The sequence below is a fragment of the Parasteatoda tepidariorum genome, chromosome 1, assembly GCF_043381705.1.
Source record: "Parasteatoda tepidariorum isolate YZ-2023 chromosome 1, CAS_Ptep_4.0, whole genome shotgun sequence".
NCBI lineage: Eukaryota > Metazoa > Arthropoda > Arachnida > Araneae > Theridiidae > Parasteatoda > Parasteatoda tepidariorum.
The window spans coordinates 82,977,655-83,049,743 of record NC_092204.1 but is presented as its reverse complement, the minus strand read 5'-3'; the positions used below and the strand labels follow the sequence as shown (position 1 = coordinate 83,049,743).

Here is a 72,089-nt window from a genome sequence, read left to right as displayed (position 1 = left end):
TCTTACACTTTATCAAGGTTTATTGGACTGAAAATTCACACAAGAAGAACTGATGGAATACATGAATTTCGGAAACAGCAACTATTTCTCGCGAATAGTTTTAAAGTTAATGTAAATTTGAATACTATTGTACCGCACATAAATGAGTGTAAACCAAGTGCTGGATACCCCATTCCGGGTACATTGGCCGGTTACAGGAACCCAGTACTGGGTCATGAGACAAAAAAAAAAATGGGTCTGGGTACTCGGTACGGCTGGTAAAATTCTTTTGCCGAGTGAATCCGCAAACGCCAGGTTCTGCGGATAAATTCCGGGGGGTCCTCGATACAACCCCATAAATTTCACATAAGATACAAATGGAACAGAAAGAAAAAAAGAACAATTTATTTATTCCACGTCTCAAGTCAAGTCTCAACTCTTCAACGGCCATTATATAATTCTGCAATCTTGACGAGGTCGACTAAAATAGAGCTAAATAATAGGTAAAATAGGTAAACTAAAATAGAGATCATATTTAAGTAAAAAAAAACTAACATCGTACTAAAACTTTTTACTAAGTGTTTTAGGTTCTATTATTTTAGAAAACTGAATCCCATTTTTCGAACAAAACATCTCATTCACCTATACGAGCTATTTACTAATGACCTTGTTTTCCAACTTAACCAACCATTAAAGGAAGTAATTAACATGAGAGAATGAAGCCAGGGAAATATAGACCGATTAATATATGCGTCCGGTTAAGAAGAGAGGGATAAAGGCGTAACAAAACCATGGTGGATACGGCAAAAGTGAAGTTACCAAGGTAGACCGCGTTCTCGCGTTACCAGACAAAAATAATCGTTTTCACTTTCCCAACAGAAGATGAGCCTGATGGAAGTTGATCTTCCACGGATTGATGAACAAGTGGGACAACGCGACTTTTAAATCGTTGATTTGATTTCCTTGGGTGGAGCTGTGGATCAGGTAGATAATGGGAACTTTATCTTTGCGGTCGAAGGTGAAAAGTAGGCGATAATGAGCCCTTTTTGCGGTTTGGCGAAAGTCGCTTTCCAATGTTCTTCGGCTCTGAGGAGTTGATAAAATGGCACATGTTTTGTGAGTTTATCTTCAGGAGTGGTTAAAGATGGTAATGGAGTAGGAGTGGTTTAAATATAAATATATTGTTCTTTTATCAAGGCAAATTTAAGAAGCTTTTTGCGGTTTAATTACGAGTTGTATTCTATCCAGGGGTCTGTTTATAAGAAATTTGGGTCCGTTAACGGACCCTTCACAAAATATCTTTTCATAAAAACGGACCCTTCACAAAATATTATAACTTAAAATCACAAATTCACAAAATAATTTATCTTTTAATCGGACCCTTTACAAATTTGTTTATCATCATTATTGTTTTGTTAATCGAATAAACCCTGCCCAGGGGTGGGGGGGGGACAGATGTTAACGAACTAAATTTTGTCTTCGGCAGACGATTCTTCCATTATTCGTCCGAAATGAATATTCTGCGCACAGCAGTATAGGCTAAATACCAAATATTTATATATTGCATCGCTAATTTAGTAGCTGCAATTGCTGTTTATTTTTTAAAATTTATTTTTTTTTAATTATAATTTTACAGTGTTGAGCATAATCTTGTATGTCTTTACAATTTAAAAACTCCTTGAAAAAGTATTTTTGCAATAACGGACCCTATTTGCACAAATTCACAAAAGCGGACCGTGGTTGAAAGAATGCGACTTAACGTTTATTTTGTATTCACAAATTACGAGTAATTTTTTCACAATTTTACAAAAACGGACCTTTTACAAAATGTCTGGACAGACCCCTGCTAACTGATACAAAATTTTTCCATTTTACAAACTGCATGAGCTATATCAAATTGTTTGTTAAGTGATACAAAATTTTACCCATTTACTATTAAATTATTTGCAAATCAAAATAATTGTAATGAAATAAATCTACTCATTTGAATAGGGATGCATCGTGTATGATATTTTATGAAAGTTTTGGCATGTGTTAGTTTATTATAATTGTTTAAAACAGTATGTAACACTTGTTTTCTCGCGAGGACCAAATTAGTTTTTGCCAAAAAGCAAATAGAAAAAAAATAATCACATTAAATATTGTTAACAAAAAGTAAATTTATTAATAAAACCTTGCCATTACTAAATGTATGGAAATTTTTTGTTACAATTTAATTTGTTTTTAGTTTATTGGGCTTCATTGAACCTTTGAATGTTGTAATTTCTGCTGATTCTATTGAATGCAATGTAGCAAAAAGTTCTGGTCTATGACACAAAAGACTATGTCATCTAAATACATAATATGTGCGTCTCAAATGCAAAATATTATGGATAGAAATGTTAAAGATTTTGAAATGTCTAATTTTTAATCAAGTGATATAAATAAACTAACTCGTATAAATCATCCTAAAATAAATGTAGATTAAAGTAATTCTATTTTAGAATTGGTTCATATTGATTTAGCTAGGCCAAGTAATACTGATTCTTTGAGTAATTCTAAATATTTTTCAAGTATTTGTAATAACAATTCTGGAATATCTTTTTTCATTTTATGAAGCATAAATATTAAGTGTTTGCATATCAAAATATATAAACTAATTTTGAAGAAGGGTATGAAAATTTCATGAATAAGAAAAGCAAACGATTCAAAATAGGTAATTGATAAGAATTTGTGAAGAATCATTTGGATAAATTCCTAGAAGAATCTGGTGTAATTCATGAAAAACTTTACCTTATAATCCTGAAAACAACTGGAAAGTCGAAAGTGCTATGAGAATTCTTGAGGAAGGAACTAGAATATCATTATACCAGAGCGAATCACCATTAAAATTTTAAACCATAAACTGTAGTACTCACATTTCTAATCTTACATGAAGCAGAAACAAACAGAAACTTCCCGATTGAATAAGTCAGAGAGAGAACCAAAAGTAAGTTACTTAATTTTCGGATGTGTAGTTTATTTCCAGATTCCTAAACAATTGCGATTTTAAAAAATTTTAGTTCCTGGTAAACCAGGAATTTTAGTCGGTTATTCTAGAGCAGCGGTTCCCAAATTTTTTCTTTTCGGAACCGTAAATAATCAGCCTTCTTTCTGCGGAACCCTGAATTTGCAAATAAAGTTTTTTAAGATAATTGTGAACGTTAAAACCTTTAAAAAAAACTATTTTTAGAGTATTTAATTGGAGGAATAAAGATTTTTCCTCGTTTTATCATTGATAATCTTAAATTAAGTTTCACTTACGACATTTAAACTTGCAGTCCTTGTTCTATATCTCATCTAGTTATAAATTTGTTTTCGGTGTATGTACATACATTAATGAATTAAATATGCCGAATTATGATTTACTTCCAGAAAAAAACTGCTGTTGAAAATAGTAATTAGGGAAACATATTTCTTTATTAAAGAATTATTTTATTTTGTTTTAAAAAGTGCGATAGTCAAATACTAATGTAATATTTTATTTTATATGTTTATTCTTTTTATAATTTGTTCAATAATATTTTATTAGAAATATATTTTCTTCTAAAAAATGCAATTTCTATTTCAATGGCATTTTACTTGAAATAATTCCGTAAAGAAAACTGAAAATTAAATATATTCGGAAGTTTCAAAACTCCTCACTGGTTATAAAAAGTATTAATTAGCGGAACCCTTTTCACTGGTCCTCGGAACCCTAGGGTTCCATGGAACACCATTGGGGAACCGTGATCTAGAGACAGACCCCCATAGAGGATTTATGATATCACTAAAAATATGATAATTGAGGAGAGAGCAATTAAATTTGGTAAATCGACTAAAGGAAGCAAATTTTTGAAGAAGAAAACCGAATATTATGATTGGGTTAGTGAGGATTTAACCTAGCTTAACGAATCGCAACCGCTAATCGAAACTGAAACCATTTTTCCGTTCGCAATCGGATAAATTATCACCAGAAACAGCTGACTTGCAAAATGAACGAAGTTTCGTTTTGTGACAGACATTCAAAAAGGATTAAACACAAACTACTAACTGCAAATTTAGCCTTGAAAGGCTCAACCATTCCAATAAATTATAATCAAGCAATTAATAACGATAAATGTCAGGAACGGAAAAACGTTATGAGAAACGAACTTCTTGAACTTGTGCTTTCCAGTAAATTGACAAAATAAAGAAAAAATTAAATGAGAAAGAAATTTTTAAAGCACGCTTAGTTACAGCAGGAAATAATCAAAATAAAAATGTAGATTATTCAGAATCATATTCACCTGTAGTAAAAATTGAATCATTTAGGTCATTATCTGCAAAGCTAGATTTATGTGCAAAAAAAAACAAAATTATATGTAAAAAAAATTTATTAGTTTTTTATATTAAAACTGCTTATTTATATAGAGATATTGAAAAATCTTCTTACAGAGAAATTACAATCGGTTATGAAGAAAAGTATGGTAAGAACAAAGTTCGTAAATTAAATCTTAGCAAATATGGTTTACCGCAGTCTGGTAGAAATTGGCATGTTTAATTAAAAAACGAGCTGAAAAGGATTGGCCTCATCCAACTTACGTCTGATAATTGTGTATTTACTACAATTGACAAAACCGATCTTTTGGTTATACATTGATGAGTTAGCAATATTTTCTAGCAATTCTAAATTATGTAAGGATATAATCTTAAAACTTGGGCAATCATTTAAATTAAATGAAACTACTGAAAATTCTAAATTTTTGTGTATAGAAGTTTTGAAACATGAAAATGGAATTAATTTATCACAAATTCAGTATATTAAATAATTAATTAACAAATTTGATTTTGAAAAATGTAAGAAAACTGATCTTCCTATAACTGAAAGTGATGTTAGATGTTTATCCAACAGATGATTTAATCAATCAGATAGATTATCAGGAAATTGTCGGGGAATTTTTATATTTGATAAACAGAACACGTCCGGATGTTTCATTTGTAACTAGTTATTTGTCCCAATTTAAAAAATTTCTGAAAAAACGTTAAAAATATATTGAGTAAAAAGGTTTTGAAATGTACTTATTCTAGGGATAGATTCTAGGGATAAAAGGATTCAAGGGGTAAAAGGATTATAGGGATAAAAGGATTCTAAGTTTTGTTTTATGAAAAAGAATTTGGATTTTGAAACTGTAGTACGGATGCAAGCTGTTGGATCGGTGAAGCAGGTAAATTCTTTTCAGGGTGTGTAATTATGTTAGGTAATTCTCGAATCTTGTGGAAAAGCGAAAAAAAAAATTGCTGAGTCCTCAACATGTGAAGCAGAACTATTTGCTATTGCTGAAACAACAAGTAAATTAAGATGGATTAAAGTTTTGTTAATGAAATCGACTGCAAATTTTTTATGAATGTTCCAACTGAAATTATTTCTAATAGTCAAGCAGTCATTGAGTGTTTAAATGATGGTTTAGTTAATGATAAAAAAAAGCGTCTTTTTAGAATAGTTTCTTGAGCTTTTTCAACACTTTTTTTATCGTTTGAAAATCGAAGTATAAACCTAACATTACCTTGAAAATTCATTACGAATTATATTAACATTAAATGAATTGCACTTACCTTGAAAAATTTAAATGCATGGTTAGTTTTTCATTAACGGTAACGAAAACCTACATTTTAGACATACGTAATACACTTTTAAAATAGTTTTAAATCGCATAAAAACTTTTGAGGAACTTATGAGGAAATCACTACTGTGCACGAATCTAAATTTTAAAACATCCAATTATTCTCCCATCAATCCCACTCACCATTAAAATTCATCAGAGTTCGTGTATTTCTAACTTCTATCACCAAAACTTATCAGTACAGCGCTCTCTAACACAATGGCAAAAAAACTCCGATTATTTATCAGTTTGAGAGAAAGATGAAACTTTTTTCTGTGTATATATAAAAAAAAGGTCAAAAGTCTATTGACACAAGACCAGCCCATGCTTGATGTTTATCTTGGCTGTAAAGACTGGGCTAAAAAAGAAAAACTGCAATTACTCTCCTATTTTTACTCCAACCCTTCTAATTATTCTCGCTGTTTCCATTCCATCACAGCACTACTGTTGTTTCGGCCAGAAACAGATGGTAATGGATCTAAGCTCATAGCGTACGTTTAACTGAGAGAGTGTATATTGCATGAAACGTCAAAATGATTAAATTCCGTAATTATTCTATTGTGATGTCTTTTGGAGCTGAAAGAATTCCAATTAGGGCCTTGCAGATTTTAAATTGAACTAAGAATAATGCCTGAAGCAAAACGATGATAAATCATTACGTTTTGATGAATTTCGTATACAATCCTTAAACTGATTCGTTAAAATAATAATAATAATAAAAATTATTTATGCTTGAAAAAGAAAACACGAATTTCTTCTTCAACCACAATATGAAATCAGAAATAATAGTAGAATAACAAAATGGGTATCATTTCGAAAATACTCTATTATCGTTGGTTATTTATTGAGGTTTTGAATATGTTATGGTTAGCTGAAAGTAACGTTAATATGATTAAATTCTTTAATTATTCTATAGTGATGTGTTCTGATATTGAAGGGATTCCAAGTAGGGGTACGCGGTGGAGGTTTAAACTGAACTTATAATAATATCTGGAACAAAACGACGATTAATCTTAACACGTCTTCTGGAAGCTTTCATATTAAGATTTGATATTTTTTATAGTTTAACACATTCTAAAGTTTCTTACAATGTAGTGATGTACTTCAGTAAAAATTTTAATAATTTCTGATTAGTCATATTTAAAGACAAGGCACCCACCAACAGTCTTTCACAGAAAATACATTGTGACAATTTCAGACTTCAGTAACTTTATAATCTTAAATTCATTTACTGTATATAAACCTATCTCGTTAAACCATCGATTCGTCTATGTTAAAACTTAGTCAACTTATTAATAACGAATGCAAATGCATAAGTTATTTATATTAGCAACTAAATAATGAATTGAAATAAATTTATGAGATCTTTTTGAAATTCTTAGAATATAATTTTGGGGACTATGACTTCCTAACCTAAACAGTTGAGGAGACTTGTCTAATTAAACATGAGACAATTGTCATTAATATAATTACCAGTTTTCGGTAGAGCTAATATTTACTACTGTTTAGTTTATTTTATTTACTTCATAATATGTCTGTATTTACCAAATTATTTTTTTTAATTCAGAACAGTTTGAAATAACAATGGCACTTTACGCATTCGTAATATATTTAAAAAAATCGTTTGCGAAGTGAAATCACAAAATTTTTTAACTGTTGCCAAAGCAAACTATGTAATTTTGTAGCTTCTAAAACATGAATATGTAATGGAACGTTTTGCGCAAAGATATAATTATTCTAAGCATAAAATTATCTAGTTCAAGAATACAATGTAAGGTTTATACCTAATAAATAATTACGAGTCTGTGACTTATAGAATTATCGATTCTAATCTATTTTCAATCCCCATTCATTCCATTTCAATTAAAGAATTCTATTCACTAAATATCTACTCTCGGAATCTAACAAATGATGATATATATTTAACTTGGGCTTAACTGTAATTCGATGAACCATGCGATCACTAAAAACACTGCAGCGCCATCTGTGCTAAGAAACAATTAAGCCAAATTGGAATTTATCTTATTCAGTTCTAATCAATTACTTCATTCTTCAACTACCATTATCATCATAAAGTCATCATTATCCTCAAAGGGTAAATGTTAAAATTCTTAAACAATGAAATAAAAGACGCATAAACTTTCTTGAAATGGGAAAGCCGATCTCTACAAGATAAAATCATATACAAATGTAATTCGTAAAATATTTTAAACACAGAATAATTAAATAAAAAAATAAATATTATCGCATTATAATAATCTCGTAAAAATAATTACTATTTATTTTAAAATGTAACCAATAACATGGCTGTGATGAAAGAAAAAAAAACGATTTAAAATTAACATATTCATCATATGAAAGAGCACATATTACTAATTAGTATTTTTACTACGTAAGATATTATTACATAGTGGGTTTAGTGAACTTTTTAGCTAATTCAGCAACTTGCGACTAGCTACCTGAAATCTCTCTTAATATGTTTCATCTTGAACAATTACAAAAATTTAAATAAAAAATTTAAAAACGATTATAAAAAGGAGCTATTTATAGTATTACTTCATAAAAAAGCTTTATTCTTTCTTATAGCTGGAAAATATTAAATTAACAAAATATTAAATTAACAAAAGCTATAAAGGCAAGAATGTCAATTTTTCATACGACATTAATAATACATTACATTAGTCAGTAACGGCTTTACTGACTAATGTAAAACATTGAAATGACATTAAATCAGTAAATCAATTTAAATTTAAAATAATTTAATTGGGTACTTGCACTTTAAGTAGAAGATCACGTATACCCAGACGTGTGACCTATGACGCCAGGGCCAGCTGATCGTTAATAAGCAAAATGGCGTGTTAAAGTTGAGCTAAGTTTCTCCACATAAGTTAGAATATTAATTAAAGTGACGTTAATTAAATACAGTGCTGTATCGAACATCGAAATTGCTAAAATATAATTCTTTCTCGTCTGCGTCTTTTATTTAACTTAAATTTATCATTTGTTTATTTATTTTATTGAAACCGCGATAGATTTTTTTTTCTGTATACCTGGCAACTTCGATGCCTAATTAGTTTGTTTATGTTCTACGTGGCTTCGTACCTGTCTTTGTGTTAAGTAATTTATATATATATATATATATAAACATTTCTTCAACTCTACGATTCTGTGGTAACTAAAAATTATTTCATCTAATTGTTATCCAAACATTATCTAAATGTGTTACGCATTATTCTACAAGAAAAATTTAAATTTCAAAAATCTATGGCTATTACGAAAACCACCGTTTGTATAAATATTTTCTCTGAAGTTCAATGCTGTTTCCTTCTGAAAACTTGTAAAATATTAATGACGTTTTCAGTAATCAACCTTACACTGTTAGAAATTTTACAGAAAAAAAAATGGTTAAATAACAATTTATTTAATTGTTATTTTACCATACTCCAACAAAACAGTCAAATAACTATTCATAAGATGGTATTCGAACTTTTAACAGTGAGAGACCGTTTATTAACTGCTTTATCTAATACGGTTAAGCAACCAGAATTTTATCTGACTAATTAGGCCCACCTAATGAAACCACTTAGTTCTGTGCAACGAGGCACGGAACTAAGTATTATGAGTACTAAGTATTATACTCAGTACTAAGTATTAGTACTGAGTATTATAGCCAAGAGAGCTAATCTGTCAATCTCATGACCGAAAAAACGGGGGTTCGTGTTCCACCGTTGACACCACGATATTTCCTCCATTCAATACATGAAGAATTTCCAGTGCCCCGCACTCCCAGTTTCAGACCTTGGACTATTAGAATACGACACTCTCATTCACTCATAGATGTCAACACCATAAGGCTGCTTATCATAAAAAAAAGTCTTATTTTTGTGCTAGTTGTTAATAGTTAAAAAACCCCATATGGTTTGGTATTCATGGTTTTTTAACCATACTAGTTGTAAATGGTTTCAAAACCGTAAAGATAAAAAAAAGGTTCTTTACCGTAAACTTTACGGTTAATTGGATGGACAGACTGTTGCTGGTTATTTTATCGTAATTTTAGAATGACAATTCTAACAATGTAGCATAACAACGTAACATAAAATGTTTTAAGGGAACATAAAATTTCTTAAAATAAATATGGAAATTTCATCCTATAAAACAAGATTACACTGTTAATATTTTCCCTCTATTAAATTTTGTTCAGTTATGAATGAATAAGTAAACTTTCGATTGAACTTTAAAATTTTTCAGAAGCTACGATTCACTTGTACACCACATTATTTTTCACCAGATTTATTTTTTATCCGAATACTATCTTAATATGTTATGAAACATGCTATTTAACAAGAAAACTTCAAAACAAAAATTATAAAAATTTTTCTAAAAGCTGCGGTTCAGAAATGTTTTCTCTAAAGTTTAGGGATAATTTATTATAATAACTTGTTAGTAATGTTCTTAGTAACGAACATTGAGATTTTCAGACTAAAAATAAAAAGAATGAAAATAAACTAAATATGTTCATTAAATAAAATAAGATTATATTGCTAGTACTTTTTCTCTACTAAATGTTGTTACTTTATGAGTAAAAATTTTACTTTATACTACATTTTTCTAACGTTCAGTCCATAAAAACAATAAATAAAATAAAATAAAATAAAGCGAAGAAGGAAAACAACTTTAATTTACTAAGTACTTTTATACAAACTGGCACCAAAACACATTAAATTAATGACAGGTTTCAGAATTAGGAATAGTTACTTTCCCTAAGTAGCATCTTAATGAGCTATTTGAGTTTTTAAAAAAATTTTAATGTAAATGCAAGTAAGAAAATATTTAAAAAAAAACATAGATTCATTTTTAAAAGAGCACTTTAATTTAAGTATCGTTATCTTAAAAAATTATTTTTCGAACTATCAAATAATTCGTTTTGTTTTGTTTCATTCTTAACTACAGTTAATATAATCAGTATATTTTGATTTAAGCATTAAAAAATACAATATTATTTATTATAGCAGTATTAGAGACATAACAACTTTTCTGTTAAACTATTCTTGTTTACTGGAATCTAACAAATTAATAGCAGCCTTATTAAAGAGTGAAACATTTAGCATTACAAGTCAAACCAAACAATATCATTATTCAAAAGTGAGCCATCACCTTGAATAGCAATTGTTAGTGTTACAAATTACGATTCAAATTGTAATATCATATTAGTATTCAATTTAAATAATTATAATTACAAATTGGTTTTACTTAAAAAAATATTATAATACCTTGCAGGTTAAACAACCATATTAAAATTCTAAAATCGTAATTGTAAGTCGAACCATCTTATAACAATTCAAGTTAGACAATATTCCATTCAAGCGAGGCAATCATATTACGATTTAAGTTAGATCATCATATTAAATGCACTATTACCACACAATTCAAGTTAAGCAATCATATTACGATCCAAGTTATAGCATCACATTATGTAAAGATTGAAATTTTAACATCACATTACAATTTTAGTTAAGCCATGTTTCATCCGAGTTAAGCTATCCTATTATGATCCAAGTTAAATCATCATATTATATAAAGATTAAATTAACATCACATTACGATTCAAGTAAAACTGTATTCCATCCAAATTTAGCCATCATATTACGATCTAAGTTAAGTCACCTTATTATGACCCAAGTTAAATCATCATATTATCTAAACATTAAAATTTTAACATCACATTACAATTCAAGTTAAACTATATTCTGAGTTGATCCATCATATTATGATCCAAGTTATCAGGAAGGGTTATAAAGTTATTTTATCAGGTTACAATTCAATTAAATTAGAACTACATTTCTTTCAAGTTTAATATTCATTTTACGACCCAAGTTAAATTATTATATTACGATATAAGTTAAATTATCTCATTACAATCCAAGTTAAATCATTACATTACAAATAAAGATTAAGGTCCCGTGGTAGGTTTTCCCATATTTAAGACATTTTGAAACGTGTGGCATCATCATAAGGTTGAAATTAATAGCAACCTTGTTATGATTTAAACATTATTATCGTAATTCGCAAACTTGATTATTATGGTTCAACTTGAATAGAATCAATTTAATACCTTCTGAAGATAGATATCTTGCAAAATTACACCTTATAATTATGTTTCAAAGTAACGATGTTATGAGTCTATGTTTGAGAATGCAATATTTCTTATCCAGGTAGAGCAGAATAGCATTATTCAAAAATAATTACATGAAAGCAAAATAGTATCAATGCTTAGACACAGGAGTTTCTTAGTGTTCTGGGTTGGGTTCAAAAATGCAAGGCTACAAAGTAAAACATTGATAGCCGCAAATTGGGCTGCTCATATCCGTTTTTTTAAAAAATAAAACTAAAAACATTTATGCAACCACTGAACTCTTAAGCAGGCCACACACTGAAGAAGTAAGCGGTAAGAAAGAGGCATAGAAATTTTTTTTTTCGTGGCTTCCTCGATCGCCTTGCAGTGAAACTACAATCTCTCAAGATTGAGAAAAATTAAGGCTAAGTTTAGTGGGATCATAACTTAAAATCACCCAATTAAATAATTTTCTCCGGATTTGCGTGGCCGTTTGAATGGCTAGACAGGCAGAAAGAGGCCTCCATCTTTGCACTGATCAGATTCTTTCTGACCACCCTGTCTCAGAATATCAATATTGTAATAGTTTTTTTTTTGTTTTTTTAATATGATAGAAAAAAAGGAATTGTCTTTTCCTATTTGTTGATGCAAGTCGAATCATAATGTACTTTGGATCGATCAGTATACCAGAACTTTTACTTTTCTGCCGCATCGTGGATGTTTACTACAATAATCAAGTTGTATTTTTTTACTTTTTGTAAGCTCCTCCATGTCTTGAAAACTCATTATTTATGGTTTCATTTATGAAATAAAAATTAAAATTTAAAAAAAAGCACACTTTTAGATTGCGTGCCATTTTTCACAAATAGTTCATTCATTATTAACAAAAGTTATTTAATTTTGACTCGGGATTATACAGTTTTAATTCATAAAATAACGTTAAATTATTTTAATGTATTTTTTAAGCTTCAGTTTAAATTGTTTACTCACTGCAGTAAAAATGATGATAGTTTTTGGCTAAGTAAGAATCTTATATTTGATTATCCGGGAATTTATAATTTTAATAATGGCACACTCTTTAAACTTTAAATATTAAATTACCAACGGAGGTGAAACAGAATTTGCCATGCAATGTTTCTCCTGCGAAATTACGTCTTCATAATCAATTACCTTAGATCAACGATACCGACCAAATGGTGAATAACGCCAAAAACATTAAGAGTTACGTCGCATGTTAGAGCTAAATTTCAAAACAAAGCATACACTGTTAGAAAGTTTGGAGAGTGTTCAATCATCATATCGTTTAAAATTACTGCAACTTTGATATGGTGTTAAATTTAATTACATAACTTCACTTCTTAAACACGATTACATGATACTATAGATCAACTTGAACAAAAACACTTTAACTCCTTATTAAGGAGGTCACTTTAACCCCTTATTAAGGATGCAGTAAATGCACACCGTATTATGGTCCACTATAATATCACTTAAAATTCTCGGCAACCTAGATATGGTGCAAAGTTGCCCTATATTACCTTACTTCGTAAACGCGATTACATAACATTATTGTTAAACTGGAACGAAAACATTTAACTCTATATTAAAGTTGCAACTAATACGCACTATATTATGGTCCACCATAATATCATTCATATTTGCTGCCACCTAGATATGGTGCAAAGTTGAACTACATTACCTTACTTCGTGAACATGACTACATGATATTATAGTTCAACTTGAACGAAAACATGGTTCATTTTAACTACTTATTAAGGTTGCAGCGAAATGCGATATAAATGTTATTATGGTCCACCGTAATATGATTCATATTTGCTGCAACCTAGGTATGATGCTAAGTTGGACTGTATTGCCTTTCTTCTAAAAGGTGATTACAGAACGGTATGGTTCAACTTGAACGAAAACATGGTTCTATTTAACTCCTTATTAAGGTTGCAGCAACGTATCGTATCGCGTCGTATGGTTCAAAACTGAACTAATTTCTGTTAGAGTGTAGAACAAGCTCTGCTGGAAATGAGAGGAGTATATGGGTGGTGTCGGAATGTTCTCTTTTGACAGTTGAAAGCACGTTCTGTCTTCTAGAAAGAAAAAAAAATTACAGAAGGAGGGTTAAATTTAGCCTACTTAAAAGGAAGGTGCTTTTAAGAGGAGGGAGATACTGAAGAGAAAGCGCTCGTCTCACACTTCGGTGAGCAATAACTTGCCAAGCGCAAAATTCTACTTTCAGATAACTGTAAGAACTGATAAAAGTAGAAAACAAATTTCTTTGTGCTTGTTTTCTCGTGTTTACAGAGCTAAAAGCTGTCCAAGTTTCTTTTCGTCTGACAATTTTAGTGTCTCAATAAGTTCTAAATAAACAATGTTAAGAGTTCACTCAATGATTTAGTGGGGCCGTATATCTTCAATGATTAAAACATTTCTCATTTGAATAATCAGGTTAAAATTTATAATACTTTAAGTTGATAAATAACAAGTTGATAGACACATAATTACAAATGTAGTTCGTAAGAGTTCTTAGTCAGCAGATTATTTTATTTTAACCGTAGAATCAGGTTTTTTACCTCAGGGTCTTGTTTCTGTGAATTTGTAGACGTGTTTTTGTAAGAGGAAAGAAAGAAAAAATAACTATCCCTTTTAAGGAGTTGCATAATTTCAACATTATGAATTAACGACGTCATCAACTCCGTTTTGCATTCGAAAAATTTTGAGAAGGGTCCATTTTTAAAATGAAAAATTTTGTGAAGATTCTGTTAAGTTAAAATATTTTTTGAAGGATCTGGTTTAAAGACAAAATAATTTCTGAGGAGTCTGTTTTTAAAATATATTTCCTGAAGAGTCCACTTTACAAAAAAAAATTTGTGAAAGGATTTGTTAACGGATTCAAATTCCTATTGAAATGACCCTAGAAGAGTATGCTGTTATGATATTATATTTTGTGAAGAGTCTGTTTCAAAGAAAAAAATATTTCTGAAGGGGTCGTTTTCAAGGAGGTAAAATATTTTGTGAAGGGTTCGTTTTAACTATAAAATAATTTTTTTAAGAATCCTTTTTCGTGATAAAATATTTTGTGAAGAGTCCGTTTTAATGATAAAAACGTTTGTGAAGAATATGTTAACGAACTGAAATTTCTCCTAAAATGAACCCTCAACTCTCGATAATATATTTCGTGAAGAGTCCATTTAACGATAAAATAACTTCTGAAGGGTCGGATTTTGCGATAATATTTTGTGAAGAGTCCGTTTCAATGATAAGAAATTTTGTGAAGGATTAGTTAATCGGACCCAAATTTCTCCTAAAGTTTCCCCTGATGAAAGGGGAATTTTAATTCGAAATGATTTTTCAATATTAATTTTAATTTTCAGCATTAGTCTAGAAATTTTTTTAAAAAATTTTTTAATTTTGAAGTAAAGTTAGTTTTGAAGTTAACTATATCGTTATCTTAATAGCATAAATATTAATATTTCTCAACATTTTCCCGTCACTATTTAAATCATTAACCCTATAACCTTCACTATTTTTAAAGCACTTGAATTTTAAAGACAAACATGTTATGGTTGTCTGTAAGTAAAGAATATTCATTTTATAACGTAAATTTCTTAACAAGTCGATTTTCAACTATTTTAAGGTGGTTATCTAATAGCAAATAAAATAATTTATTTTCACTCAGTGTTGCCGACGAGCTGCGCAACATATCAATATATCGTAAAATATCGATATTTTTCAATCATTGCAATAACAATATTGAAATTTTTTTTCTCATCCATCGATGTATCGTGAATACCCTATCTTACAATAAAAATCAAACATATGATAATTATAGAAAACAATAATATCATGATGATCATCAGAAACGATAAGATATCGAAAAAAATGATAATATTGCGAGTAATAGAGACAACAATTTAGAATACGATAGTTTTGTGGCTATTGGAAACAACTACAAATCTCGAATACGATAACAAAATGTCGGGTATTGTCAGATATTCATCGCAATTTTTTTTCTGAAAAGTTTGATATTTCCAAAGAATGTATCACAATATTTAAATTCAATAATCAACGAAATATTACTCTTCGAATAATGATCAACCTTAAGATGATTTTTCGTCTTATTGACTATATAAATAAAACCACAACCAATTAAAACACAATTAAAAGCGAATTAATCAATCTTAAATTTCACAACATAGTCGACATATGGACACAAATAATAATAATCAATCACCTTAAAAACGCAATCAATTCATTGTAGTCTTTGGAAACGAAATAATACATTACAGGTCTCAATTTCACTAGTTCCTACGGATGAATTAGCGAATAATCAACCGATCGAAATAATTGATGTAGATCGGTTAGAAAATAAATTGAATACTCACGTAAAGTTCGCTGACTTAACCGGTCGTTGGGCGGTCTTTTCGCGGCAAGTCAAAACGTTCTCCCTACATTCAATGATACAACAAGAAGTACGGAACAAATAGTTGGTCCTTAGCCGTGCGTCAGCGTTCAGGCGCAACGCCTACGGATTCATCGGTGACGTCAGCGGTTGGATGGTTTGACGCGATCCCTACAAAATATTGAATGAAATGCGGCAAGAAAGTCTTTGTTTGAAAATGTTGAACATGATGACTGTGTAAACATTAAAATTGAGTAATGATGTTTTATGGTTTGATGAAGTAAAAATAAAGTCACGTGACAAGAAAGCAGATCTTCTGTTGAAATGTCCAAGAATAAAAAGATGCTTGTTCGACAGCAAGTTACAACTTAAGGTTGTTGCCTCTAATCTTTAATGCGTAGCATATTAAGTATAAAAACACATTTTCTTTTATAATGCTTTAGCTAAAAAATATTGAAAAAAAAATTATTAATTTTATTTGGTAATTTAGAAGTTTTTAGCTGCTGATGTAAAATTTATTTCAATATTTTTCATCAGTTAGTGTGAAACTCTCTTAATACTTTTCATACGTTGAAGTAAAAATGTTTTTTAAACCATGAAATGAATTAGCTTATTGAGATTTTCTTTTAGCAAATTATTATAATATTTGATTAAATCTTTAAAAAAACACAAAAATCGGTTTAAAAAAATTGGTAAAGTTATAAAAAACATTATCAGAAAGCTTTTGCCTGATGAAGTTGTAAAGTGATCATCTGTGATTGTTTTGAGTAGAAAAAAAGTTCCTAATGCATTTGGCAATAAGCAGTCAATGCAACCTTGGAGAACCTGTTGCCTTACAATTTAAATTTAATCTATTCATTACACGCATATATGTCTGAAATAGATAAGATAGCTAAGTTCTGTTGCTTGTACTTGTTTCAAAAGCACGTTTTACTCAATTTTTCTTTCCATCCGCAACGCTTTTTTTCTTCTTCTTCGAATTAAAGGAAATAAGAGAATCAGTAAAAAAATTTAACCTAAAAATGTTATTCTCAAATCGATTTGAACTTTAATGCACGAAATGACTTTAAGCTAAAAACTCACATATAATATAGTTCACGATTTCACTTTAATCCTGAAAACACAACTTTTTGAAAATGTAAAATTACAAGATTTCAGGAAAAAATTTATGGAATGAGAGTTCATGCGTTTTCTTTAAACGTAAGATTAAATATAAAATTTTTTTTAAAAAAATCAAACAAATCACAACAAATTTAAAGTCAAAATTCAAAAACCGATCACGACTAGTATCGCTTATTATATAGATTTGTATAAAGAATTAATCCACATCCTCTAAAAATAAATAAATAAATAGAATAAAAATTAGAATAATTTTTTCCTGAAATGTGTTTTGTAAAGATTCAAATTTTATAAATTGCATGTAATTTGAAGTTTAATTTTATCATATTTCTTATCAAGAACACTCGTATGACATACATGTTCAAGTTGGAGACACCTTTTAGAACCCAGTTCAAAATTGGCTGTTAGTTAGGCGAGAAAATGGTATTTTTATATAATTTATAGCATTTTCGAAATAGACTGAAATTCATCGACATAGACAATTAGCTTTAAAATCTGCCTTATTAGTAAATAAAATCTCAGTTTGTTTGACGAATGACCCTTTTGTTGATTTGATTGACTTATCCTTGTGATAGATAGATTATTTCTTTTAGTTGTTATGGCGCAATAAAATTCTAACTTTTGTTATTCTCATTAAATTTGTATGATATCTATAAATCTATTATGAATTATTATACAACTCATTTCCTCAATACAATATATCTAGAGAGAGCCGGTGGTGGCACAGAGGATAGAGCGTTCGCTCTCCCAGGTTCGAATCCCAGTTCCGCTGACGTAAAATATCCTCACCGGTATTTTATTCTAGAGGATTCGGATCATGGCTTCGAATTCTCCAGCAGTAGGGCTAACCGTGATAAGTTTTCGTGGTTTTCCTTTCATATAACTCAGATGCGGGTTAGTTCCATCAAATAGTCCTCCACGAAGACTAGTTTGGCTTGATCCAAGAGTTCCCCTTTCTTCTGGGTTTGGTTCAAAATTGCAAAGCTACGGAGTTGCATTATAAGATATCTATTGATAGTTGTAAACTTAGGATTGGATCGGCTGCTCAACGCCGGTAATAAAATAAAATAAAATAAAAATTTAAAAAAACAATATGTAATAATATTGCATTATTCCTGAATACAATATAAAATAACATTATATTATGCAGTAATTATCATAATGTGTAGCTTAGAAACTATATAATGAGTCAGCTTTATAGTTAGTCGAAATTTCGACCCCGGTCGCTGATGAAAAAATGAATCAGTGGCGAATTTTTTATCTTATTAAATAACATAATTAAATTTTTTTTCTTTCCAAAACGTAAATTTGAAAGCTAGATGATGTACGTGGCTTTAAATCTGAACTATCTTAAATCAAGTACCGGGTAGTAAATCAAAAGAATAAAAAATGAGCAGATTACATATTTTTGGGGAAACGTCTTTCTCTTATTTTAAGACAGAAATTGCTTTTTTAATGTGTCAAAATTTTTTCGTTTTAGTTCATTTCGTAACGTTTTATTTAAACATAATGTAACTGTGATGCAATTTTATAAATGTGGCTTATGGAATGAGAAAGAAATACGCAGTTGCGGTTAGGAAATAAATTTCCCCATTTAAACATCATCAGTTAAATATTTTAAGAAGAAACTAAATGTCCTTGCTTCGTTGTAAATTAACAGCAAGATATGTTATTTCATCCCTAGAAAATGCTTTCGTTTTAAATATAATTTTCCAAAAAGATTTTATTTAAAAAAAACTGAACAATTATGCTAATTAAATACTTTTATTTCAAATTTTTTAGATAGATTATATAGGATTGTTTCAACTGGATCGATCTAATAATTGATAAATAACACGAAAAACTGCGACATCAAACTCTCCTAATGCTCTCAATGCACAACAGACTGCGTATAACTGATTTTCGACTTCTCATGAGAGCATTTAAGGTGAAGACTAAATCGAGCTAAGAAGGATGAGTCCGGAACAGTAATGTTTTTAAACCAATATGAATGAAAGGAAACATCATGCACTTTGGTCTGAAAAAGAATCGGTCAAACAAACTGAATTATTAGGCAAACAGATATCTGTTCAAAAAGAACAAAAATTGTTCGATGTATGTGCATTATTGGAAGAAATGATTACAAAAAAAAGTTATATACCTGTAGACTTTTCTAAATTTTAATATTACAACATAAAAAGCTTTCTCACAAACAACACGTTACAGAGCAGGAGGGGGGAGGGGTTATGGAGGTTAAAGGTCTACTATTTCGTACCCACAGGTACGATTGTGGTCATGTCATCAGCATTGCGCACATGCCGTCTTTATTTCCTAGATAAGCTGGTATCTATCGATCTAAAAGCTAAGTGCGTTTCAAACCACGATTGGGGATGTAACTCCAGCTCTTCACAATCACTATTCAGTGCCCTAACCACTGAAGAGCACTCAATATACTTGAGCTTTAATTGTGCTGAATAAAACTATATTGATCTAATTTACGAAAGGGATGCTATTACTCCAATCTATAGCATGCCGACACATGTCTGAAGAAGACGTTATAATGCAAGAGAATTGTTGGATGGCAAATTTTATTTTATCTACATTAGAAATTTAAAGTATAGAAAGGTGAGATAAGTAAACCAGATTGTTGTTGTTGTTAATTTTCGTCGCACTAGAGCTGCACAATGGTATCTAATGGTAATGGTAATGGCTCTAATTATGAAGTAAACCAGGAAAAAAGCTATAAAGTTTCAAATAATCATTTTTTTTTTCAAAACGTCAACTTGATGAAAACATAAGCAATAGAAAAGAGCAGACCGAAATAAAGCAGTAGGGAAGTAATTCTATCAAAACTTGCTTACATTTTTATATTTTGAAGGGAAAAAAATCTGCATTTAATATGATTTCATGTTTTATTTTTGATTTATTTGAACGCACATTTTTCAATATTTTAAATTACCGATAGAGGTGAAACAGAAGGTATCCTGAAAAGTTTTTCCACGTTATAGCATCCTGTTAACACCCAAGTTGAAAATATATTAGAATTCACAGAAGATAGTCGTTCAAAGATATTCATTCATATTCGAATTCAGCATTAAGCAGTAGGGAAGTAATCGTGCCGTAACTTGCTTACATTTTGATACTTTGAGAAAGAAAATCGGCATTTGGTTTATTCTCAATTTATCTGAATTCAAATTTTTCTACATTTTAAATTATCATTTTTGAAAAAATAGAATTTTGTCATAAAACGTTTTCCCGCAGTTGTGAACACCAAAGTTGAAAAGATATGCGAATTCACAAAAGATATTCATTCAAAAGATATTCATAGATATTCGCTGAAGTATTCATTCATATACGAATTCAATATTAAGCAGTAGGGAAGTAATCCTGCCATAAAGTAGAAAAGATATTCGAATTTACCCTGTGTAATAAGAAGAAACAGAATAATAACCATCGAATTTGAAATCGAACAAAAGCTGAACGTCAAAATATTATAGTTTTATCGTGAGATTAAAGTTGTTTGTTTAGAAACGCGTGCATCATCATAACTATGATTTCATCATCACAGCTAAAAATAGGTCGTTGAAATCCGTTCGCTTGATCTTAACAGATAAAAATATTATCGACGACAGATGAAAAAAGTGCTATATCTACAGCGATTCACTTTTCTGCAGTAACGGTCACTTACTAAATTTTTTCCTTAACATGCAACTAATATACATTCCATAAGTTACATTATTCTTAAAATACGTGATATTTGATTGTATAAAGATGAACAATTTAGAGCTTAAAAAGTTTAGCGAAATTTTCTCGTCGAATTTAATACTTGAACAAATAATCTAGTTTGTCTGCAGTGAACGAAACCGATTTGATTGAATTGGGGGGGGAGGGAATCAGAAATAAGACATTATTTACGTAGTGGTGGGAAAAAAAATAGGAATACCTGAAAATAAAATCGAGGAATAGACTTAAAAAAAAATTTCGTAACTCTGTACAGTTAAAACAAAAATCTGTAGAAGCTACAGGAAATTCATAGCAACTGGCATCCCTTGTATGTTAGGTGTCCCTTTTATTATGTTGGTCTTAAAGTAATTCCATTTTAGTAGAAATAAAGTATTTTTCAGGTTTAGAAAGATAAAATCATTATTGTTTATTTAAAAAAATACCCTATTAAAATTATTATTTTTAAATATTAATTATTATTATTATTAAATATTAATTATTATTATTATTAAATATTAATTATTATTATTATTATTTTTATTATTATTATTAAGTATTAATTTTTATTATTATTATTATTAAATATTAATTATTACTATTATTATTACTATTNTTAACTATTAATTATTATTATTAAATATTAATTATTATCATTAAATATTAATTATTATTATTTAATTATTATTAATATTGTTAAAAAATCTTTTCATAACATATTTTATTTCTTATTTCATTATTTTAAAATTGTTTTAAACACAATGCTTCAAACGCAGGAATCCTGACATTATGCATTAAATCTGTTGTTGGATGCTGTATTGTTATTATCTCTAAATATGTAAAAAAAAAAATTCTTTTTGCTTAAACACATTTTTATAATCAACAAGTTTTTATTTTTATTTATTTCTTTATTTTCTATTGCTTTGAATTTAAATAAAACAGGTCTGTTAACTAAAATACGACAGCCTGACATTATTCGTTAACAACCTAATAATACAACAATAATCTTTTTGTTTTTATGAGGAAAAAACCCTCCAAACAGAATTGTCTATTAAAAAATTTTAATTCTCAAACTTTTAAATTTTGTTTAAGTTCTAAATTATTTTTTTATAAGCAAACCTGTTAATCAAATACTTTTTTAAAAAAAAGTAATTTATGAAGACGAATAAAAAAAAAATTATATTAGGATTCTGAAAATGATGATTTACTTAGAAAAAGAAAAAAAACTAAAAATTTTTAAATAAAATTTTTATATTACAATTTTATAGTTATAATTTTACTTTTATAACGTTCAATTTCAAACTTTTCAAGCTATTTTGAAAGACAATACAAAACACTTTGATACTTATAATACCATTACTTTTTTTTACATTATAAAAAATTATGAGCAATATTTTGTAAGTAGTTAAAAACTTTTTGCTTACAGGAAATATGAATCAGATGTTTCCAAATACTTTAATATTATAAAACAAGATCTTAATATAAATCTCTAGCCATTTTTAAATCTTAAATGATAAGCATAATATTAACTTCAAACGCAGAACCGAAACAAGTTAAAATACTTCCTTTCCTTCAATTGTTTTCTCTAAACTTGTAAACTACACAACAAAGCCTCCATGACAACAAAAACTAAGACATTACTTATTAACGTTTGTTATTTACAATCTGTTTCTAACAATAACTAAATCTATCTAGAATAAAACTCATTAATCATGCTACAGAAGAAAGATTAACAAAGCATCTCATAAACAAGTGTTCAGAAAAACCCGTCACCTAAGCCAACAGCCGCACTTAATTGTTCATATAACTAATTGAAAATAAAGATTAACCTAATTCAGCAATGATTACGATTTGTTCGTTTGTTTTATCGTAAAATTATGGTCTGTGATAGTAATGATTACCAGTAAACATGTCAAGGTTAAGCTAAGATCGATTTGATGTAGACGAATTGTTCTTTTTTTGTGTGTAGCGGTAATTCAACTCGTGCACTGTAAAAAATTACGGATTACGGTATAAAGTATTGAAATGGATTAATGGATTTTATGGTAAAATCCATTTTTACCAACACATGTTACGGAACAAAATTTCAGATACACAGTAATTTTTACAGTAATAATTATAGTAAAAATCATTGAATAATTCTAATTAAATAAATATTACAGAAAAAATTACGGTATAAAATTTTACGGATGATGCACCCGAAAATCCGGCACTTAATACATAATTTGATCTGGAATTCTTTACCGTGAGATACATTTTTTGTTCGTTGTAGGAAAGTGTAATTTAGTTGCAAAATTACTCAATGATTAAAAAAAATACTGTATTACATTTTCTAGGAAAAAATGTAAATTCTTTTTGTTGCTTTCATCGCATTTCTGCATGAAAAAAACTCTGGTAAAATTACCGCACAGTATGGTAATTACATTTCTAATTTTAAAAAGAAGAAGAAAAAAAACTATTCTGGTAATGAAAATTAAAATGGGCGATATCTAAACCCGAATTTTTCCGCTCATATGGTAACGATTACCGGAAATTTCCATTTTCCAAATTATAGTTCTTATTACCCCACTTGGGTGAAAAATAGAAAGCTGAAAATTTAATTTTACCGTATTAATAGTTTGCATTCCTCGCTCTAAGGTATCATTATAAAATTACTAAATGTTACCAAATTTTATCACACATCATAAAATTATATTTTTTACCAAAATCATGACCAAAGCGCTTCAGTAAGAATTATCGATCTCTTCGGTGGCCCTATAGAGCCATAACCATATTCTGGCAGTTTTGACCATGTTTTTTTGTTTCTCGGTGTAGATTTACAAAATTTTATTCTTAAAATAAATGTAACTTTTATTCTTAAAATAACATAATAAATATTAACTTGTTTAAGTAGCTTTAAAATGAGAAAATCTTTAAAAATGAAAATAAGTGAAACAACAGTCTTTATGAAAATTAATCATTTATAAATATTAATTCATTTATAAAATTTAATAATCAATCATTAAACTTATAAAATTTTAGCAATCAACCAATAATTTTAAAAATTTTAATAATCAGTCAATCATTAATAAAACTTTAAATATAAATTATTTCTAAACTTTAAATATAAGTCACTTATAAAATTACAGAAATCAATCATAAAAAAAATTTAATTATCCAATCAATTACCAAAAACTGGACTCAAATGTCCAAGCAACTAAATTGCAAAAAAAGATTAGCCACATTCAACAATAATTACTGTTTGTTTTGTTTCCTTTTATCCCAAAATTATGGTCTTTGATAAAGATTACCAGATTATTAAAAGTGTCAAGGTTAAGCGAAGATCGATTTGATGTAACTGAATCATTCTTTTTCTTTTTTATCACACGTGTAGCATCTATTCAATTCATGTTTGTTATTTCTAGTCCCTGTAAGAAACCGAAATTTAACTATAAAATTACTCCTTGATTGTAACAGAAAATAATAGATTCTGTAGAAAAAAACATACTCATTACAGAAAAAAAACTGTTTAAAAAGAAATGCAGCTTTTTCTTCTGTTTTTAATTGTTACCCACAAGCTGCAAAAAAAAAAGAAAGAAAAAAATTTTAAGACTTTCCCCATATATTTGACGATATCTAAAAAAAAAAATGTAGCAGCATTTACCTGCTTAAAAACAGTATCTGCTTAAAACAGTAATTTTTAAATAGCAGTATTTTTCAGAGAAATAAACGGTTTTATTCTGTCATACTAGCTGACAGTTTTTTTTCTTTAAATTAACAGATTTTTTTTTTACCATGTCAAAATATAAAATCATTTAAATATATTCGTGTTCTTAATTTTATCGCATTTTTGTGTTTTACGTAATTTTTTTCTTAAAATGCATTTAATATTAATTTGTTTAATTGACTTTTAGGTCAGTAATGACACTTTTAAATTAATAAATAAAAAACTTAAACAGCTTTGAAAACGATAACAGCTTTGAAAGTGGGGTAAGAAAACGGATTCTTTAAGAAAATCAGTTACAAGTATTAAACCATTTATAAAATTTCATCATTAAAAATCAATCATTTGTAACATTTCAATGTTTAATCGATAATTAATACAATTTTAACTATCAATTATTCATAAATTCTTATAATTATTATAATATACAATACATAAATTTCCTTTTTTAAAATTTCTGCAATCAATCATTTATAAAGGTTCAGCAATCAATCATTCATAAGATTTTAAAAATCAATGCATAATTAATTAAAATTATAATTAAAAAACATTTACAAATTTGTAGTAAAAATCAATCATAAAATTTTATCAATCAATAATTTATAAAATTTTAGTAATCAATAATTATTTTATCTTTCTAGCATACTCGAATTAAAACGCGTTACAAGAAATTTGGGTTAATAGCTCAATTGAAATCAACTAATTTAAAATCAAAATTTAAGTCCAGTTTGTCCAAAAATGTCAAACCCGATGGAGCATACGATCGAGTAAACCATAACTTGACCAAAGTTACGATTCAATTTTTTATGTCTTAAGCTGCATATTCATTAAAGTGAATATTTTTTTATTGAATATAAATCTTTTTTTCTTCTAATTTTTTTAATAAATTATAAGGATTTGTTGGAGGGAAGTTTTTGTAATTTAATTAAAGCCTTCATCTTTTAGCTTTTAAATGCAATAAACTTACAGTAAAATTAGCATTCGTATATGCATTAAAAATAACGTTTCAATTCGAATACAACTCATCTCTGCTCTGTTTTGTTATTAATAAAAAAATCCATTTTAACGTAAAATCCATTTTTACTGTAAAATATTACACCGTAATTTTTGCAGTAATATTTATCGTAAAATCACTGAAACATTCTAATTATAAATAAACATAAAAGTAAGAATTACAATATACCAGATTTTTCTATGTGGTAAAAATGGATTTACGGTACCGGTACCCTGTAAAGTAAAATAAAAGCACTTAACTACCGGCACCCTGTGTGTCAGTACTTTGTACCGTATTTTTTTACAGTGTAATATACATAAAATTAGAGTCTTATAATTTTTTTTTCATGCAAAAGTATTCTGAAGAGGCAAAATATATCTATTTAGAATAAATATAGCCCAAACTTAAGTGCAAATAATTACCACCGTTCTATAAATAATGATTCACCTGACTATCATTTTTTTTCTTCTTTTTTGTCCTTTAATAATAAAGTTTTGCAACACAACCACTTAAACCTAAAAGACAAAGGCAACGCACGCTTTTCAAGAATCTACTTCTTAAGTTTAATCATTATTCACAATGATGAATGGAAATGATAAAAAAGAAACTTCTCTCAGAAATTTTTTTTCTTCTTGCGTATAACTGATAAAACATAAAAAAACGTGTAAGAAAACTGCGTTTGGGGACATGGTGGAACAGAAAACAATATGATTAATTTGGGTTTCTGGAATAACAACAACCAGGAGAAGCTGCTTCGTTCTCAACATTTTTCATTAATTTAGAATAAACATGATAAATTGCTACTCATCCGCATGTTTTGTTTGAAATGAATCGAATTACAAATTTCAAATGTTTTTAAAATGTGGGAAAAAAAGGAAAAATGGTTTTTCAACTGAAATCGATATTTCTTGGTCATGGTGGGAATTCAAATGAAGGTTAATGTACTCAAATGGTCACTAAGCTTTCATCAACTCCATATGTTATTATTTATTCAAGCCGGAGTTTAAGATTTAATAAATCTGCTTTTAGAAACAGCTGACGTTATTTTGCAATGTATCAGACTAATTGGAAAAAAAGTCTGAAGTTTTAATCAGCTGATATATTTCATGCTTATATAAAGTAGGATCACACAACGTTAGGCTAATTATAAAATGCATAATACCAGATTTATTCTTGCAATTTAAAAATAAACCCAGAGTAGTGAAGGTTTATTTTAAACAGCCTTAAAGTTTAGAGCAATAAGCCTCGGTGAATTAGTCAGATATTCTTCTTCCATTTCCTAACTACCCTGAAGGCATTAGGCTCATTATAATAAGTTTAAAAATATCAGACAGGTTAGGAAATACTGAAGACTGTCTCAATTAGTTTAGGGTGTTTTATTTTATTTTTTATTTCATAACCGGTATCAAACAACCGATCCATTTTTGAGTGAATGGCTATCAATAATTCAACAATACCTCGTAATTTTGAACAGAACCAAAAAGGCAAGCGAACTCCTGGATCAAGCATTGGGGCAAACGAGCCTACGTTGAGAACTTTTTGAAGGAACTAACCCTCATTTGCGTTACATGGAGAGGAAAACCACGAACATTGATTGTGGTTAGCTCAACGGCAATGAGATTCATTCGAAAGCGAGAGCTCTATCTCCGGAGTCACCTAGCATCGAAATATATTGGCGACAATGACAAAAAGCGGAGTTTTTAATTCCGAGTGGGATTTTCTGAGATGGTTAAAGGGTTAAATAGCTCGCTTCCCAATGAGGTGATCCAGTTTCGAGTCCCAGAGATGTCATGTCGATACAAATTTAGCTCCCAGCACGCACCGACTGCAATGCTTACGCAAAATATCCTCAGTTGCAGTTGAATTTCGCAATGGAATCTCCTTGCCGTTGAGCTAACAGTGAAAGGTTTTCGTGGTTCTCCTCTCCAGGGTAAGCAAATGTGGGTAAGTTCCATTAGAAAGTCCTCCACAGAGGCTAGTTTGATCCGCAAGTTCCCTTGTCTTCTGGATTGGATTTAAAATTACAAGGCCACGGAGTTGAACATTAAAAGTCATAAATCCAAAAAGGGGTCGACTGTTCAACACTGGTTATAAAATAAACTAAAATTAGTCTACTACATACGCACTCAAAATAGCATTTGTAAACATGATTTAATAAACATGTTTACAGCTACAATATTAAATTTGTAATTAAGTTTTTACCTTTAATAGATTATTACGATTAAGGCATAGAAATGTTTACAATATATTCAAATAACAAATATAATTTGATTGAAATACAATTTTTGGAAACCTAAATAGTTATCTCATAAAATTTTACAAATTAATTTATTGTTAAATTTAATGATTCAATTCTTTAATTGTAATTTACTGCAATTTTTTTTCTTCTTTATTATTATTATTTTTTATTATTATTATTATATTTTATTATTATATTTTATTATTTATATTTTATTATTATTATCATTTTTTAAGATTTGTGAATTAAAATGTATACATTGCATTCAAATATTATAAGGAAGAGAACATCATTTTTGGAAACTAGTATAATTTATCTTTCTTAAAGTCTTTCTTTTTAAGTCTGTTATTAACTTAACTTTTATTGCATCTAAAAGAATCAGAGATAATCTTATAAGATGTTTCAAAATTTAGAAATGGAAATTCAATTCAAAACTGAAAATACTTTTAGTTTTCAATTACGTAGCTCACTAGTAGTTTTCTTTGTGTTTTCATGAATCATGAATTTTTCAGAGATTTATAGATTTACTGTCATAATATATTTAACAGAAAATATAAATTAATTGAATGGCACTTTGACTAATTTTTTATTGTTAAATTATCTTACTTAATCTTCATTTGTTAAAAGAATGATACACTTCATTTGTAGATTAGCATGAAAAGTTGAATAAAAATATTTTTTTAAACTAAGTAATAATATGTTATTAAAGTTAAACAACTTCAATGGTAATTAATTTTATAATCTGTAACTCTCTTGGTATTTTTTAATATAATTTGACATTAAAATATACATATAAACTATTTAAGTTAATTTCTTAAATTAATTTATTTAAGGTTCAAATTTCAGTAAGTAAATTATATTATATTAATTAGATTACTTTAAATATTGAACACACTTCCTAAAATACATTAGAAAGATTAAGTAAAAAGTAATTTTAAAAAAAAATTTAAAATATAGCTTTGCAACAAAACACTTGAAATATAGTTTAAAAAAAATTGATTCAATATCATTAAATATGAGTAAATACAAGCTTAACATAATAAATTTTTAGCTTCATATTAACATTTCAAAACGAAAATGTTTTAATTACTAATTAAACAAGTACAAGTTTTATTTAAACAAGCAAAAATAAATAAATAAATAAAAATAAATATTAGTGACATCTACAAAAAGTTGTAATGTCATTTTTGTACATTCACAATGTTTAATTAAATGGAAAACGCGTATCTCAATTTTATATTTCGTTTATTTAGTTGAAATTGAAGTTAATATTTTGAAAAGAAAGAAAAAATAAACTGACTACATAAAGGGATGAAAAAATGAAAAAAAAAAATTATTAAATATAAACTTACTAATGAGTTTTATTAATTCATGAATTATTTTCTCAAAGGTATTAATTATTATTATTGTCATTGATTATTATTATTATTAAACGTGATACATTTCAACCTTTTTAATATTTATAATTTAGAAAGAAAGTGATTTTTTTCCTTTATAATGATGTCCCATGATATTTTTGTTAAATATTTTGTCATTTTGTCATTGAATTCCAAAATAGGGACCTTGAATTAAAGGGCAGAAGATCGTAAATATTTTTAAAATATAATTTATTAACGCTGAAATACAAGTGAAATATTTCCCAAGAGTAAAAAAATTTTATAACTGGCAAAGAAACATTTTAAATTTAAATAATTTCTTTCCTTTTTTATATTATATTTTAGAATATCAAACTAAGAAATTTGAGTTTTTTTGGAAATTAAGCTTAATGTTTTCCTTGTATTAAGTATTTCAAATATACAAAATATTATTAATTACGCATTCGTCGTAGTGCCTAAGAACTACTAAAGGAAAATCAAATAGATTAACTGTATCAACATTTCAAACATTTGTAACATGCAAATCTAATAACAAATTAATTTTTATTAAGTTAAACACTGAAGGAAGGCAATCCAGTGGGTTTCAGGTAATAACCGTTTCTATCTAAAACCTTGTAGTTTTGGACTCAAGTCAGGTAAGGAACTTTTTAGACAATAGAACAACTAACTTTTACGGTGGAACTTTTGAGTCTGAAACCCTGCCCACAAATCTACAAGATCAATCTATAACGACAATCTTATTGCTAATTACTAGGGAACCATTCACCACAATGGATAATTTGACCAGGAATCAGTTTACCAATAGGGATAGTTTGGCCCTAATTCCGTATGCCACGAATGAGTTTGATGCAGAATCCGTACAACTGTAAGAAATTCCGGTAAAAAGTAGTGGCACCTTGAGTGCATCATCCGTAAATTTTATACAGTCATTTTCACAGTAATATTATTTAAATTACAGTGTTACACTAAATATTAGTTAAAAAAATTACGGTATATTAGTAAAAATGGATTTTTCGGTAAAAAGTACTTTTTACCATAATTTGATTCGGAATTTTTGCAGTTTTTACCACTAGAGATAATTAGATCCGGAATCCATATACTATTAGGAATAGTTTGACCCAGAATCCATATATAACTAGTTATGGTTTGATCCAAATCCATAGATCACTAACGGATAGTTAGATCCAGAATCCGTACACAAGGGAAGGTTTGACACTGAATCAGTTTACCATTAGAATTAGAGAGACTTTGGCCCAAATTCCGTGTACCACATGGGATAGTTTGATCCAACATTGATTGATTTTAATTGATAATGCTAGTCGATAGTTCAAATTTGAAGACCATCCAATAATCGTATGTATAGTTTAGAAAAATAGTTTTACTCGCAGAATTCATTTTTTCCGACTTTTTGGAAATTCAGTCATTTTCCCTAATGGTATACTGATTTGATCCAGAATCCGTATACCACTAGGGAAATTTTGATCCAGAATCTGTATACCACTAGAGATAGTTTTATTTAGAATCCGTATACCACTAGGGATAGTTTGATCCAGAATCCGTATACAACTAGCGACAGTTAGATGTAGTATTCCTATACCTCTAGGGATAGTTTGATTTAGAATCCGTATACCACTAGAGATAGTTTTATTCAGAATCCGTTTACTACTAAGGAGTTTGATCCAGAATCCGAAAAGTTTCACCGGTGTACGGAGCGAACCCTTTATTTCATGCGTGTGTCATCTTATTTTTTAATAAGCCTATTCGCATAAGTGTATTTCAGATTCTTACTTTTCTTTAGCGTCATTTTGTAATTTTTAAAGGAAAATTGACTTTTGTGTGAATTATCGATTTATCAAATTTCGTATCGTGACGTGATTTTTATAGTAAAATCAGACAACTGGCAATTGCATTTCAATCACATAGCCAACTCGATGACATTGAAGTTTGAAATCATAATACTTGACGATATTTAAGATCAGCATTGCGAACAGTGCCGGTCTTATGTGAAACAATAATAATACAGAGTTAATCAGGTAATAATATGGTATGTAAGTTTAATACACAGGTTGGTCATACAATGTGTTAAGTAAAAAAAAACTTTAACTTCAGCTTGTTGTTGGCCAAAATGGTCAATTAGGTTAAGGTTACACAATTTGAGATTAACAACATGATGGTAGTAATGTGGTCAATATTGCGCACCGTCCACCTTTACTTCCCAGACAAGTTAGTACCTATCGATCTGAGGTTGGGTAAGCTTAAAGCCTCCGCTGAGAATAGAACTCAGATACTTCAGCCTTAGTTAAGAACAGATCAGTCTTTAACCACTGCGCACAATTGCGGCTTCACGCATTGAGTATATTCTACAAATTAAATGCACTACACAGCCGATGTCAGAAATCGGAGCTATCCATTATTGCAATACTTAGTATCATGAGTGTTAGAATCCCCTTGTCATAAGGCTAAGCGCTGGAGGTTTTCGTGGTTTTCCTCCCCACGTAATGCAAATGCGAGTAGGTTGCATTAAAAAGTCCATCCCGAAAGCTAGTATATAGCCAGTGCTTGATCCAGAAGTTTATTTGTCTTCTGAGTTGGGCTAAAAATTACAAGGCTACTGAGTTGCAAATTGATATTCATTACCAAATAAGGGATCGGTTGTTCAACGTCAGTTATAAAATTAAATATTTTGTATCAACTTTCCATAATTTTAAAATGCTTGGCAAAAATATTCTTATAGAAATTAAGGCAAAGCAAAAAAAAAAATTTGCCGAAAATGGAAGAAAAAAAAAGCATTAACTCCGAAACAAAACTCTTTTTAAGTAACAAATAAATATAACGAATTGGGGGAAAAAATACAATGTATAAAACATAGACAATTACTTAACTTCAATTGTATACTTTGTATATAAAAAAAAACTAAGATAATGTGTTGTATTTTAAATGTCTGTCTTTTGTTGTTGTAGCCAGAGAAATCATCGATGTCTGAAAAATCATGGCGTGTTTGAAGGAATGCCAGAATGTGTCTGTCTGTAGTCGGAGACGTTCTTTTCGTCCTAAATCCCCCCTTTCACTTGTCGTTCACGTCATTGGGAGCAACTCCTTGACAAAAATGATGAAAACGATTCTTGAATACGAAATAAGTGCAATTCAAAAGATTTAGCCCGACGAAAAAAAAACCTCAAAAGAATTAGGAGGAAATAAGTAAAATTGCTTCTGCAAAACAAATGATCAGTTTCGTTTTTTTTGTTGTCTAGCTTTGGGGATAATTGGTGAAATTACTTTGAGAACAAACAGTTTCGAAAGTTATTTTTTGGGTGAATTCCCTTTCAGAAATTGAAAAAATTTAGTAGTGTATTGTTTAAATAAATGCGAATTCTTTTGAGGTTTCTTTTTTGTATTTACGTAGGAATAAATTTCCAATAATATATTAAAATAGCTAGTAATTAAACAGAAATGCATTTTTTTTTTTGCTTCTCAGCCAATTGTTTTGTATTAATTTATTAATATTTTATAGATATATGTTAACGACAATGTATGTAACTCTAGTATTCTATAAAATATAAATGCCCAGCAGTCAAAGGTCAGACAAGAATTTTTAGGCCCCGTTGCCTCTGATAATTTTATTTTATTTATTTATTTATAATTTTAATTTTAAGAAAATGAGTTGAAACCTTGAAACATCAAACATTTGATTTATTTGACAGCAATTGCTTAGAACAAGGCTAATTTTAAAATGTGCCTAAAGATTCCATTTTAAACCTATTTTGATCGGCTTATTAAAAGGAGTTATGAATGTAAACAAAAAATAACGAAAATTTGTGATAAATTATTTAAAATTTGAAAAAGAATAAAAATGGAAGTTAAAAGGGAAGTTTGCATTGCTTTAAAAAATATTCGTGAGCAATTATTTATTTATTTAGTTTTTATTATAAAGCATCTAGTCAAATACAAATAATCGTTATGATTTTGAAAATATCAAAAAAATAAGATAGTGAGGTGCTTTAAATTTAAATATTTAATTGGGTACTTGCACTTCAAAAGAAGAAGATCTCCCATACCCTCACATGTGACCTATGACGTCAGTGCAAGCTAATCTTTATCAACAAAATGGCGTATTAAAGTTGAGCTAAGTTTCTCTAGATAAGTTAGAATGTTAATTAACGATCAGTTAATTAAATACAATATCGCACATCGATTTAATTTAAATATAATTCTTTCACGTCTACTTCTTTTGTTTAACTTAGATTTATCATTTGTTTATGTATTTTGTTGTAACCGTGATATATTTTTGCTTTCTGTACCTGGCAACTTCCATGCATAATTAGTTTGCTTATGTTCCTCATGTCTTAATGCCTGTTTTTGCGTTAAGTCTCTGTGTAAATATATAGTGAAAGAATTGAAATCTTTGGGAAAGAATCTTTGTGAAAGAATTTAGAATGTGTCACTGAAGAGAATTGATATTTGACGGGATTAGCTTACTCGAAATAGAATGGAAATAACAGTTGCTAACGTGAACAAATGCCACGCTTAAACAACCAATCAGGATCGAGATACCCACACTACGTCACTTGCAGGTATCCCATTAAAGTTTTACCAATATATATCATAAAATTTAAAAAAAAAAAAAAAAAAAGAAGGAAAAAAATTCAACCATATATTGCAAAATAAGTGAAAGGATTTGTATTTTTTCGCATTATCTTCCAGAGCTTTAAACTTTTAATTTTTTTAATGAATTTTACCATATCTAATAAACAGGAAAATCGTTTGATGATGTCATTTTATCGTTTTGTGCTCTGTAATGGATAGAAAAATCACGTGATACGGTCGTTAAAAAAAAGTGAAGATTCAGATATATCTGGCTGTCATCAGCGTAAAATTAATTAAAGTATTATTATATTTAGTAGCAAATTATTTGCTTATAATTCGCAGCTAAATATAATAATAATTATATTTAGCTGCAAACATAAAATTAATTAATGGATTTTACCTGCATGCGTTCCTTTTATTTTCCTTCTTATCCTTTTTATTTTATCATGCCTTCTTAAAAAAATTCTCTGTTTCATTACGCTTTCGAGCTTCATTGTTATTTAAAGTTATTTTGATTAAGTTTCATAAACTTTTTAAAAATAAATGTTTCTAAAAAATTAAAATATTTGCGCAGTTAAAATAATAACGTGCGCATAATAAAATAATTAACGTGCGCAGTTGAAATACTAAATACAAAATAACTATTTTAAATTCCAAAATAATATTAAGAATTAACTTTTCGTATTATTGGTGAATAATCAATTAAGCAAAAAACATGTTAAAAAAATATTCTATAAAAATAGTTAGTAATTATTTAAGAATTTCAAAAATATTTTGTAGAAGAAAATGCATTGGTAAACGACTAAAATTATTAGGCCAAATTTCATTTCTATAGAATCGGAAAGTAAGTCTGTGGTACTAACTGTATATTAATACAATGAAAAATTTTAAGTGAATAATATTTAATTTGAGGTAACAATCTGCTTATAAACAAAACAAAAAAAAAAAGGGATCAGGTGCAGAGGATTGGAGATCGAAGCGAATAGTGTACAAAACTCCCTTGTTTTTCACAATATCACAAGATTGTATAACTTTTTTTCAATAATAATTGTCTTCTGTTATTTTTTTTTTATTTTTTCTTTTAGTAACGATTAATATTTTTTTTTACCGTTACACAATCGCATAAGAAAGGAAATTATGTTGATATTATTTATTATTATGCCTCTATTTTTAATTCATATTATGACATTTTTTAAAAATGATTTAACTTCGGTTACAATAAAAAGAGAAGATGTCAAAAAAATGATAGAGCACGCCAATAAAATAAGAATTTATCAGAAATCATTCTTCGTCCTGAGTTTACAGGACCAGTGACATTTTAACTTTTATGTCCCGGGCTGTGAGTGTGGCATAAACAGATTGGTATGACGTCATTGTTTCATATCCCGAATTCTATCACGGAAAAAGTGAGCTAAAACTTCGATCGCAACATCCGAAGACAAGAGGTGCATCTAGTAAAGAAAGGAAAAAAAAAGCACCAATAAACTTTCGATCAATCAATAACAGGCCAAGACAGGTAAAAGTATTGATCGTTTTCAAAGGGTGCGTCAACTGGAAATCTCGCCAAATTTGGCAAACAGGTCAGGGGGAGACAAAATGCTGCCAAATGTGGAATAGAACAAGGTTGAGATAGCTTGTGCCGCAGTGTCTCAAGCTAGAATGGCTCCGCCCTCGCTGGCAGGAAACAAACTCTTCGTGCCTTGTATTTTGGCACATTGCCAAAGACTGCCCTCCCTGCTGTTGGCGATTTATTTTTTAAACTTCGCTGAAGACATTCATTAAACCACATTTGGCTTCAAATTGGCTATTTTGGCACACACAGTGTAGCATGGAAAACTTCGAGCGTTGAACAAAATAAAAATTCTTTCTTTGTGAAGAGAAATTTTATATTTTTGTAAAGTCAAAATTAATAAGAAATCTAAAAATTGATAGTCATTAAATATAAAAAAATTTATAGTTTTTATTAAATTATTTTTATCAACTATTTCAAAGAGACAAGATCTCCGAAGTCATCTACATAGCAGAATTTCGAAACAGAATTTGATAAATGGTATCAACTTAAAGGCTCTACAAACTAAAAAATAAGCTTTAATACTGAAATACTATGATAAACATAAATATTAATAGCTATTTTTTTTTAACATGCCCTGTTATATGGAGATTCATAATTAGTATTACTATGTCCTATTATATCGAACTTCCTCATAACATAACAGTGCTGAGCCATAGTTTATCTGCTTTTCATAGAGAGTTTAACAAGTTGACAATGAAAGAAGTAAAAATTATATAAAGTATAATTGTTATTCTATAACAGCCTCCGTGATTTTTAACTGACTTGAGGTTAGTATATTAACTATGAACTAATAATAGGTATTATGAGCTATACAAATAAAATATTAGCTTTGGCTATGAAAATACTAAATAATAAAATTATAATTAAACTAGGGGGCTGAGCCATAACCACCTCATCGAGTCCCCTGATTAAAATAGCCTTTTTTTTTGTCCGTAAAATTATACTATGTAACAATTAAAAAAAAATTCGAATCTTACAATTTTATGGGCATAACCATTTCGAAGTTCGTTCAAAACGGGGCATCATATCTTTAGATGGAATACGTGGATGCAAAAATGTACTTAAAACTTTATTTGCAAAACATTTAAATGATTCAAAAGCCAATCGATGCATATAAAAATAACATTTTATATCAAAATGTTCTTTAAATGTACATGAAATTTCAAATTTTTATTAACGAATAATTTTTGCGTTATGAGAGTAAGAAGCGGAGAAATTTTTTGAAATTGCTGTTACTGCTACAACTATTTTTCTTCATCACAGAAATAATTTTTACGCTTACAATATATGGTAAATTGCACCATACAGTACAAAATACATCGATAACAGAAAAAAAAAAAAGATTTAAATTTACATTAAAAGGAATCTGGACATTATGGTATCAATGTTAGTGATTTTAGATTCTTAGAAACACACTTGAAAAAAATGATGTGAGAAAAAAATGTAAAGTATAAAATTAGTTTTAATTGAAATATTTCGAATTAATTTGCTTGAGCCCCCCTGTCGGGGGAGACTTGACCCCTTGTCGGGCAGAGTCTGGCGCCCCCCTTGCCACCTAGAGTAGAGTACCGTTAAGATGCTGTTTATCATTTTCCGCTACACCAGCGGACTATTTATCTTTTGTCTTCTTATATTTAAATCTAATTTCGTCTCATAAGATTTATATCTTAGCGCATAATGTAAGTAGAAAGAAAATTATTTCAATTTAGCTAGCCCGAGAACTCAAACCAGCTGAAGATGAAGGAGAATTAATGCACCTTGTTGAAGTGAGCGTATTCTCTGATCTTGGAAGGTATGTGCTATTTAAAATACACTCATGTCCATAAATTAAGGATAATTCAGAATCACACGAAATCAAATCTAAAATTAAAATTTCCCCCGTAGAATTATCATACACATCCTGAAGAAGAATATGCAAATTACAGGAAACCACTAGATGACGCTTGTAGTAAGTCACAATGACGAGAGTGTAAGAGAGGGGTATATAAGGAATGGTGGCGAAGAAGTAAAATTGTTCACAAGCGCTTTAAAAGTCTTTCAGTGCAATAACCGCATAGTTATGACACAAAGTAAGCATTTGGATGATTTTTTACGTGGCAGAATCATCGGACGACTGGAATGTGGACGTACCCAGCTGGAAGTATCCGAGGAACTTGGAATCACCCAGAGTGTCATCTCCAGGCTTTGGCAACGATTCCAAGATGATGGTAATGTGAGTAGACGTTACAGCACAGGTCGCCACCGAGTTACAATGGCGAATGAAGACCTGTATTTGGCAGTTACTGCCAAAAGGAACAGACGGAGCACAGCATCAGACCTGTCTCGTCAGCTGTCTTCAGCTACTAGTACGACAGTTTCAAGGCAGACCGTGTACAGACGCTTAGGGCACATTCGTTTATATGCTCGTAGGCCTGTCAGATGTGTTCCACTTACCGCAACTCACTGTCGCCTGCGATTAGCCTGGAGTAGAGAGCATGCATTGTGGACACCGCATCAGTGGTCTTGTGTGATGTTTTCCGACGAGTTCAGGTTTAGTTTGCAGTCTGATTCTAGCCGGACTTTCATATGGAGAGCGCCAGGTACCCGTTACCACCAAGACAACACCATTGAACGATCTCGTTACGGTGGTACAGGATGGCTCGTTTGGGGAGGAATTATTCTTGGTTCCAGAACTGACCTGCATGTTCAGAGTGTAACGATGACAGGCCNATATATATATATAAGCGCTCGCTCTCAACCTCAATGATTGCTTTGAAACAATTGTTGTTTCTTGGCAGAAAACAATTTTTCTACTAAAGTTAAAATTATTCACTTAACATCTATGTACTAAAATGAATTCTGTTAGCTTACGCTTGTGCCTCCACTTCCCCCGTTCATATATTATTATCTATTAGTATTATAAATATCTAGATCTATTGGTGAACAGATGTGATTTTTTTAAGTAATCATTTTTCTAAATAGCATTTATATTGTTATAACATTAGATTATTCAAACAATTTTGATGAGTTCACAAGCATTATATAATTTAATATTTTCGCTTTCCAAACGGGCGGATATATTAAATACTGTTTTTGCTTGCATCTCATATTGTGCATGAAGCTGGTCGTTAAGTTCTAAATCATTTAACAGATCTCTTTAACTGTAATTTATAACAGTACATTAATGTTATTTGCCCAAAAATAATAATTGTAAAACGGTTAAAAAAAATTTGACCACTTTTCTTAATAACTTTATCTTAAAGTGCAGCGCAGAATTACATTGTAATAATAATTAAATAAAACTACAATTCTCTTAGTTTTAAACTCTTGAATTAAAAGTATAATAATAGCAGTACAGGAAAATTACTTTGTATTAGGGATATAAAAATATTTATAGAGAAACAATACCTTTATGACTTGTATTAATTTTATGCTGATGATGACCAAAACAATATGGAAAGGAATGGGGAAAAGCTGGATCCTACCACGTGATTTTACGGCCAATAAAAATGCACGGACAACAATGGAAAACTGCGATATCATCATTAAAATTTTTATATATAGTAAGAAATGTATAATAATGATATTAAGGTTATTATTATTAATATTATAATACTTTAGTTGAATAATCATAACACAAATCAGTATTATCATTCATTATTATAGTATAATACAAGGATAATAACTAGAATAACAGTTATATTGAGACTGATCAATAAAATAACTATGAGGGCAGTAAAATAATAATAATCAATGAATTATTTTTGGTTGATTATTTATTTTGCATAAAATCATTTTAGAAAACGTAGCCAATTCTTCGAGAGAAAATTTTTTTAAATCATTTATTTATTTAATTATTATTGTTTTTTTAAGTGGAGCTTTTTTTTTAATTTGAGAAACCTACTTTTCCAAGTCCTAAGTTAATGTCTATAACAATTTTATAATTTAATTCGCTACTTTGCGTAGCTGTGATTTGAGTACACATTTTGATATTACACTTGAAATACACGCCTAAGTGAAACACACACAAAGAAAAAAAAATCTGATTTTTCGTTTATTTCATCTTTTACCTTAATGCTTCGTCAAATTAAGGCAACGTTTTCAGTCCCTACACATATTAGTAATTTCCAACACCTTATGTCTAGATTTTCAATGTCGAATGTCTAGCTAACCTACATTTAAGATCTATGTCTAATATCCAAAATATACACCGAAGAGCCATTGCATTATGACCACCCTGCTAATAACATGTAGGACCACCACCTGAATGGCCCTGAAAACTGCTAGCACCCGCCGTGGCATTGATTCCACAAGGTGCTGATAGGTAGTCTGAGGTATCTGGTACCAAACGCTCACCAACTGGTCCTGCAATTCCCTCGCATTGCGAGGGGGTGGCGTGGCAGGACGAATTTGGTTTTCCAAAAAGGACCACAAATGCTTTATTGGATTAAGGTCAGGTGAATTTGGGGGCCAAGACATGACTTGAAAGTCACTGGAATGTTCCATGACGATTCGACCCTTATGACATGGTGCATTATCCTGTTGGTAAACACCATCCCCCGCAGGAAAAACTGCTGCCATGAATGGGTGAACCTGGTCTACAACTATGTTCAAGTAGCTTACAGACGCCAGTGATTGTTCCATGAGGAATATGGGTCCTAATGTGCCCTATGAAAACATTGTTCCTTGGCGAGCCCATTGTTATAGATGGAGGGTGGTCATAATGTGATGGCTCTTCTGTGTATATTAAGAATGGTGATTACGGAACACTATCTTTATAAATCTAAGGGGTTATATTATTTTTGATGAAATTCTGATAAATACACATAAGTAAAACTGGACAATTCAACTTAAACCTACCTAATGCGCCAAAAAAAATAATAATAAGAAAACAATTTCATATTTAAATAATCGGATTACTCTCAAGTTATCAGAGAGCAATCTTCGATTGGTAAAAAAAAAAAAAAAAAAAAAAAACAGGCTATTCAATGCNTATTTCTTGTAGAGTTATCAGGCAAATAGAGTATTTTGTGGCGGTTTCTTTTCTGCGATCCATAAAACGAAACAGAGAGATAATGGAAAAAGACGTACTTTCCGCCTGAATGGAACAAAAGACGATAAGACAAAAGAAAGCGCCATTTTTATGTCCACTAACACAGTTTGACAACTGTTAGTTCACCTTACCATCTTTCATTTCCTTTTTGTGCACAGAAAATCCACACAAAAATGGCACAAGGTAGAATTGGATCCAGATCTCCACTATTTACAATTTATTACATTATATTAAAAGAATATTTGTGATGTAGATAGAATACAATTTAAATGTGTGAAAAAGTTATTCTAATTTTATTCAAAAAATTTTAGTTCCATACTCTTTTGGAACTTAGGATTTTTCGATGCAAGCGGAATAACATAAGAACTATTAAGCAATTAATCTATTTTATTGATTGCGCAAAAAGTCGTTAAAAGATAAATTCCCTGAAGATAGTAGATAGGGACAAGTTTGTAGAGACAAGTAGTAGATAGAGACTATTTTTAGTATTTAATCATGTTATCGTTTCAAATAACAAGACGAGAAAACTGCTAAGATTTGGTTTCTTCTTCCAAACAGACTAAAAGATGATACAGGAATGGTTGTCAAAAGGAATTTTTAAATCATGTAATCGTTTCGATTCATAACCAGGCCCAAAAGTGATCGATTTTCCTAAAAAGTTTACAGGAGGAGACAGATGAAGTGCTGTTAAAAAAGAAATTGTTTTTAAACACGTTATCAATTAAATCGACAATCAGACAAAAAAATGGCAAATATTGGTAACAAAATAGCTAATGGGTGATATAGGAATGGAAAAAAATTTTAAATCATGTAATCTTTTCGATTTATTTCCAGGCCAAAAAATGATCAATTTTCCTAAGGAGTCAACTGAAGGAAATTTGATGGGTTGTTAAAAAAGAAATTGATTTTAAACACATTATCTTTCAAAGCTGCAAAGTTTGGTACCAAAGTAGCTAATGGATAATATAGCAATGGCTGTTAAAAAGGATTTATTTTAATGTATTCCTTTACAATGAAATCAGGCTGGGAAAAGAATGATCTTTTCACCCTAAGTGGCAAAATATGAAAATGGTTGTTATTTTTAAACCATTTTGTCTTTCCAATTCATAATCAGGAAGAAAAACTGAGAACGAACTGCATTTTATTTAGAAATACCTACCGATAAACTGCAATAACAGGAATAGGATTCCTCTGTAGTTCTACGATTCGTTGCATTATTAATTTTTAACCATAAGTGACTTATTTTGAAGGCAAAAAAAATCGGGACAAATATCCGACGACTTAAGAATTCTCAAATACCACTTCGTTATTTATTTTGAAACTTTTTACTATTTATCTTTTAATAATCGAAACAGAGATTCAATTTAGAGACGTACTTATTTTAATATATTTTAATTATCTTATTGCGAAAACAGTTTTTAATATTAGTCATCATGGTTCATCTTCATATCCTATGCTATGCGTGCCCGGAGAAATTTTTTGCGCCCCATTTCCAAAGATTATAAGCTACTATGTGCTCTCGTTAGGTTCTGATAAATAAAATTCACTCACTTTCACTTCACAGTCTTACAAACAATATCCAAGTAATTTACTTGATTCAAAGAAGCTAACTAAACTGACAAATAGACAAGACATTTGCAAATATACCCTCTGACAATGAATCGCTGCGTAAGACGAGGCGCCAGCGTTATTGGCAGCGTTACAAAGTGCATAGGAAACAGCATGATTTGCCCACAGAAATATTCCAAATCCTTAATGTTACAATCTAAAGAATTTTTATTTTTAAAAGAAATCAACAATAGGCTACTTTAAAAAAAATATAATACAAAAGCTAAAATATTCTTTTGCACTAAATAAAAATTAAAAAAACTTTTTTAGGGAAGAAACTGGAACGACGCTCGTTTAATTATATATATTTTATTACAACGGTTCCCAGTTTTTTCCGCCAATGGAACCCTAAATGATCAGCCTTATTTCACCGGAACCCCTACTTCAAAAATAAAGTAAATAAGGATAACTGGCAAACGCATTATTAAAAAAAAAAAAGACTTAATTTTAAAAAACACTTAATAATAGACACTTAGAATGAAGAGCCGCGATGGCTCACGGGATAGAGCGTTCGCCTTCCAATGAGGCGAACTGGGTTCGAATCCCAGTCGATACGAATTCCACAACCGGCGTGCACCGACCACAGTGCTGACTTGAAATATCCTCAGTGGTAGACGGATCATGGGTTAGAGTCCCCTTGCCGTCAGGCTAACCGTGGAAAATTCTCGTGGTCTTCCTCTCCATGTAACGCAAATGCGGGTTAGCTCCATCAAAAAGTCCTCCACAAAGGCAAATATCTCCCAATACTCGATCCAGGAGTTCCCTTGTCTTCTGGATTGGGTTCAAAATTACAGGGCAACGGAGTTGAACATTAGTAGTCGTAAACCCATAAAAATTGGGTCGGCTGTTCAACGACGATTATAAAATATAAAATAAGAAGAATAAGGAATAATCGTAAGTCAGTTTTTATGCCAAACTATTAATGTATTTTTATGTCACTGAACTATATCTAGTCAAGTTATAAAGTTGCTTTTGATGAACTGAAAATGAATGAAACTAGTAGAAATATGGTTTTCCTTGAAACGAGCTGCTACAAACGTTGGAAATTGATAGAACAGAAGTATATTTCATTGCTAACAAATTTGGTAATATTATTTTAATTTGAGAAGTGTGCTGGGAAATAATAATGAAAGTTTTACAAATGCATGATATTTTCAAAATTTATAAAATATATTGTTATCAGAAAAATTATATTTATTAAAAAAATATCTATTTCTTTTTCAATCGCATTGAAGTAACTAACGTTTGTAAATGTTTTTAAAAAAATTAAAATAGTAATAATTTTTTAACAAAATATAAATAACAAATAATAAACAAATTTATAAAGAAGGAATCGCATAATTACAACGTAAAACAAAAGAAAAAAGTTATAAAGGAAAAAATTAATGAACAAAAGAATAAAGAAAAAAAGCATAAAAACATTTATTCGGCAAATACGTAATAAAATATTTAAAATCTCTTCCTTTATCGTTGGCAACAACAAATAACGCATTAAGATTTTAATTCCAAATAATATTTAATTTAAATTGAGTTATTTCTTTCGTCAAAGTGAATTAAATTATCGTCATTAAATTCGTAAAATTTAGAATTGAAAAAGGCTAGAAAAACTACTTATAAATTAAATTTAAAATTATTAATATGCGAGTAGCTTTTCTGCTGAATTTGTGTATTATAACCTCGAGGGATAGTTTAAATCTATTAACTAAGTTACTCTTTTATTACTCGATGTTTTCTCATAAATTAAATTATATTTTTCATTAAATGTCTCTTTTTATAGCGCATACTATAATTAGATAATTTAAATAACTTGAGGTCTTTTTAATTTAAAAGATTTAAGCACAATAAAAATGGCTTACCATTGAAAATTTTAATCTTAATGTTGGGATTTTCTTCAATGAAAAGTTTTTATTTTTTGTGAATTTTTAATATGCATTCGAGCGTGAAATCGGTATTCTCAAAATACATATTAACTGAAAATTTTCAAAAAAGAATTCATAAACGTTAAATTACCCGAATGATTAATTATATATAGAATATACTTTATGTTTGTTTTATTTATTCTTTAAAATTTCAATGAATAAATTAGACGAAAATTTATGAAGTTTTATTGCCTGGATTTATTCACACAAAAAATAAACAAAGAAGCTGTTCAGCTGCTAGTAGTCTCATATCATTATATTTTTAACTTAATACAATGAACACTTATTTGTAAATAAATGTAAGCAAACGATTTAAGAATTACGGTTGTTAGGGCAATTACAACGGTTAAAATTTTTCAACACTTTTAATTTTTATTTTTATGAACTTTTAATGTGTATTTGAGCTTGTAAATGAATAAAAATTATCAAAATACATTTAAATTGAAATTATCCGAAAAAGAATTCAGAATATTAAATTAAGAAAATGATTAATTATGTATTTAAATTTAAATAATACTTCTTTTATTTTGTCTTTAAAATTGGGATGAATAAAATTCAAAGCGAAGTAATAATCTTTTATTGACTCGCTTTATTTACCCATCTGAAAAAGTAAACAATAAAGATGTTTAGTTATTTGTTGGCTCGTATTGTTTTTCCGACTTAAGTAAGTTACTTGAGAGTTAGCTATTTAGTTCACTTAAAAATAAATGAAGAATTTCTTTTTGAGTCTAAACTATATAGAATATTTATCTCAATATATAAATTATCTGTAGAAATATATCAATAAGAGTTGTCATTTATACATTAATATATAAAAGCTATTTAGTTCATTACATATCGATATGTGTTATCTTTATTTACCTATGCACGTTCAGAAATAAAATTGTCTCTTTTGAAGATTCGTCAATCCTTGAGCTGTATTTCGCTAATTTTGAGAATCATTTCGTCACAAAGTCACGTGATTTGTGACGGAACGTGAACTCTCAAATGTTCTATGAAAATGTTTCCTCAACTTGAAATCTCATCGTGGTGCATTGTGGGAGATATTAAATTAAAATGACGAAACTAGAATGAAGACTAGACGATCGAAAATAAAGTAAGCCGACTGGACGTATTAAAAAGTTGGCCTCGAACAGGAAGATTCCGGGATCGAATCCCGCTTCGGGAATGGATGTACTGAATCTGTCCGTCTTGTGCTGTTAAGGTGACATTGATCCACTTATTTGGTGCCCACGATAAATTGATTAGTTGAGAAATTAGATTTAGGCACTACGAGTTTTTTTTTTTTTTTTTTTTTAATAAAATGTAGAATGACGAAATATTTCTTCATTTTTGATGAAATTTGTTTCCCAGAAGAAGTGACGTTTGTTATTTCGTCACTTTGACTAAAAAGTCACTCTAAACACATACCAAGAAACGGTTTCGTCAAAAATGAAGAAAGTTTTGTGATATTTGAGTCTCAACTTTTTACAGGGTGTTATATAAAAAAGATTTAATATGATCAATAAACTTCACTTTATTTTATCAAAAGTATTTAATCGTAAATGTTAAAATATTTAGAGTGATTTTGTTTTTTTTCTGCATCGACTTGAACTGTTTAATCATTCATAGTTTTTTCTAGCTTAAGTTTTGAAATAAAATTCACTCCTCTGACAAACAAATAAAAGAAATTCCTTTCAAAACTGAGCTATGTAAACGATAATACTTATAAATATTTGGGAAGAAACTTCTTCAGGCTAAACAAAAATATTTTTTCTCAGTGACGCAATTTAAAATTTAGCTATTTCTTCGTAAACAACGCCATTTCCTTCCCATCGAAATGTAGACATTTTTATAAATAATTCCAACACTTTTAAACTTTGTGTAATGAAATTTTACGATGACTAGTTTCATTTCTGTACTTTCTTCTTCTCTTTTTCTTTTTTGACTTTTCGTAAATATTTAAAAACACTTTGAGATAAATGAAAGGAATGCTTTATTCTCCTTTTTCTGTCAACTAAAGTAAGAGCTGAAATGACATTTTTAAGTTAGTTAAAAAGTTAGTAAAAAATGCAAAAACAATAATTTACTAGGAAAACTTATTTTAATAATAATCAACGTGGATTTCAAAATGTTTATTAGTGAAGTATATTTAATCAAATAATATAGTTAATAACAATAATATATTACTCCGGATTTTATAGGAAATAAATGATAAAAGAACAAGAGAATAGTGGAAATTTAAAACAAAATTTTCCGTTAAAATGTCTGTTGAAAGTTTATTTTTGACTACGGTTTATTTTGGAAAACTAATTTCATCACCAACATTGACCTTTATCATAGGAATGTCTTTTTTTGCCGACATTAAGGGGCTGTTTATTCATTTATTTGAATTATTCATAGTTTTATTTAGAGTGGGAAGTGTAAAAAATACGGTTTTTATGTGAACTCCCTTAATGGGAACACCAAAAAGCTCGATAATTCTTACCGAAGCTCTTTAGTAATTATTTGGTGAGAATTAGCAATAAAGTATGGTTTTATAATAAAGAGATAAAAATTTGATAACTTTATCATGATATCTTAAAAAATAGCTTAAACATTTTTTATTCGGTTAAATTTGCTTTTCAGTTTTGTATTCTTAACTAAATGTTAAAAACCAGAATTCCCGATAAACCATTACAATACTGAACTAAAAATTACCAAGTAAATGGTCCAAATACCGTTTATTTTGGTTTTTATTACCAGAATTATGTTTTTTCCTTTTTTTTAAACTATACAGTACGGTAATTTTACAAGAATAATTCTCCGTGTGAATAATTACGTTTTTCAATAAAGTTTCCAGTTTTTAGAAAAAAATATCCAAATTTCGATTAAATAATAAGACTTATCATAAAAAATTAGACTGACTTACTAGACTAAATCTCAAATATATAAATAAACACAGCAAATTTTCTTTTATAGTTCATGATGATTACTCGTTGCTAGATATAAAGAAGAAAGGTTCATAAAAAGCGATAAAAACCGCTCCTTATTTGAATTATTTTAAGTCTCTTCAACGAGTAAAATTTTTTCGCATTTATTTCCTTTCATTGAGTCGCATAATTTGTATTCCATGGGTTAATTTTTTTTCCAAGTTCAGATGACTATTTTCCAAATCTAGATAATCGTCTTTTTTCGTTCACAAAATATTCTTACTTAAAACGACAATAATTGTATATTTTAAAACCAAAATGCTCAGTGTTTTTGTGAGAAACATTTTACGTTTAAGACGAAATAAACAATGTTGAATGAAAAGCAATTAAAGGGTGGTTGGCGAGCGAAACAAGCAAAGGGCGGAGGCTTCAGATATTATTATTATTTTATTTATTTATTGAAAAAAAAACATGAATTAATTCAATTTTAATGAAAGGTAGTTGACCGGCGTCAGTTTCAGTTATTTCGAGATTACTTGAAAAACATTAAAAATGACTGTTTATAGAATAGTATTTAAATCTGTTAGTCAAGTTTCGTAAAGTACACTTAATTACTACCCTTAACTACTCAGTACCTTGAAGCAAAATACGATGTAGATTTGCTGCAACATTAAGGCTGTTTTTCAAAGCTACCGTAGTCATATGAACTGATGCGTTTTTGCAAATAATATGCCATTTTCATAACTGCTGTGAGTTTGCAACAGTAACTCCATGATTGTTAGCTCAAGTTTAGCATATCTAAAGTCATCGCCCTCTATGATCATTATGAAAACTGCGAAAACGTCAATATAGAGAAAAGCTACAGTTTTGTGAAAGTGAAAATCCTTTGTAGTCTAATATTTTAATATTTAAAAACTTACTCCAAAACTGCATTATCTGGGCTCATAAAAAATTTTAAAAATTGAGAATAAGGCAATGATTTTGTTAATTTTCAGCTAGTTGGAACAATGTTGCTAAATTGGCGATTTTTAAAAACGTTTAATAACTTTGAAAATATTTACGGTATTTCTAAGTTCTTAAGCCCAGATAATTGTTCATGATAAGATGGTGTATGTGTATACAATTTAATATTACAGCTTTGCTTCAAGCGTAAGACTTAATCTGGGGCTTTTTTATTTTCCTTGGCGACTCAACATTAAAACTTACTACAAGGTTAAAAGATCAATCTTTTTTCAAAATTTATTCAGATTTCTGGTAAAAATATTTTCTTTCGTTATAGCTATTAATATGCAAAAGAAAATGAGTTATGCTTTACTTTTTCTCTTCAAAAATTAAACGCATTAAAAAAAGAATATAAAAGGTTATAATTTTTTTTCTCTCCTGCTTTTAAGTTTTGGCTAAAACTCACTGTATTAACCTCTTTTCTAATCTTTATAACAACTATTTTATTACGTAAACTTAGTTGACGTTTTTTTCTTAAGAAGCTATTATTTTAAGAGGTTTTCTTTAAGAAAAAGACTACTGGATTCTTTTATTTTTTCCATGAAATACATAAAAGAAAGAATTTAGGATTAATTTTGCGCGTACAATTTTTTTAACGATCAAAAATAAATGACGGTTTAGGAAAATTAAGGCTTTATTTTCCTTTTTAAATTTTAACGATATTTCTAGCTCAAAATATTAAACAAATTTCTAAATTGGATCGTTAGGGACACATTACTGTTTCTGCCGGTTAGTGGCTACGAAATATTTCTTTCTTTTTTCCCCCTTAAAGGCGTAAAAAGAAATTCACTTATCATTAAAAATGTTTTCTAGTCGCATAACGAAGAAAAAAAATAAATGCCATTTTTTAAAGATTATTTCACTGTTATTTAAATTATATTTAAAATAGTTCATAGAATGTAAAAAATGTAAAAATATATATTTAGTCATTCCACGGTGAAATTCCGTTTGAATTTTTAGTATTTCTTTCTTTTTTCCCCTTTAAAGGTGTTAAAAGAAATTCTCTTATCATTAAAAATGTTTTCTAGTCGCAAAATGAAGAAAAAACATAAATGCTATTTTTTTAAGAATATTTCACTGTTATTTAAATTATATTTAAAATAGTTAATAGAATGTAAAAAATGTAAAAATATATATTTAGTCATTCCACGGTGAAATTCCGTTTGAATTTTTAGTATTTCTTTCTTTTTTCCCCTTTAAAGGTGTTAAAAGAAATTCTCTTATCATTAAAAATGTTTTCTAGTCGCAAAATGAAGAAAAAACATAAATGCTATTTTTTTAAGAATATTTCACTGTTATTTAAATTATATTTAAAATAGTTAATAGAATGTAAAAAATGTAAAAATTTATATTAAGTCATTCCACGGTGAAATTCCGTTTGAATTTTTAGTATTTCTTTCTTTTTTCCCCTTTAAAGGTGTTAAAAGAAATTCTCTTATCATTAAAAATGTTTTCTAGTCGCAAAATGAAGAAAAAACATAAATGCTATTTTTTTAAGAATATTTCACTGTTATTTAAATTATATTTAAAATAGTTAATAGAATGTAAAAAATGTAAAAATTTATATTAAGTCATTCCACGGTGAAATTCCGTTTGAATTTTTAGTATTTCTTTCTTTTTTCCCCTTTAAAGGTGTTAAAAGAAATTCTCTTATCATTAAAAATGTTTTCTAGTCGCAAAATGAAGAAAAAACATAAANAATATTTTTTTTTGCACCGTTGGTTTGTTAAATTTCACAAAAACCAAAAAAAAAGTATTTTAAACCCATATAGATTTTTTACGAAAATTGTGAGCAAAAAAATGATAACTAATATATTTTAGTTCGCTGGCCACAAAAAAAGGCTTCGCGGGCCGCCAGTTGGTAACCACCGTTATACACTAACAGTGCGGCGTAAATGATGGTTTCATAATGAATTTATTGGCTAATTTTTGTTTAAGATATATTTTAAACAAATAAGACCAAATAAATTTCTGAATTTAAAAAAATTTGAAAAATTTTCTTTTTGTAATTTTTTATCAGTTTTAATTATTTCTAATTAATTTCTGACAAAATTAAAATAATCTCTGAGTTTGTTAAGGCAACAGATTTTTATAAGTTTTCATCGCTCTAAAATTTTTGCTTTAAAATTGAAAATACCCTATTTAAAATCATCTCTTACATTTATGAAGTATTGCAACAAATTCCAAAGTATTGCACTCAAGATTGAAACCCTTTCCTTTATTTATTTATTTTCCTTCTGTTAAGAAGATAAAATCCGCAGCTGCTGATTTTAGGGCTTGCTCCCATCCCCACTGAAAACTGACCCCTCACGTACACTCCCTATGATCGGTATTTAGGATGTAAAAGCTATTATTTCCTCGCTTGCTAAAAAGGGTGAAATGTTGCATAGAAGGGGGGGGGGAATAGTAGCAATGAAATAATCTTAAATCGAATTTTTGAACGGAAAAAACAGGAAATTATTAGAAATTTCATGAACTGAAAACTAAATTGAAATCTTTCACTTTGAAATGTTTTTGTTTACAAATTGTTCTTGTTGGTTTGAAATAATAGAGAGAAAAAAAATTAAGAGTTCTAGCATTGCAAATAAAAAAATTCGTTGTTTACCATTATTCATTAATTTTAATCAACACGTTAAATGAAAACTCATTAGCATAAGCTAAAACCCGACTTTAAAGGAAGCATGATTTACATGATGTCAAGTTGTCAAAGAATAAAATAATCTAAATAAAATAGAAATTTTCAATTTCTTTTATTTTTATTTAAAATTTGATTTCAAAATTTAAATTTAATATTTATTTATAATTTAATTAGATTTTTCAAAAGATATTCATTTTCTTAAAAAGTTCTACCATTTCCTGCACTATGTAACTTGGGAGATTGCATCAACTAAAAATTAAATTCATTTTTATATAAATGAATAAATAAATAAATGTAAAAGGAATTGAATTTCAATATTGGCAATTATTGAATTACATTTATTTTTGCTAAAACTGAATTTTTCCCCTCAAAAAAATACAAATGCTTAAAAAAGTTAACTAGGTCTTTTTTTTTTTACAAAAATTTAAAATTTAAATTAGAACGATACTCTTTACAATTTAAATTTCAGTTGCCTTACACTAACCCCCTACTAATCCATAATTAATTTAATTTTTAGGCCAAATATCCGGTAAAAAAAAAGGAAAAGAAAAGATGAGAAGGCGTATAACGGTTAATGGCGTGACTGTGAATCACACAGTTCGTTTCCGTTTTTGAGAAAACCGGATGCAGCAGCCCGAAGGATGACTTTTCTATTGCTCATTAGAATGCACACATCCCTCCCTACACCCCCCAGACGATACGTGAGGGGGAGAAAAATAAGCACCCAAATTAATCATTTATGTGACAGAAATGCTAAACTGAGAGGGAATGTTACAGTTTGGACGTAATTGAAGAATTATCAGGTACATAGTTGCAAATGAACTTTGTTGCCTGGTGGGTTGGGCTGTGTTAGAATGTTCCATAAGGGAATATTAATTAATTAATTAATATTCCCCTTAATATTCTCACTTTGATTATAAAAGATATCGTTCATTTAATAACTTGTTTTTAATCTAAGGTAATTTACAAATCATGAAGCAGTTGATGTTATTATTGAAGTTTAAAAACTGAACTTACTCTATACTTATTCAATCGCTAATTAGTAAATAAGTTAATTATTTAATTAATGCTGGAAAACTGGGCTAATGGCAGATACGACGAAAGGGCGAATGACAGAGTGGATACATTCTAAAAAAGCTGAGTTAATTACTTAATCATTCAAAATGTATGAAACAAAACAAAAAATATTTATGTGTAACAGAAATTACTATAGTATTAATATACACTATTTACCAATCAGTATTGGACAATCGTGATTGAAAAGAAAAACAATGTTTATTCAAATTCATTAGTTGCTAGTCTCTAAGAGCCAACCCTGTAGGCTTTCCTCAAGTCTTTGAATGGTAAACAGTCCAAAAGGTTCTAGCTCTACACCATTCATTGGTTTTAATGAATAAATTTTTTGTATTATACCAATCCATGATGCAACATGTCAACTAACATTGTTGGTCTCCAGGAGTTTCCAACTTACATGAGGCCGGGGGCCACAATTAAAAACACAAATCAAATGGCGGGCCTCAACTTTATCAAAATTTTATGTAGGACTCTTTTATGTTTGAAAGAGCATTAAATATTACTGTTACAGTTTTACCAAGTTGTACAAAACAAAAGTATTGAATTACAAATTAAAATAAGAAGTAGATTTTTAAAAATATTTAATTGTTAATAATAACATTTTTAAAAATATTAAATAAATAATAAAAATTCGGGCTACAATAACTTTAATGTGCACCTATGTATTAAACAATTAATGTGCTACTAATTGTCTAATTGTTAAGGTATTAAAACTTACATGGTAGCACACAAAATATTCCATGAGAAAATTGAGGTTTGTCTGCTGCAATCACCAGAGAATANATAACGGTTAATGGCGTGACTGTGAATCACACAGTTCGTTTCCGTTTTTGAGAAAACCGGATGCAGCAGCCCGAAGGATGACTTTTCTATTGCTCATTAGAATGCACACATCCCTCCCTACACCCCCCAGACGATACGTGAGGGGGAGAAAAATAAGCACCCAAATTAATCATTTATGTGACAGAAATGCTAAACTGAGAGGGAATGTTACAGTTTGGACGTAATTGAAGAATTATCAGGTACATAGTTGCAAATGAACTTTGTTGCCTGGTGGGTTGGGCTGTGTTAGAATGTTCCATAAGGGAATATTAATTAATTAATTAATATTCCCCTTAATATTCTCACTTTGATTATAAAAGATATCGTTCATTTAATAACTTGTTTTTAATCTAAGGTAATTTACAAATCATGAAGCAGTTGATGTTATTATTGAAGTTTAAAAACTGAACTTACTCTACACTTATTCAATCGCTAATTAGTAAATAAGTTAATTATTTAATTAATGCTGGAAAACTAGGCTAATGGCCGAGAGGGCAAATGACAGAGTGGATACATTGTAAAAAAAGCTGAGTTAATTACTTAATCATTCAAAATGTATGAAACCAAACAAAAAATATTTATGTGCAACGGAAATTATTATAGTATTAATATACACTATTAACCAATCAGTATTGGGCACTCGTGATTAAAAAGAAAAACAATGCTTATTCAAATATTCATTAGTTGCTAGCCTCTAAGAGCCAACCCTATAGGGCAAGCTATCCTCAAGTCTTTTGAATGGTAAACAATCCAAAAGGTTCTAGCTCTATACGATTAATTGGTTTTCATGAATCAATTTTTCGTATTATAACATTTTCTCTACACCAATCCTTGGTAGACTGTGCAGCATGGATTGGTGTTGGTATAGCGTTGTTGGTCAAGACGTAACATTGGTCGGACCCGTTAAACTGCCACAACGTAGGAAGCACACTGCTGTCTAAAATAGATCAGTAGGTGTTAGAGATCAGCTAACTATGAATTTGGACCCATTGTCCCTATCCATTGCAGAATAATACTTATTAAAAATACTTATAAGTTAATAGTGTTCATAATTTAAATAAAATCGGTCGAAAATTGAAGAAGTTATTCTGCATGTTAAAGAAAAAAACGTTGCACCAACATTATTTTATTCATGCAAACTTCAACGCTAAGAAAGAGCTCTATTGTTTATGTTTATATGTGTTTCAATCGATGCTTTCAGAACATAATTTTCAATTATGAATACTATCAATTACATGTATAAAAAATTCTCTTTAATTGATTTCTTAGTCTATGTGCTCCATTTTATTTTATTTTATAACCAGCATTAAATAGTTGACCCAATTTTGAGTTTACGACTATCGGCACAACAAACATGAATAAAAAAAAAAAAATTCATTTTGTAGTGATATGCATGACAGAATAAACATTTTACTGCAATGAGCCTAAAAAAGATGGCTAATTTTATTTTGCTTGATAACCAGAGTTAAACAGCCTACCCAGTTCTAAGTTTACGACTATCAATGTTCAACTCCGAAGCCTTGTAACTTGGAACCAAACCCAGAAAACAAGGGAATTCCTGGATCAAACATTGGGATTACATATCCTTAGGGGTGAACATTTAGATGTAACTAATCCATATGTGCATTATATGGCGATGAAATCAACGAAAACCTCCCACTGGTTAGCCCGCCGACAAGGAGATTCTAATCAGTCGACAAGGGGATTATGATGCGTCTACCATTGAGAATATGTTAAGTCAACACTGTGGTGGAACCGCGAGTAGAATTCCCATCAACCAGCCACTGCTAGGATTCGAACCTGGGTCACATTCTTAGCAGCAAAATAACTTGTATCCTCATTGGACCAATATTCATGAATCTTGGCTCAATAAGGGTTCAAAGGTTCTTTATTTTTCCAATATTGGCCCTATATAGAATTGTCCGATTCACCCGATATTTTACAGCACTTTACAACCAATATCGGCGCGGCATAGAATTCTTATATTTACCCTATATTTTATATCCATCATTTAGCCAATATAGGTTCTAAATTGACCAACGTAGGCCCTATAAAGGCCATTCTGGGACCAATATTAAATAATCTAGCATCCCAATATTGGTCTCTCGGTGCGTGTTCTTATAGGACCAATATTGAGCTAATTTTGAATCCAACTGGGACCATGGTAAAATTGTTGCTAAGGATCAATGGACCGCGAGCCACCGCGGCTCAAAGTGTAACACTGCAATTGAAATTTCGGAAGAAAAAAAATGCTTTTTTATCATTTATAATTTTTCATTAAGCAATTTTTCAAAAATAAAACGCTGCAACTTCGAAACTTCCGATGTCAGGCAATAATTTTGACAAAGTGTTGCGTTTTCATACCATTAATAGAGGACGCTTTTTCCCCCACGGAAAATGGGTTTTTGAAATGCCCTTTAAATGGCGGAGCACGTTAATTTTTAATCTTTCATCCCAATCGATAGATTTTTAATCTATTCTTAGAATTGAACGTTTGATTTACAAATCTTCGCTTTGCTCTTTTAATCTTCCTTATTCTTCAAAAAAATTTTCGCTAGTGATTCCGTGCTATGTTCACAACCTTATTCACGCGCCCTCTTCATAACCATCTACCATTTAAGATTCGCTGTTCGAATTCATATTCCAGTTGAATGGCACGCAATAGTGAATTAATTCAAAACCAATTTTAGTCTTCTTGGATGTGTGCCATTTAATGCGACACTTGTCTGTTAAAAATAATCGTTCTACTCATAATAAGGAATCTAAAATCATTTTACGAGTGCAAAATTGCTATTTTCAATTCAGGATTGCATTGATGTTTTGCAAGAACGAAATAATTTTTTTTTTTTGGTAGAGTAGTCTAACAATATTGTAAGGATTTACATAACTTATTTATGAAAGTCTTATTCTAATCTTTATTTTACTTGGATTTCTGCACTGAATTAATTCACCTTTAATTTGCTTAGAAAAATCTATTGCTTTTATAAAGAATCTGATTTTCTTATCTAAATCAAAGATTGCTATTTTTATTTCTACTCCTGTGCAATAAAAGTTTTTAAAGAAAAAATACATTACATCTTTGAGAGAGCAGTGTTATTTTAAAAATGTTGAATAGTTTAACAGAATTTATATAAGGAATCTAATCTAACAGAATTTTAACCTAATCATTTTACGATTATGAACTTGTAAGTACGTGCTTATTAGATTAAGTTTTAATCACTTATGATATTGTAATAGTTCGACGTAAATCTTTATTCAAACAAAAGTAATTTAATTTAAGTTAAAGCAAACTTCTAATTAGATAATCATTAATATCGAAATGCTGTTTTTTAATATGCCTAGACTTCAAATGTCCAAGTTGGATACCTGCAAGTGACGTTATCGTAGGTAAATCGGGGCATTTGTCGATTCAAAAGCCAATTAGGTTTGACACACACGAGTGACGTCTCTTACACGTACGCAATTAAATCTGATTTAAGTCACTTGGTTGGGCATAATCACTTAATTGCAAGTATCTAAATGAACACATTTATTAAATCACGTGTCTTACTCATTAATAAACACCAGAAAATGCTAAAGTCTAATAGGTGTTACTTAAATGTCGACATACGCACTAAATTCGACATTCGATACAGACAGGGAACGAAGAAATAAGTTGATACTAAAATCATTTTACCTCAGTTTCAGCAGTTATTTCAGTTTAACATCAAACACATATTGTCGTATTAAAAATATAAAGAAATATATAATAATAAAAGAATCTATATAATGAAAATGTTTGTTTTATTTAATAAATATAAATCACTGAGTCATAGAAATTTGCTTATTTATAACAAAATGAATTAGATATACTATTACTAGCAGAAATAAAAAAATAAAAGTGTAAAAAAAAGAAGAAAATTGATCAATTATCGAAAATGACGTCATTTAAAGGTAGTTATCAAATATCATGGCAGTCATCAAATCAGTCCTCCCGACTTTTTCCAAATAAATAATATTTTTTTTTAAAGATTTTAGAGAATGTGTATCAAAATAGATATAATAGAAAAATAGGAAAAATTAATAGTGATCACGCTACAAACAATCAAAAATAATAATAATATTAAATAGAATAGCGAAAATAATAGCAAAAAAGATGGTACCTATACTATTACATTAAAATCTAACAATTTTTCAAAGTGAATACGAAAGATAATATTTTTTTCTATAAGGGAAGTTAGGAAAAAATTTCTTTCAATTTCTTATGTTTTTCAAATTATTTCACAACTGTAAATAATTTCGGATCGAATTACGATAAAAAGTATTAGCAGCTTGAGTGCAGCCTCTGTAAAATTTTTACCACAGAAGTTAAGGCGTAATTTTTAGAGTAATATTAATTTAATTACATGGATTCAGAGTTTTTACAATAAATATAACTGCAAAAATAACGGTATATAAAATTTTTGTTCCGTAATATTTAATGATAAAAAAGGATTTTATAGCAAAAAGTACCAGCACTCAGAGTGCCAGTACTTTTTACCATAATTTTATCCGGAAATTTTTTTAACAGTGATTGCTTCAGATTTAGATAATTTCGTAGTTCTGTGCATTCATATACTATAATGAAATTATACTAGCATAAAAAATATTTTGCTAGCATTCGACGCGAACTTACTACAACAGAGAAAAAAATTCTCTCAATTACAGTGGAGAAAAAAAAAATTTGGTGTATCTCATAGTGGAAAAAAAGTATTTGTATTGGTGTAATTCAGAAGACTTAAAATTTTTATCAGAAGGATTTCATCTTTATTTAAACAATTAATATTCTTACTTATATACAATATATACTCTTGAAATTATTTCTTTTCAAATAGCAGAACATTTTTTGCTCAGTTATGCGCTTAGTCTTCATAAGTTTATGCAATACCTTGATCAAATAATATTGTTTGCTTAATAAATTTGAGCTAATACAGCATAAAATTAATTCTTAATGTAAATATCGAACGTTGAAAATATAATTGATTTAAGTCGAACAGTAATGCCCCTCAAATTTGTTAGATATCTAATTAGAAATTGTTTGATGTGAAGTATCACATTCTTCTAATTTTGGTTGATAATGAAGTTCCAATTTATCTAGTTACTTAGTTTAATATTTTGTTTGGGTTTCGTTAATTTTTTGGCAAATATAGGGGAGAGGAGGATAAGTGTGGACATTTTGAATAACTGTTTGTTTATTAGTCAATTTTCATTTGTGAGATATAGTACATTGGTAACATTGATGTGCACTTCAGTTGCATAATCAGACTGTGAATACTTTATTAGAAATTTGTAAAAGGGGGTTTTTAAGGTACGTAAGTTAACTTATAAAATTTTCTAGTTACTTTTTTTGACAAATCTTATTTTTAAAATTTTAACAAAAGATAAAAATATGTTATAAATTAAACGTTTTTTTTTTTTAATATTTACTTTTGCTTTGTATATTCTCACTGAACCAGCATTAGTTTTAAACAGACACATATCTTTGTATGGTGGTTTAGCTAGTGTGGGCGTATTCACACTGATCCCATTCAATTTACATGCTATGAAAAAAATATGAATTGGCTGCTAATATGACACGTTTGATGATATTTATTTACTAAATCAGAATGATTTGTAGATTGATACCTTTACAATTAGTTCAAAGTTTTAATAAATATTAAGTAAAAAGTCGTGATGGCTCAGGGGATAGAGCGCTCACCTCCCAACGAGGTGATAAGGGCTTGATTCCCAGCAATGGCTTTTCGAGACGAATTCCGCACTCGGATTGCACCGACCACAGTGTGAAATATCCTCTGTGGTTGAAAGATCATGGGTTAGAGTCCCCTTGCCTTCAGGCTAACCGTGGGAGGTTTTCGTGATTTTCCTCTCCATGAAACGCAAATGTGGGTTAGTTCCATCAAAAAGTCGTCCACGAAGGAATATTTTTTCCAATACTTGATTCAGAAGTTCCCTTGTATTCAAAATTACAAGGCTACGGAGGTGAACATTAGTAATCTGTTCAACGACGGTTGTAAAATAAAATATTATGTAAAAAAATTAGCATGAAAATATATTTATTCAGTCTTTAAAGGTTAAGTAAGTTAAAGTAGATGGCGCTTTATCAAGTTTGTTAAAAGAATATAATTCGAATTATATATGGATTAAAGAAGAATTTTCTCCATACATGAAAGAAAAACATAATATCAGCGAAAGGTCTTCTGTTTCTGTTTACTGTCTTCTCTTTTGCTTGTTGTTTTTCCTTGCTCCGTGAAATATCGCTAAGCCATGCCCTCCGTGTGTTGTCCATTCAGACTGTTTTATCCTTAAGTTAAAATAATGCTTATTAAACTTAAAACTGTTTCCGGGCTTTCAAATAAATCAAATTGAATAATGATTTTCAAATGCATTGATTTCCGTTTAAAATCTCTTTCTTGGTACTGTGACATGCTCTGTTACAAATTAATATTTTAATTATAGCATTTCAATATTGATTATCCAACAGGGCTTAGATAGAAATTAGTTTAATTTCGCCTACAGATTTACCTTTCTGTGTTGTAATAAATGACTACTTAATAGGTTATTAAGTTTGTCCTCACTAGCCCCATAGCTTGTCCACATTAGCTCCGTGTAGTGGGGCTATAGTTTGGACAAAATCATCTTTTTTTTATAATGAAAAAGCTAAACAACTATGTAATTCCAAATATAAACCAGGATGCAAGGCAATCTCTCAAATTATTGTTAAAAACAATTTTTTACAATTAAAAAATTATCTTAAATTCGGGTTTTTGAGAAATTAGTAAAAAAATATCCGTACTAATTCCCTCTCCCTAAGAGTTCAAAGTACAATAAGTTTAAAATTGTTCAACACAGTTGAGTAATAATAAATAGCTCAGTTGAGTCTTAATAATCTTTCAAATTTGCATTAATATTTGTCTGACATCGAATTTGAATCACGTTATGATAGACTTAAAAGCAGTATTCTAATAATTTCTTAAATGATAATGTAGTTCAGTTTTACCAAATTTCTTAATTCAGCATCGATTTTGAATTTTTTTTTCTGTCATCATTGGACGATTTTCCAGTTCGGTACATCGGGACTGACTTTAAACCAATCAACATCATCGCGTATATGATTAGTTCAAGTTGAACCTTACATCCTTCATGTTTGCTGTAATTTTTGTTAGATTTAAATCGAATTGTTCCTCTTGTATCGTGCTCTTAAAATTTTGTGGATGATAATGTGGTTCAATTCAAGCAACTTAGTTTGACATCTTATTATGCTTGCGCTAAGTTTTGGCCATTGTTTAGTCTAATGTGCTTAATTTTTCTACGTTGTCAACTGTGGATAAAACTGGTTAACAAACCTTATACTTGATCTTCAGACGCAGTGGCTCAGGAATCGTGGATGAGGTGAACCAAGTTTGAATCCTGAAGCTGGCTGGTTGATGCGAATTTCGCTCTTGGCTCTCACTAACAAAAGAGCTGAGGAAAAATATCCTCAGTGGTAGATTGATCATGGATTAGAATCCCCTTGCCGCCAGGCTAACCGTGGGAGGTTTTCGAGAATTTCCTCTCCATGTAACGCAAATGCCTGTTAAATCTCTAAATCCTTCACGAAGGATAGTTTGTTCCGATGCTTGATCAAGGATTTCCCTTGTCTTCTGGGTTGGGTTTTAAATTACAAAGGCACGGAATTTATTATCGATTTTCGTAAACTTAGAATTGAGTCAGCTATTCAACGTGTGTTATAAGATATAAAATACTTGATCATACCTAATTCGGGGGTGAGCATTTCAATTCTGAAATTAGTTTTGCTTTTAAAGCTACAGATTTTTTTAAAGGGGCATTTTTAGTCTATTTTTAGTCGAATTATACAAGCTTGGATCCGTTATAAACGCGCGGCTTGCCCTTTTATAACATGTCCATAACATTGTTGTCATAACATTTATGCTACCCCCTGTTACATACATCGTTTTTAAACTTGTACAGTTCGATAAATAGATTAAAAATGCCATTTAAGTAGATTTTAACTTGGAGGGAAAAAGCTGTTTGCAGACTTAAAAATGAGCGACGTTTTGAGATGTCAATGTTGTTCAATTTTATCAAGTGACTTAGTTCACCATATTTTATTAATTTTTGGCAATCTTGTGGTTTAATGGAACAACTATTAGTTATACGTATTTATGTCCAACGCTATCGAATTTTTATTTTCGACTGCGTAACAAAACTTTCAGTAAAAATAAAAAAAATCTTAATTAGCATTTTATTCTTTGCAATTATCTACAGTAACAAAATATCAAATTAAATTAAAGTAAATTACTTCAGCCTTGCTCCAGCCTTATGAGATTTAACAGCGATACGAAGCGACTTAAACACCAAGAAATTCTAACTCCTTCAGCAAATAATTAGAAATAAAAAATAAAATACGAAAATCCCATCGTCCAAGTTCATCTCCGAACAGTCTGTAAAAAGGTGAGTGAAAATCTTGATGGCTTCTAGTATAACAATGTAATACGAAGCACCTTCTTTTAAAAGGTGATCACTAATCAGATTTTCATACATTTTTTTTTCTTTCTTTTTTAATCTCGTTGAGATCTCAACGAGTTCTCTCAGAGGCATAGGTGAAATCTTGTATTCCTTCTGAGTGAATGAACTAGTCATTTCCCTCCCTACCTTTTTTTTATTTTATCAGATCTGTAATCTCAGTCACGATTTCAAGCGTCTTTAAACTGCCCGAACGTGCCTAAATAGATGAGATGAACTTTGGGTGTTGGGGAGCGGGGAGTGGTGTCCCCTATGTATGGGGATAAAGTTGGAAAATAAGTAAGGTCGTGTATGAAATTAGACTCTCGACTATCCGTTATTATACACATTCGGTTATCCGATATTTTCTCGAATCTAACGTAAAAGTAGTAAGAAATATGCTTTTGGTAACATCAAAGACACGCAGAAATTTTTTATTTTTCATATTATTATTGTACGCTTTAATTAATGCGTTTCCAATTGTGTGTGTGAAAAGTCTTTCAAATATTTCGTAAGCATGCGTTTTATTTTATAACCGGCATTGACGACCCAATTCTGAGTTTACGACTATCAATATTCAACTCCGTATTCTTGTCATTTCGAACCCAATGCAGAAGACAAGGAAACTTCTGGATCAAGCATTAGGATAGACAAGCCCTCGAAAGGATTTTTTTATGATGGAACTAACTCGCCTTTGCGTTATGGACAGCCTGACGGCAAGTGGAGTCTAACCCATGAAGATATTTCACGTCACCACAGTGGTCAGAGAGAGCTGGGAGCAGAATTTGTTTCAACCAGCCACCGCTGCGATTCGAACTTGGGACACTTCATTGGAAGACGAATGCTCTATACTCTGAGCCCTCACGGTTTGTCAGCATGTGTTTAATAATTTTAGACTACCCACCCCCTTTGACAAAAAATAACCGTCTCTCATGCTTACGTAAGAAAGTTGCAACAATTCTGTTCTTCTGTTTTTTGCTTCAATTTTGGTTTTACTGTATTTATCTAGTTTTAAGAATTTTAGAATTAAATTTAAGTGAAACATATAACTTAGAATAGAAAAAAATTTACACCTGAATTCATTTTAGAATTTGAAACTCCCAAATTTAATATTTATTTTAAATTTAAAGTTTTCTTAATGTAAATTTTTTTAATTTTACATATTTTTGTTATACATCCACTCCTCTTCCTTTGTCAGAAGATTAAGCAAATGACAAAACTGAAACTCTTCCCCACTTTAAGTGTTTATAATAAGTTAAGCTTTAAGTGCTGAAATTTTGACCACTTTCCGGCAAGCTAGAGAGCTCAAATTTCATCCAATGCTCTGTCCTTGATGATAATACATGTTGCAATGGTTTTAAATGTAGCAACAAAAAAAATTATTATTTGTTTTAATCGAAATGAAGATTATTTTCGACATGAACAAACTAACAAACTGGAGTAAAATAATAATAAAATAAAAATTAAAAACTGAAAAGTACCGTCAAATGGACTAAAAAGTTAATCAACATGATAATAGTACTCGCAACAGCATAAGTACAGACAAAATAATGTATAAAATAAGAAATAATTGTGGTTATCTACTTAAAATATAAAATTATTTTTAAGAACTATTGTATTTAAAAATAATTATATTTTCCTCACCTTTAAAACGAAAAAATTACGTGATAAAATACTGCACTCCCTTTGTTTATCGCTTTGGATTTGACAAAAGAGAAATTTTTTTAAAATCTACTTGGAAAACATAGTTTTATTTTGCTTTATTTTATTATATTATTTACTTTATTTGTATATGCAAAATTTCGTTGTTTAGTAGATTGTCCTAAGATGTTTGATTTCTGACATCTACTGCGATATTTCAAACACTTGCCACCTTTGTAGTTATTCCTTATGATCGTCAATAAGGCGATCATGTTTGTTTCATTACTGTTTTGAGATTCCTCAATCCCATGAATATGTTGAGACTCATAAATCGATTGAATATAAATCGAGTATGAGTGAAGCATATAAACGTGAATGCGAATCGTGATTTCAAAATCATGTGAACGCGTCGCGATCTGTGATTCGTTAATTACTTTGAATACGAATAAAATGCCGAAATGTCCTTTTTGCTGCAATGGTATATACTTGCAAGTGATGTAGTGTGGGTATCTCAATCCTGATTGGTTGTTGAAACGTGGCATTTGCTTACGTTAGCAACTGTTTTTTCCATTCTTTTCAAGTAAGCCAAGCCCGTCCAGTATCAATTCTCTTAAGTGACATAAGCTATGTTCTATCACAAAGATTTTTTCGCAAAGATTTCAATTCTTTCACTATATATTTCTAACTTAACTTAAAATAAAGAAAGGCATGAAGTCATGTAGAATATAAACAAATTACTTATGCATCGAAGTTGCCAGGTACGCAAAACAAAAATACATCACGGTTACTATAAAATACACAAATAAATAATAAATCTGAGTTAAGTAAAAGACGTAGAAGAGAAAGAATTATACGAGTATTCGTATTTCAACCCACTCGATGTGCAATACAGCGCTGTGTTAAACTAACTTTTAATTATCCTTTTAACTTATGTGGAAAAACTTAGTTCAATTTCAACACGCCATTTTGTTTGCAAACGATCAGCTGAAGGCCGGAATAGCCTGGTTTGTAGGGTACTGGGCCCATGTCCAAGAGGTCATAGGTTCGATCCCTGCCAGCTGAAAACTCCCAGTGTAGTAAATGGTGACTGATGCACGTTAAATCTGTCGAGACGCAAAGTCCTCCATGTTCCCATAACAAATTAGACCTCTGGGGGTACTGATCCAGGAATTTCTTTGTCTTCTGAATTGGTTCAAAATTACAAGGCTACGGAGTTGAACATTAGTAGTCGCAAACCCAAAATTGGGTCGGCTGTTCAACGACGGATATAAAACGATCAGCTAGGAGGCCGGGATAGCCTGGTTGGTAGGGCACTGGGCCCCATGTCCAACAGTTCGAGGGTTCGATCCCCGCCGGCCGAAGACTCCCCGCGTAGTAAATGGTGACTGATGCACGTTAAATCTGTCGCGTCGCAAAGTCCTCCATGTTCCCATAACAAATTATACCTCTGGGGGTACTGATCTAGGAGTTTCCTTGTCTTCTGGATTGGTTTAAATTTACAAGGCTACGGAGTTGAACAATAGTAGTCGTAAACCCATAAAGTTGGGTCGGCTGTTCAACGACGGATATAAAATAAAATAAAATAAAATAAAACAAAACAATCAGTTGGCGCTGACGTCATAAGTCGCAAGTGTGGGTATTTGTGATCTTCTTCTTCTTGAAGTGCAATTAACAAATTTCTATGGTGATTACATGTTTTAAATCGTAAACAAAGTAAAATTGCTTTCAAATAGTTAAAGCTAGTGTACTGGTTAAAGTTAAGTATAAAATAAATTTAGCGAATTTATGTATATTTTACTATTTAGACGTCAGTAGTATTTTAAACATTACTTGAATGTTTCTAGAGAGATTTATTTTAATTCTAAGAGTTGAGAAACTTGCTTTTCAGAGTAGTAAGCGTAAGGCTATGACGTAGATGGGCCACCAGCGTCCCTTTAATATGTACTTTTTTTCTGTTGCTCTAAACTATTTTGTTATATTTTAAAATGTATTTTGGTATTTTTTAATTATAAAAAATAGTTTGATAGTTGCTACGAAAATCTGTTAGATTATCAGAATAATATTTTTTACTAAAATATAAAATTAAGAAGAAAAAAAAGTAGTTTAAAATTTTTTTCTCTTCTAATTCGAAAATTTATCAACAATTAATTTTTGTGAATTAAAGAAATTTCATAGATGAATAACTGTTGTTCTTAGATCTAAATAACTGAAAATAAGTACAAATTTGAAAAATTATTGTTTAGTTGTTTAGAAGTGAGCTTGATTTTACCTTTAAAGCAGAAAAAGACACAGATATTTCCTGCTGTATATCATAACTACAAATTATTAAACTGCTAAATATAATTGTTTTTTACTTATTTTGATTTAAATCAATACAAAATAATGAGAAAAAAATATGTTTAATAAAATTTCTGCGTCAAACGCTCAGTAATGTTTAAAAAAACATTAATAAGTAAAAATGCTTTTAAAAATTGTTTTTTTGTAATATGAGTAAATTTTTCTTTACTTTTTCTATTGATTAATTTTTTTAGATTATTATTAGGTATGTAAAAAATGTTCCAAATCACAATGTATTACAATAAATATGTTGGAAAAAACCTACTTCGTAAAATAAAATCGTTGAAATTAAAAAATAGCATTTCAAACATAAAAATTTTAAACACCCGAAAATGCTGTCAGTCAGTCAGTCTCGATGATGATCTCTTGGAACTTCCTAAGAATTAAACTGAGACACAGATAAGAGGTGATTAACTCTGATCTATAAACAGAGTAGAAAATATATTTTTTAAAAATATCCTAGACGCATGGAATACGTGTTCTAATTCGGTTCTACAATGAAGACGTCTTCGTGAATATAACGCTAGAAACCTGTAATTTTAGGATATCATTCGAACATTTCCGCTTGATAAATATTTCCTGCTTGGAAATTCTTTTGGATCGGCCTATACTCTGGTTAGAAAAGGAAAAAAAAAATTGCGTCATTGTTTTCACAGCTGTTCATCTTAATTAAGAATAAAGGGAATAAATTTTTTTTTAATAATTAAGAGAGGTTGAAGAGAGATAATTAAGAGAGGTTGTGAGAGATTGAAGATTCTTAATACATTTTAATGAATTTGCGTAATTTAGATTGAAATTTTATGCGCTCATGATCGAAAATAAAGATTGCACCTAACATTCTAATTTTTTTTCTCCAAAAAATTTACTTAGAATCATGAACCAAGCTCTTTAACAGAAGAGAGTCTAAAACATAAAAATTCAATGATTTTTTAATTAAAATTTTTCCTTTCCACCAGTTTTATTTATTCCTTTATTTTAATAAAACTATAAGTTGTCTTACTGATTTATTAGGAAACTCTTATTTTTTTAATCGAGTGTTGTCCTATCATTTTATATGAAAGTTCTATTCTTTTCTTCATGTGTTGTCTGTAACAAAAAATTCTACTCTTTTATTTCATGATTTCTCTTATTGTTTTACAAGAAAATTATTTCATTCGCGATTTAAAAAGCGCGGCAATGGTACAGCACTGATTGTAATAGTATACGAAAGCTCCACAAAAATTCTAAAAAATATCTATATTCTTTCTTTTGTTGCTAACTTTTACCGTTAGAAACATGAGTTTACATTTTGCATATTAGATGCAATTGTAGACTTTTTTAAATTAAACGAATCTGCTTAGATCGCTTAAGAGTAATACCAAAGCTCAAAATGTGATATATATATATATATTTTATTTTAGTTAGCTATAATATGTTTAATTTAAAAAAAGTTCGAAGTCTAAAACTCTAAATACACTTATTTCAATCGATCGAAAAAAGGAGTTAGTTTTTGATAGGCCATTTCTATATACGGATAAAAAAAAATAATTCTGGAACAAAAATTTGCATCTTTTACTTTTTAACTTTTTGAAAACATTTTGAATAGAAATCAGGTAATAGAAATAGGTATTTCATGGAAACTAAATCGAAAAATTTTGTATTGAAAGTAAAAGAACTTAATTTATATCAAAAGTTGAAAAGTATAATTTTTTTTAATTTCATAATTATGCTTGTCTTAAGAACTGAATTATTAAGATGTTTCATGAAGTTTTGTCTTAATAATTTAATTAAGAAATAAAAAATTGCCCGTAAAATCTTATATTGAAAAAAAAACTTAAAAATTAAAACTACCAGAGTATGGTAAAATGCTTTTCTGGCTCTATGAAAACACCAAAAAGCTCGGTAATAATAACATTTTTACCAAAGCGATTTGGTAAATATTTTGTTAAAATTGAAATTGATAAAATGTGATAAAATTTGATAAATGTGGTAAAATTTGGTAATTTTAAGATGAAACCTTACAGCATGGTGTAAAAACCATTTATTCGGTTAATTTTACTTTCCAGATTTCTATTTTCTATTAAATGTGCTGTAATAAGAGCTACAATTTTGTAAACCAGAATTTCCAGCAAACTGTTACCACATAAACGGAAAAGTTACCAAATGAATAGTTTGAATACCCTATATTTTTGTTTTATTAAAAAATTATGTTGTGATAATTATGTTAAGTAATGTTAAGTAAAAGTTCTCGAATATAGTGTTATTTTAATAAAAATAATAAACACCGTAGGTTTATTTTTTATGTTTAATTATTTGTTTATTTAATTTGCGAAATGAGAGGTAAACTGTTTAAAAAATATAAACACTCCTCAACAGCTGAATTTTTTTTTTTTTTAAAAAAAAAAACTCTTTCTCACACAAGTTTACGTAGTATATTTTAACAACACTCCATTTATTTGCTTATATGTATTGCCATAAAAATGACTGAAAATTCGTTTTATTTAAATCTTTAGGATATCTCACTGTTCGAGCATCACTTTCAGGCTTTTATTTAGTTTTATGCATTCAAAACAATCACAAATAACTAAACTAGCCAGTATTATACCCAGATTATACAGTAAATTTTATTTTAGTATAATTGCTGCATAATCGGTGAATATCATTACGCTAAAAAAAGAGGAGAGAAAAAAAATGTAGTGTGCTCATTAAAAGAATATTCATCCAAAAATAAAAGCACTCACTTAAATCTTAAAGGGAAAGACAGGGATCTTCGAGCATCTTCATCTTCCGCATCTCGAACATTCGGAATCTTCCCGCTCCGTTTCCTCTTCGATTTCGGAGAAATCTACCACTGGCGAGAGTTTCTCGCTAGAAAGTGAACACCATTTTTCGCCAAGGAAGCCAAACAAAGAACACCATTTTTCCGTGTTGATTTCTTTCCCCCCACCCGAAATTTGCGTGGTAAAACACCTTCCTCCCCCTTTTAACCCTGTTCTGGAGAAAGGGAGCTACTATTTATTGCAATCCACATTTCAAAAGAGGAATATACGGTTGCGAAGGGGGGAAAAGAATAATTTTGGATCGATGGCGAGAAATCTTTTGTTTTAAATAAATACTTCTCTCTAGTTTTGAGGATGACGTCCGCCATCTTGAAAATTCGGGTCATAAGGTGAGTTGGCATGCCTCCAATCGATACATAGTAATTCTTGAATAAAAATAAATTAAAATTATTTTTTTGTGTTTGCGTTCTTTGCGTTTTTCAGAGCGAGAGCAATTAGGAAAATAGGGGTTTTCAATTTGCGTAAGCGCATAGTTCGTGAGGACAACGAAAACAATTTCAACGAATGCAGTTTTAAGGCTTCCTTTTTTGTTGCAAAACGAATTATTACTTGAGAAAAAATTACACAATATTTTTACTTCTTTTTTTATCCTATTAAAAATATAAAAAAGAAAGAATGAATCTGTGAAAAAAACTAATTTTAATTCATAGTTAAAAACTCACGTTTTTTTAAATTTTTTTTTTTTATTAATATAATGCGTATATGGAAGTGATCATTTAAAATTAAAAAAATAATAGCTGACTTCAAAATTATAAATATCGATTTTCGCAGTGCTTTAATTAAAGTTTTAATTTTTTGCCATTCTGTTCAAAATAATTAATAACAGTTTTTATTTTTTATTTCAGAAGTAATCATTTAGAAGTATAAGGAATATTAGAAGTATAAGGTGACTCTAAAATTTTGAATTTCGAGTTTCGCTGTGTTTTAATTAAAATTATTGATCTTTCGCACTTTTGATCAAAATATTAATGATCAAAACCATTTTTTTTTATTTATTTTTGGAAACAACCATTTAAAAGTGAAAAATTAATAACTGAATGTAAAATATTGAATGTTATTCTCCGTACTGCATTTTATTTATAATTTTTGGCTGTTAGCACTTTTATCCAAATCAGTGGCCGGAAAAGTTTTTTATTTTCATAACTACATATTAATTTTTCTACGCATATGTTTTTCACAAAAAAAGTCCATAAAAACTTTTTAAATTTACGTGACTTGCATACTGTTAATGAACATCTCAGGAACATTTTTAAATAAATGATTTTTTCATTTTTAAAATAGTTTATTTTTATGTGAGAAAGTGTAAATTAAAACTTATAGAAACGATAAAAAATTAAGCAATTAGTACATTGACACAAATGCGTTACGGTTTTCAAAAGGCACAGTTATTCAAAATTTTAACTGTAAAATATTTATTTGTTTTAGGGGTCTTCGCACAGTGGACAGAACTTGGAAAAAGCTGGCTAAAACCCATTCTTCAATTATATTTTCTAAATATTATCTATATAAGGGTTTTTGAGGATGCTTTACCGCAGATCGGTGCCCTTTATATATATTTATATACATATATTTTTTTTCTGAGCCTCTAATTCCAAAAATAATATATTTTGGCATTTTTTAATTATAAAGAAAGTCTAATAGTTACTAAAATATATTAGATTATCGGAATTATATTTGTACTAAGATGTAAAATAAAAAAAAGCAGATGGAATTTTTTTTAATGATATTCAAAAATTTATCAATAATTGATTTTGTAAATTAATGAAATTTCAATGATGGATAACCTTTTTTTTTAAATCGAAATAATTGTAAATAACTGTAAATTTAAAAAATTATCGTTTGAAATTGAACCGTGTTTGGATGATTTCACCTTTAACGCAGAAAGACATGGGTGTTTCATCCTGCATTTCATAGTTAACTTATTTTGAACTAAATTAATACAAAATAATGGAAAAAGTATGAAAAATATGTTTAAGAAAAATTTTACGACGAAGGATTAAAATTCCAAAAATGGCCTTAATAATCATAAATATTAATTCCAAAAAGTTATTTTTCGTTGTTACTCTGTACATTTCATGTTGATATGTAACTTTTATATCGATATTATAAAAAACTCATTATGGCATTAGGGCGAGAAACAGAAAAAAGAGAAAAACTAAAAAAATAAATAATAAATGAAATCTGCATTTTTATGAACTAGTTTTGAAAAAAAAAATACTTTAGCAACTCGTTGAAATTTTTTATTTGATTGTTGCCTTCATGCAAAATCCGTATAAAAAAAAAATAAATAGAAAGAATTTAAATAAACTATAAGTTCGAATGACTTTAAATGTTTTCTATACCCCAGAGATTTTTTTACCTTGTTTGGAGTTTTTTTTTAACACTTTTTTTATAAGTATTGAGACATAGGCAGATCACTACTGAGTAATAATCGCTTGAACAAATCTTCAATGTTGTATAATTTAGAATCTTTTTTCACAGCGATTTTCTCGATAATGTCTTATGTTTTCGTAATGTGCTTCAAGATCTTCTTCAGTTAGCTCACCAATCGGAATTTAAAAGTTTTTACGAATGTACTATCTACGAATTAACAGTTTGTATCATAAACACTAGATTGCATATAATACCATGAATATAGTTTAACCTACAGTTTTGTAGCATTGTTACCTTACATCTGAAACCTGTCCTTAAATTTTCTTTTCAAGAATTAATCAAATTTTAACATATTTTACTTATTGCACAAAACCACACACATTACACTTGCTACCACTGATCGCCTATCATTTGATCTTTTTAATTCAAACAGCTAATATTAAGGGAGGGTCTATAATTTAAAGTATAAGGGGGGGAAATAGCAATTTATTATATTTACTTCATATCTTTAGACTCCCGGTGGCAGAGTGGTAGCTCTTTGTGCTTCCATGCCACAGGTCCTGGGTTCGATTCTCTGGCCGGGAAAGGATGACTTAGCCTTTCATCCCTTCAGTGGGTCGATGAATGAGTACCAAGCATGCCTGCTAAGCTTCCCTGCTTGGGAACTAAACACTGGGGGTATCGTTTTCGGCTGACCATCTAACCGGAACATCTGCTCCTGCACCTCAGAGTCCAAGGTCTAGAAAACTGAGATGGGCACAGTAGGCATTGGCCCTCTATGAGCTGTCGCGCCACTGAGTTTAGTTTCATATCTTTATATTTTCAATAAAAATAATAATAAAAAATTGATATTTTAATTTTTAATAAGTGAGCCAAAAAAAAAAATAATTTACTTTTTTTACGATTTCATCAATAAAATCAATGGAGGCAACATTGGACAGTTATTTTTATATTCTTCCTAGTCCTGCATGGATCATTCTTTAGTTTCCTTACAGTAAACGAGGAGATGGGGAACTCATTTTTATAAATAATAATGAATCTGTAAAATTAAATGTGTGTAATATTCCATTTCGCAGAAAGGCTTTAAACTATTCTAGTATACTAATTATTGACAGGGTCTAGAAAAATGATTTTCAAGTTTCTGAAAGTATGAAGAATTAACAATAATAATGAAAGAATAATTATGTCAGAAGAAACACGATAAAAAATATGTAACAAGAAGTCACGTTGCAGATGCGAAAACTTTGGACACTGTAAAAAATTCTGAATCAAATTACGGGAGAAAAAGAGTAGGCTTAGAGTGGCGGTACTTTTTATCGTAAAACCCATTCTATCAGAGCATGTTACAGAACAGATAACTGATATACTGTAGTTTTTACAATAATAATTACCAAAAAATCACTAAATCACTATTATTAAAAATTATAGTATAAAATTTTACGGATGATGCACCCAAAATGCCAGTATTTTATATGGTAATTTGATCCGGAATTTTTTAATAGTGTAACCACTCTGTATAGATAAAATAATAATGATTAAAATACTGTTTAATCGAATTATTTTTTATTGTTTTTTATACTTTCACTAACTAAAAAACATAAATTTTTAGTATATATGAACGTTTTAATTTTTGAGGTATTGGCCAGCTTTTCTTGAATTCCGACCGCTATGCTCTGCCCGTAACTCGTCTTTCGTTTTTTTGGTTCGGTGTGACAAAAATAAAATTAATTTCTCCTTTTTAAGGAACTAGAAAAACTTAATTATTAAAATTTTATTTTTTATTAATTTTCTCTTTTTAGTGCCTGTTAAAATGTGGGGTAGGAAGTGTTCTAAATTTGGATTGGCCTTTAAATTTTACCTGCACCATTTAGTGAACAATTGTATTTTGCAATCACATCAGATACAGAGCTCCAAATAAAGTTTGAGCACTCTAGTTAGTTGGATAGTATTTGAAATTTTGGTAAACGATAAATTCTATTTAGTGA

The 72,089-nt window shown here is 29.3% G+C and overlaps 2 protein-coding genes across 2 annotated transcripts in view; one reads left to right on the top strand and one right to left on the bottom strand.

The window, feature by feature from the left end:
• LOC107444455 (BAH and coiled-coil domain-containing protein 1) overlaps positions 1-16,230 on the bottom strand; it is a 168,058-nt gene extending 151,828 nt beyond the window's left edge. Inside the window, exon 1 of the mRNA XM_043039086.2 lies at positions 16,125-16,230. The gene's annotated coding sequence lies outside the window, so the exon portion shown is untranslated. The remainder of the gene's footprint in view (positions 1-16,124) is intronic.
• A 21,134-nt stretch (positions 16,231-37,364) lies between these two features.
• LOC139426589 (uncharacterized) lies at positions 37,365-38,174 on the top strand. Its single transcript, XM_071185895.1, has one exon. It carries the CDS (start codon positions 37,365-37,367, stop codon positions 38,172-38,174), a length of 810 nt encoding a protein of 269 aa, XP_071041996.1.
• Positions 38,175-72,089: the final 33,915 nt, after the last annotated feature.